A 72,089-nucleotide genomic window follows, 5' to 3' on the forward strand; every position below is an offset into this window, starting at 1 on the left:
CTGCTTCTGCCATAAAGAAAATGTTCAACTGGTCCTTTGATGTCATTTCACCTTAATTTAGCCCAAGGGAATTCCGAACTCAACTCGACTCCAGCCCCAGTTGTGACAGTATCTTCTGAAATTCCTCACTGTTTTTCAGTATGATCTTGTCTGATACCACAACAAGAGAAAATGGGAATTTTGGATCTTTGGTTTATCCATACATCTCATTTCTTAGGGAAGAAAAAATGTCACAAACATAAGCCAAATCCTGAAACTAAGCAGCAGCTTAACTCTGCATTCTACACTGACTTCATCTTTTTTTCCTTTGCAGCTTTATGAAGTAAAGATCACTGTGTATGATCATCGGTCATGAGATACAGCCCATGGAGGAGGGAAGGAGTGGGTTCTTTTGTTTTGGATTTCCACAGGGAGTGAACTTTGTGAAGAAAGGTGAAATAGCATCATTCGGGTGCTATTTGAGAACATAATCTAAGAAAAGTAGGAACAAACAAGTTATACGTATCCTCAGGCAAGCTTTGCATACTAGGAAGGGATTGCAATGCTGTCTTTCTGGCTGTCCCCACAAGCATACAGAAAAGTGAGAAAGTGGGCAAGTAACAGCCACCTGACTTAGTCCCAGCCCTTCATGTTTCTTCTTTGCCCCATCTCATGACAACAAACAAAACCACCCTCAAAACAGAAGCAAACAGTTCCTCAACTTCTACCAAGAACCACAGAGGGACAAATACTGCGCTCAAAGTTGAGAATTGCAACCGATTGATAGAAGGATGAAGGGTAAATGAAACCCTTTTCTCCTTTCAATACGTTACTCTGTTTTTCCCTTTGTGGGAAGGGAGTTAGCTGATGCCGAGCTGTTTATCTTATTCCAACACAGATGAACTGTAGCCACTCTCATTCATCACTCAGCCCAGGAGTGCTGCACATGTGAAAAGACTAGCCTAGAAAGCTAGGGCTGGATCACAACAATAAAAATTGTCCAGTCTAGTTTCTTGTAAGACAGGACATTTAAGTCTGCTTAATAACACTGGATCTGCTCAGGTTTGCAACAACAGTCCATCATGAACAGCACCTGCTCAGCAACCCGACAAAGTGTGGCTTTGTCCTTTACCAATATCTGACCCTATGACGCATCACTCCTAATGTAGGTCCTTTGAGCCAAATACCTATCAGACAAAGAGCTTTCCTGATGGTCTTCAAACTGCATTTTGAGGTGCCAGTCTATGCCTTGCAAACTTCCACATTTTCCTCAGGAATCCTGCAAAACTCTTAAGGTTTAATGGTCCCTCACACTCTCTTTCCTCAGGTGACTCTACCCTTCAGGAAGATTTATGCATACCTGTCAAAAGCTGCTAGATTTTTATCTCTCTTTCTTTCTCCCTCTCTCTCTTTTCTTCCTACCCCTTAAGTTTCAGAGCTGGTTGTCACTCTTTAACAGTTTATTTTCCATAAATACACAGTGAGCACCTCACCCTTTCCTCAACACTGGAGCACATTCTGCTTTCATATGCAAATCCTCTCAGTCAACAATGTAGCAGGAATATGTTTAAACAAGAATAGAGATAGCTAATCAATGTACTTTCCTAAAATTGCTTATTCCCGAGTTGCTGATTCTGCCTTTGCTTGGTCCTTGCTCGGGTACAACTCTTATGAATGTCTAGGGAAGTTTAGTTTGTGAAACAACTGAGGGAAATGTAAGAGTATTAGCATATGATTCCATATTAGTCTATTATTATATCAGAGATATCACTGGAGTTGACTCTTGAGAGTATAAATACACTGCAGTTTTCTTACTGACATCCTTCTATTACCATTGTATATTTTCTCCAAATCAGGTGCATGTTATGACTTGGGCTGTAAACCTCGGCAGCTCCACAGCATTATACAGATATTCCAGGAGTACATAAATTGATGAGCATCTCAGATCTGTTTTCCCTCCTTTTTAATTGGTTAAATTAAAATGTTTCCATTTAAATGTATTACCTTTTGCCCTACTCATATTTGTTTAGAGGAGATTCTGATGTCTCTAGGTTAGCCTATTACTTCCCAGATCTGCGGATATGTGTTCAGAAACACAAACACAAATTTCCATCATTTATTAAATGTTGAGATATAAAAGCCACATTTCCAGCTGTATAGTCTGCAACAGCTTTTAAACAGTCCTGTTGTGGCAACAGGCTTTCTTATGATTTTGATCACCAGATGACCATTGAAAATGCATTTATTGAATGTTTAGTATCCTCAGCCTGTCCTGTGCATCCAAAATTCCCTGTGAATGCTTTCCTGTGGCACAAATAATTTCACGTGCCTTCAGCCTTTTAAAAATTAGTTGTTCAGTTTACATTAGACATCCATGATCCTTCTATAGTCAACAGAGAAAGCAATGGGCAACTTAAGAGAGTAATTCCTTTTATCCCAAGATAATTGAATAGACAGAGTGATCAGCTTCTATATGGCTAAAGCTGAGTGCAATAAATATCGTCCTAGATCACTGGGTCTGAGGTATGTGGTCATGTGTTTTATATAGGCATAAAGCTCAGCGTTCATTTAATACGACTTTAATTTGGAGTAAAATTCTTCCCATTATAGTGGTACAAAAATAATCTTCTACTGGCTATTGGAAGATTGCTGAAGCTTTTGGATAAGTTGCTCATTCAAATAAAGATTTAATTGTGTAGGTGCCAGTGTACTCTTCTTCAGTGAATCATTATGTTTCTCCAGAATAAGATCTATGCCTTACACAATTCTAGGTAACATAAGCATCAAATAGGGATTGAATCAGCCATATTAAGGGAAGATCTTCCATTATGGCATATTTTGAGCAAGGTACCTTCGGTGGTTTAGAATGTCATACGCTGTTGGCAGATCTACAATTGCCTTTTCAAGATCCTCTTTGATGTCTTGCTCAATGTTGACCAGTATATGACTTTCTCAAGTGCAATCCATTTTCCTCTGGAGTAAGCAGGTCTTCAAAAAATGATGCCAAGTACTTTAGGATGAGGTATTTAAATTATTTATAAAGCTGGCATAGTAAAGAAATAGGCCTGGAGTTTTTCAGCTTTGAAATATTTTCCTCTGACTTTAGGAGTGCTGCAATCTTTATTTGTTGCAATATTGAGATATTTGTAAACAACTTAAATGAATTAGATAGTTGAAGTAAACAGGCCTGTACTGCAGATTCAAAGTATTTCACCTGCTTGGTGAAGATGTTGTTAGAACCATGAGCTATTCCATTCTTAAGAGAGTGAATATTCTCCTCATCTTGTTACTCAATTAATGATTTTTGTTTCTTGTTGTAACGTACCTCTTTTAAGGAATAGACACATGACTTGTATTTTTATCATAGATCTGACCTCAGAACAAGCTATCATACATAACCTAACTTCAATCTACATTGTTTTGGTACCCACAGCAATTTTATCTATAGTGGCATGCTGTTCAGCAGAATCCAATGATGACTGAGGATTCACTGTTATCTGCACTGGAGTGGCTACTAGTTTGGATATATCTACTATATATACCCAAATGCAGCTGCAGTTGAAATATACTTTTTTGCTGCCCTATACCAATATTCTTGTCATTCCTTAGAGTGAACAGCATGCTGTGGTCATGTAGCATCTTGACGATTTTTTCTCAGACATACATTGATCCAATTACACACATTATTCTCTTAGACCTTTAGAAATTTATGGTAAAAATTATGAAGTCTAAGACTACTAAGGCTACTAGGCTGTTGTGGTTTAAGCCCAGCTGGCAACAGAGCACCACACAGCCACTCGCTCACTCCTCCCCACCAGCCCCAGTAGGATGAGGAGGAAAAAATAAAGAAAACTTGCGGGTTGAGACAAGGACAGGGATGGATCACTCACTACTTATGGTCACGGGACAGACTCAACTTGGGGAAGAAACAAAATCAATTTAATTTACTATCAATCAAATCAAAACAAGGATATTAGGAAGTAAACCCAAACCTTAGCTCACCTTCCCCCCACCCCTCCCTCCTTCCCGGCTCAGCCCCACTCCCGGTTCTCTCTCCCTCCTCCCCGGGGAATGGGGGTTGGGGTCGGTTCCTCACCCCTTGTCTCTGCCGCTCCTTCCTCCTCTCCTCGGGGGGAGGACTCCTCACTCGGCCCCTGCTCCACCGTGGGGTCCCTCCCACGGGAGACAGTCCTCCATGAGCTTCCCTGGCGTGGGGCCTTCCCGCAGGCCGCAGTCCTCCAGTCACGGCCTGCTCCAGCGCGGGCTCTCCCAGGGAGCGGCGGCCATCTTGCGGGGCATCCATCCCCCTGCTCCCCCGCTCCTCCTCCCCTCCTTCCTCACTGACCTCGGGATCCGCAGAGGGGTTCCTCTCACATCCCAATCCCCTACTCACCGCAGGTCCCCCCTCTTAAATCCGTTCTCCCAGAGGCACAACCACCATCGCTGACGGACTTGGCTGTAGTCAGAGACAGGTCTGACTTGGAGCCGGAGAAGCTTCTGGCAGTTTCTCACAGGAGCCAGTCCTGTGGCCCCTGTCCTGCTACCAAAACCCTGCCACACAAACCCAAAACATAGGCATAAATATCTACTGGAGAATATGTAAAACCATTCCCGTGTGTATTGAGCACAGAGATCAGAAAAGCATGTTTCTAATATTTGTCAAGTATGCCAAAGGTCTAGATTCTGTCTCTCTCCCTAGAAATGTTGGACAGTAAGGACAGAGATGAGAAATAACTGTTGCTTCATTGCTTTTCCACTTACTGACAGTCCAGGATTCTTCCTTCTGAGATATTTTATACCCTGCTTTAAATATTCAAACTGAGGGCGAAAAGATTATACAACAGTGTTAATGTCAAATTTACTTTGCATGAAGTGCACTAGAAAGGAAAATTCGCCTTAACAAGGATCAACATTAAGTGCTAAAGGACTTGCACTAAACTACATTGATAAATTTCAAAGATATTGAGAAAATTTGCACATGTTCCAGACTATCTTTTTTTAAGGTACTAGTGAGATTCTGTAGGTATTCCTCAAACAATAGTGTATCAGAAGCATCGTGATTCCTTGCTTATACAAGCCCTGGCTAGATCTTCAGCTTCTGTTCAGTAGAGGCTACCTGGGGACAAAGGGATATGTCCAGGATTAAATCATGATCCTGAAAGTCTCCTTACTCATTGGCAAACATGATTAGGGAATAAAATTATTGCATTCAAAGGCTCAAAAGCATGCTGGAGTGACAAGGGAATTTTGCATGGAGAGTCAAAACAAAAGCTTTTCCAAAGTAAGTAAGCAATTTTCCCATCTACCATTGATCATGGCAATGCCCTTGTGTGTCCTTAAGGATTCAGACACAGTTTCTCATAACTGTGAACAGTTACAATTGAAGCAGTCCTCTTGTTATCAGTGGGGTGTTGGGCAAGAAGTGGTTCCCTGGTATGAATAAGTAGTGCGCAGCTGGTTCTACATCTCCTCAGTATGCAATAAAATAGAAGTCAAAACCCGTGGATGTGAAGACCCTGTGCTTTGCCCACTCCAGTAATAAACAAGGAAATTTTACAGTGACACGCTGAATGGCTTTTTCATCACTGTGTTTGTGCTAAGAGACTGAGTTGGACTCAGTTCAGGTAGCAGACCCGTTTTAGTGAAATAATGCTTTGGGGCTTATATTAGAGGGCAAAATAAAACATAATGCTTCCCTATCTCCAGCTTCAGAAGCAACTTTTGCTGTGTTTTTCTACCTCCTTTTGAGGTTTCTATTGGCAGAACATCAGTCACTTTATTTCTACAGCACCACTCTTCATAGCTCTAAAAGTGTTTCATAGAAGCCAGTAACATCCCGATTTTGAGCAGCAGCTGACAAATTATGTGTTCAGAAAACATGCCTGAGTTCTTTGTTTCAAAACCTAGTTGATCTAGTTTAATTTAAAGTAGGGGTATTTTTTTTGTTGGTTTGTCTGTTCTTTAATAACTTCTTGTAGGTTGCATGGTTAATTTACAAATAATGTTCACGTAGCAGAAAATGGTATTACACAAACAAATATGCTGCTTTGCTCTCTTGCTGTCCCTCATACAAACATATGATAAATACAAATATTTTTACAATGCATGCATATTCTGAATCTTACGTTTAGGTATTAAAATCAAGAGCTGAATACACTGAATGTGAGATACAGCTTCTTATTGATTTTTCTTTGCACTGTTTCCCTTAGCAATCTGCTTGCACAAAGCTCTTATTTAAATAAGTGGTATAATTTGTGGTTTGAGGTACTATTCAGGATAAATTGTCTTTTAACCCAAAAAATAATCTTGCTGCCATTTTTTCCAGAGATGATCTGTATCTCAATTGAGAAAACTCCAGTAGAAGTCAGTGGTTTCATATTTGAACCAGGGCATTCATCTTGGTATAGTTTTCTAACCCATAGTCTTGAGTCTGTCACAGTGGTACAGATGTCTCCATACAATTAGAAGAGAAAGTACATGTCTACCAAACGTGATTCAAAGGAACTAAGTGCCAGTGACTATACAGGTAACTCATGTATCTCCATGGGATTAACAGATGAGACCAGAGAATGCTTAAAGGTGTAATATGGGAGAAACAGAAAGATGTCTGAATCCAAGCTGATCAGAGAATGCCTCTCTCCACTTGAAGCCAACAGTCTTCTTAGAGCAGACTGAGAGAAGATGAAGTCTCCTTTCCAGTTTATCCTGGTGGTCAGAATGCTTGAGAAGTGAGGATAAACACCCTCAGAAGCATCCATCAGACTGGGTTTGAGCTGAGTTTGAGCTTCCACATCCCAAGTAAGCTTCATTATCCCTTGCCTGAACAGAAACATTTCTCTAGCCTATGTGCTGCAGCGAGGTTATTTAATCTACCATGAAGGCATATATGTCTTGTTGGACTAAACCACAAATGGGCAAGAGTGAGTTAATCTTTTGGAGATACCTTCCTGGATTTTAGAGTCTCTTTTTAGTTATGTTTACATGTTTTATCTAGGGGATAGTATCCCTTAGTAGTGGGCAATTAAATCCAGATTCTGCTTGATTATTCTGCCTCTGGCTTACACATTTTATGTTGCTTTACTGCACAGTGACCCAGATTTAGCAGCAGTGATGAAATATGTACTGGCCCCTGGCTGTTTCATAATATGGTTGGTAAAGCACACTTTTGGATGTGAAAGCTGTGGCCTCCTTCACCCACATCTGAAGACAGAGCTGAAACCAGTTTTAGCATCTCCTAGGATAGCATACAAACTATGGGCCAGCGGTGTAAAATTATAGCTTTGAACCAACACCAAAGATTATTCTTTGGCAGGACAGCTGCATATGACAGGCCATCAAGACTGGGGAGTCAAAGACAACACAATGGGGTGGTAAGTATATCTGATGTGACTAGCTACAGCGTCATGCCTTGACCACTGGGCCGACAACAAATTCTCATGCCTTTGATGTTGACAGTTATAATAAGCTATCTGGAGTTCATTCTTCAGTGTACTATCTACACCTTCTTTCTTCTGTCAATATATTACCAACTTGAATTATTTCAAAAGAAATTTTCTATTCTGTTTAACAAACTAACTTAAAAGGAGAAAAGTAAAAGATTCGTTGAAGGCAGAAAATGAGTAAGTATAGCATACAAAGAGTAGTTTGCTACAGCAGATATATCTCTATTTGCACTTCTGCTATTATTAACATGTGCACTTAGAAACATGAAACAAACCTTAAAGCCATACTTTTGCAGAGCCCTAAAGCTGATTAAATCAAATGCAGATGTGGAATTGGTGCAAAACAGATGCTGAAAAGCCATGTCAATATCCTAAAGGAATCCATTCCCTATCAGAAAGAAACTTAATTTCTACTATAAAGAATTTGATTATGTATTGTTATACCAAATGTGATTAATGTTTTGTGGTGATTAATCAACTGCAAAATATATAATTATGCCATCTGTATTTTTCCAGCTTCTTGTCACTTAAGAATTCCACTGGGGAGTGGGAGGTGGGATAATGAGTACTGGTGGCATTTAGAGTGCTTAAAACCGTACTTTGAAAGCCTGGGGAATCTAGTAACAAAAAGAAATGGCATTTATTCTAATAGCAAAACCTCTAAGCATATTAAGTAAGAACCCAGAAGACCCATTGGCTTGATAGCTACTTATGTGGAAGACCCAGTTATGGGGTTCAAACAGCCTGGGACCCATGAGGGCTTGCTCCAATTCAAAGGTAACCCATTAAGACCCCAGGGGAGCACTCAGAATTTGGCTTTTGGACCACCTCCTGCTGGCTAATTTATGAAACAGCCCTGACACTGACGCAAGGATCATCGACCGTCTTGTGGTTGCAGGCAAAGTGAGGTATATTTGCAGTGGCAGTTGAGAGCAAAGAATAACACTAACTACTTACATATTAAAACAACTTTTCTATTTTATTTTTTTCCCCCTTGGCAAAGCACTGGTTCAGGTTCAGACCTGAAGTAAGACACTTGGCCAACCAAGTCATCAAACTGAAGAGATGCCTTTTCAAAACATCATGCAGAATTAAGGTAAGAAGTAAAAGAAGTAAAAATAAAGGTTCCTTAGGCAAGTTGGTCCCAACCATGCCACAGATGACTGATCTGTATGAGCCTTTTATATAGTCTTAAAATACATCATTTGAGAGATTCATCCTTCATCTGCTCGGTGTTTGCAGAGGGAAGAAAATGTGAAGACTGAATCCAGAGTCTTAATGACTCCCACATGTTTGTAGGAAGAGTGTTCTGGTAATATTTTTGCACTCTATTTTTGCGCTCTATTTTCTTTTCAACAGTTGCTTATTTTGTGTCCTGGGATGGGGGTGGGGGGGGTGGGGGGGGTGGGGGTGGGGTGGTTGGTTGGTTGGTTGGGTTTTTTTAGTTTTTTTGAATGATATGAAGACTATGTAAAGCATGGTCTAACAATTCTTTCCCCTTTTCTCTGCCTCATTTGACATTGTTATAATTTAACATGTTGGAACACCCCAAGTTCTTTACTGTGAGAGTGATTTTGATGACTGTGGAAATCAATTTTTAACTTGTTATGCTCTCCCAGAGTTTCACTGTGGCTTTGGGTAAATACGGTACATATGATGAAATTCAGTCACCTAGATGGCAGAGGCATTTCCAGGCTCAATACACCAAGAGGTATACATTGGCTCTCTGTAGATTCAACAAAGAATTAAACATCTCCAAAGAAAGAGAAGAGGGATGCAGGCCCCCATACGTACCTTGAATCTTGATCATGGTGTAGCTTTGAATAAAAATTCATGGGGTCAGGTGGAAACTAAATGTAAGAAGCTCGAAATTGTCAACCAGTTAGTGCACTTATTTTACATTACTTGGGACATGTTTCTGGGAAGAAAAAGACAGGGTTTAATAAGCTTCAGAAATAGACAAAAGTCTATTTTAAAGTCTAAAAAAGGAGCAATACATGTGCTCATATACAGGTACCTACTGACATTTTAGGCACTCACCAATAGCTGCTAGTGTTCAGCTGTAACTCCAGAAGACCATGGACAACCCAGAGATGTTGTGTCATATTTACCAGCTCCTTTGCCAGGCTCTGTGGATAACTTGGATATCAGGGTTATCGTGAGCTCTGACACTGTTTAGGAATTTGGCCCACCCTATGTCTTTTAATATACGATCTCCATTATCTATCAGCCTTTGAATTCTCCCTGTAAAAAGTTATCTTGGGCTCCCTTCTTATGTTCTGTCTCTCCCTTGCCCATTTAATTTGTAACACATTCATATAAGGTCTGTCCTTCCTGATCTGCTGGGGGGTTGATCTTGATTGATTCAGGCCTCTTGCAGCTCCTGTGATAAAAAACACTGTGATGTTACTAAAGTTAGTCTCTGGCATAACTCATGAATCAGGGGAGAGGTACGGGCTGATAAAGGAAAAGAAAGATTCTGCTTACATGAACACATGTTTTGGTAATGAGCAATAACAGGGGAAAAAATAAACTACAATAAAAGGTGCATGACAGTTTGAGTTTGGGTGATATATACTTGGTTTTAAAGTTGCCTCAGTGTGTCAGTGTTTTATTCATGGCTGGCAGCTAGTGTGAATGCAGCAGAAGCTAGTGTAATGGCTTGAAATATCAGTGCAATTATGTTTTAGGGTCAAGTACCTTTTTAAAATCCTTCCTGGTTTAAAAAAAAAAAAAAAAAAAAGGAAAAAAAGAAAAACAGAGAAAGGAGATGGAGAGAAATACAAAACCAAACAAAGTATACCTCTAAAAAAAAGAACATGAAAAGATAATGAAAAGAGAAAAATCTTTGGAATCCTATTACTCTGTCCAATGTGAGACAACTGGGTAGCTGCAGTATCCCATTTTGTGTCCCTCCCTGTCATTTCCTCCCTTTTAAGAGTTGTTCAAACAGCAGAACATCCTGAGCAACAGCAGAAGTAGCCAGTGTCACCAGGTCACCCTCATCACCTTTTGTTCTTTCCTTCTTAAGTAGTTACAACATATTAATCACAACTATTGCTCTTATGCTGTTCTTGGTACAGTCTGGATGAAACGTATTCTTTACGTGTGTGTGTGTGTGTGTGTGTGTGAGTGAAGTATTAATGAGTGCATGTGTATGAATGATCAGCAGAAGTATTGTGAATTAACATAAGAAATGTAAATCTAAGTTAGGAAAGTAGTTACTGGAGGCTGCCTTTATCATCAAAGAAAATAGACACCACAAAAGGATGATTGAGACCACTAGTGATTTTGCCTGGAATTTGCACCCTAATTTTCACCTTAATAGAAACAAGGAACAATTGCATTGATTTCAGTGTGATGAGATTTTTAATTTATTGCAGTGGAAGTGAGAAGAAAACTTGGTTCCAGCATGCCATCTGTATTCCAGCCATTCTTTCAACATGAAATGCTCAAATTCTAAAGAATGGACAAAGCTCTACAAAATGTACTGCAGGGAAACCACCTACACTCTTCTATGACTGGAAATGAAAGCAAAAAAGCCTGATGACCCAGCAGGTCATTCCCATTGCTAATTTTTATGATTTCCTGCCAGTCCTTTTCTGCAAGTCTTGATTAAATATTCAGAAAAATCATTACTTATACATAAACCTAATCATTTAAAGGTGCTTCAAATAAAGCAGACTACAAACACTTTGTTAAAGGAAGGAGACATTCAAAAGATACCATATCTTTGAGTCCCAATTAGGCCAGATCATTAAGGAAATATATTGCAATTAAGTTTACATCCACTGGATGGAACTTGTTGCCAGATAACAGGAATCTCTCAAATGTTTTTTCTTTTCATTCTATCATTATTATTATCACAGTATGAGTTAATTATTTCAGATAAAATATAGTCAAACATTATTGAATTTTGAAAAAATAAATTAAAAAGTCGATTTACCTAATTAAACAATTATAAGTTCAAACTTACAATTACAAATGAAAACAAATATGAAAACTATGTGGTGCAAAGGGATTCTTTTCTTTCCAATGGACATATATATGTCTTACCAGTGTTAACTCCTAGAGTACTGCGGGGAGGTGGATATACTTCACTTAATCCCATTGTACTAAGGACCTAAATGATTTCATGTCACCTCATCCTGCTTCAAGCATGATCCAACTACTGTTCCACTATGCATTTTCTCTGTCTTCTTCAGAGTGCCAAATTCAAATAATTTCTTCAATCCCTAATTGCAATGCATCTAGTCTAGCTCCAATCACAAGACACATACTAGCTCTCAAACTCTCATTCCAGTACAAAAATGCTGTCCTGAAGCTTATGCTTCCAACTCTGCCTTTGATTTCTTCTAGATCCAGCTCTTGCCCCATTTGCAACCTCCCAGCTCTCAGCACAAGAAGTTGCTGCTTCAGTGGAACCTGTTTCCCAAATTGCACAACTGCCAGTGTTGTCCCAGCGCTGAATGTATCCCAAGTTCAAGAATGCCATCTCCATAAAAAATGTGCTGTAGTCAACTTTTCAGCCTCTTTGTTTTGTTTCCATTATGATTTATATGTCCCATCTTCCTCTCCAGCCTGCTTGTACAGTTGGGAGTTCTGGAAATCACAAATTGTTTTAGGTCTCTCTTCCCTTTGAATTCTGATTGTTTTACTTTCAGGGAACCCATCCTGAGCTTGAACATGACAGTGTTAACCAGGCTTTTTATTTTGGCTGAAGTTCTGCCTCCCGCATTTGCTGAGCACTAGTTTCCACCATGTGATTTTCAGCACAAAAACTCAATAGACTGTGAATTAATTAGTTTGGGATTTACTGCAGGCCAGAACGAGACATGCACAAAGATATTCTTAAATCGTTGGCTTTTTCTGTTTCTTTGTGTGATGTTTATTCACACCAACCTGCCTTGGCTGCAGATGGTTACGTTTGCACTAGAGTATATATAAATCCTGTCAGAAACCTCAGGTCCCCCCACAGCCCCACAGCCAAAAAGAAAAAAAAATGAAAAAAAAAAACCAACCACAAAACTGTAATTTAACACTGCAAACTCAAAAATAATGGTTACTTTTCATTGGTACAAAGTACAGTTAAGCACAGAGGGTAAGATCTCCACTACTAGAGCTTGCTTTCTTAGATACCATAACTCTCTTAGGAGTCATTTAGGACAAGCCGTGTAATATTGGCTGACTATTCAACAGTTTTGGTGACACAGGTCAGCTCTGTCTTTTTCTAAAGATCTTGTAATAGACCCTGATATCTCAAAACACTGAAAACAAATAAACATTTTGAAGGGTATGGCAACTGCAGTGATGCATGACATACCTTGTGAATGAGCGAGAACTGCCCACTGATCATTTCAGGAAAGGAATGAAGCTGCCCCTTGCAAGTATCAGGCTCTGTGAGCTATAAAATCCAACAAGCTTCATAAGCAATCCCCTCTCTCAAAAAAAGAACAAGTGAATTGATTCTCCCTGACTTGCATCAGTGCAAATAAGGGTTTGCTCCAAAGAGATGGCACAATGAGAAAACTGGTCCAAGCGTGAATACATTTTCAGGAGGTAAATTTACCCCGAACTGCAACTCGCAGAACCTTAATCTGACAATGATGGCTCACTTTACCACAGATCCCAAACGTTCTCATCCAGCTTGGTGCCATAACGTGCTGGAGATGGACAAAGACGTAAGATAGAATTTCATCATGAGAGGTGCTTTAGTTAGGGGTTGCAGTACTGCATCTCAAGTTGACTTGTCTTCCTTTCGCTTTGTCTTCCCTTTTCTCTTTTTTTTTTTTTTTTCAAGAACAACATGTTTACTTACATTATTTATCCTGTGAGTTTTATGGGGTTTGTTACCATATAACTACACTAAAAAGCTGAGGATTAAGAAGTAAAATCATGAGTTATGTCTTTGGGGGAAAGGTACCTTTGTATTAAAAAAAAAAAAAAAAAACCACCACAGAAAATTGTCATAAAATAGTACATAAAACATTTTAAATAACTTATTAATAAGTAATACTTTCCAGCTGGCAATCTCTTCAGCAATAGAGTATAAAATATATATTTAGTGAAGAACTTAAAAAAAACCTTCAACACTGCAAACATAAAATTCTCTGTGTCAGTTCATATCATCTATCTTTAAAAACAAAAGAGTAGACAATACACATCTCTGGATAAAGGAGAAGTTCATCAACTCTTTCGACAAAGAACACCTTCCTTTTTTAAAGGCTTTTGTTTAGGGCCAGTGAAAGGCAGCAGTTAAAGTATAAACCCCCTTGAAATCTAGTTCCTCACTTACCCATTGAGAAAGGACAGCACCAATAGCAACAATTAAGCTTTTCTTCAGTTACACTTAGTAATAGTGTATTCCTCAGTCTTTACACAGAATTTCTATGAGAGAAAGAATAATTAGATCCTGCTCTATTTCCCCTTTCTTTTCTTCTCTTCCCTCCACCATCAGTGATCTAGAGCAGGGCTTCTACAGTGCTTCTTGTGTAGCTGCTGTCAAAAGTATGATTTTTTTTATTTACAGTGAGCAGAAATTTTACAGACCTGCCAACCACTCATCATATGCTCATGTCCCTCTTTACACTACCAGAATGGGCTGAGTATGAACTAGTTGTGAGAGACAGAAATAGAAAGATTATTTGTAAGTATCCATTCAGGTACACACTACACACTTGTTTGGATAGTATATGCTAGTCTTTTCATCTGTTAACAAAATAAGGTGTACAAGATTTTTTTAGGAAAGAGATAAAGCAAATATTCATGTGAAAATGTATCCATACTCTATAGGTATCTGCAATTAATTCTCAATCATATACATGTAGTTTGTCCTAGCTGTGAAGTAACTGTGCCCTTGAGACAGAGACTCTATCTGAGTTTGGGAATGATGCAAGACAAAGAATAGTTTATATCAGTCATGATTGACTCATTTTCATACCCTTGTGACCCTTTTTTTACCATGTTCTTTTCTTTTCTTTTCATTTAGCTAGATGTTTTGATTGTAAGAAATATCCCAGAAATTTTGTAGTCATTGTTAATAGAAATCTGATAGTGATTTCACAGAATACTTGATTTCCCCCACCATGTTTGTCAACCAAGAAGCAAAAACAATAATAAGTATTCTAAGTGGACAATTAGTGTTGATATTAAATTACTAAGAAAGAGAATATTTGCACAATAATGGTTGGTAATAATGTATGAGCTCTCCATGGGCTGCAGTGTGTTTACATAAACTACTCTGTGATAAATTTAAAGTTTCTTCTAATATTTTATAAATATTATGCTATGACCTGCTTATTTTGATGTTTTGTTTGTTTATATGTATGCAGTGAATTAATTTAACATCTAGACTGTCAGGAAAGCCACTCAGGAAATTGGAGAAGGAATTTCTGATATACATATCCTGGTATACTCTCCATAACATAGAGACGTCTTTTATAGAGATGTCCTATATCAGTCCTTTCCTAAGTCTGTCCAGGTATTTTTCTGGAATATCATTAGGTTCCTGAGGAGCTGAAAATAACTGGGGAAGCAGCAAATGCAGAGTCAAGCCAGTGTTAATGAAACAATTGTAAATGTTTTGTGAGACTCAGACGTCAACACCAAACTCTAAGAATGTAGGATCAGGGAAGCCACTTTGAGGGGATTTTTTTTTTTTTTTTAAGGGCACATGAGTAGTAGGGCAAACTGAAAGAAGTATTCTCTGTGCTTAGAGTACATCATATTCAAGTAACTTCTGGTCTGGTGGTCGTACAGCCAGCCACTTTACTATCATGTGCAGCCTAAGGTATTGAAACTTCTTGAGAAACTTCTTATATTATCTGTTGTTGTATCTCACATAAACTTGTCCACCCATCCCCTGAACTGGAATTGCTTTGGATCCAGCTGCCTTAGCTGCTGAGGATCTCCCATCAATCTGCCCCGTCTTTGAGACATAACATTAATAAGACACAAGTGTGTGCACAGTGTGAAATGCTTCAAATGTTTCCATATTAGGCTTTTATCCTACTTTAAAGGTATATACTACTTATTTCGGGATGCTTTAGTTCATTCTATGAGTGCTAGTTCTTAAGGAAGAGGGTTGCATGGGTCTTGATTCATTAAGATAAATCAGTAAATTATGGAAGATGAGCAACATCTTATAGCCAAAATCTAATCTGAAAGTGAAAACTCGGTGATTCTTTTGTCAAACTGTGCCTTCCTGAACAAATTACTATAAGGTAATTTAGTAGTCTGATAATGTTACCTACATTTTGCATTTACTGCAGAGTATTAGTATGCACAAGGACAGCTATGAAAGAGTAATCCTATAAAGGCCCATCGTCACTACCCCGTGGCAGTATCTTCATGTAACTCATATCCTCTGAAAGCCATATGCACAATATAAGACTTGAAGAGTGTGAAAAGAGAAAGTCCAAAGAAAGGATTAAAAGTACAGCTATTCCTGTAATTGTGACATTGAGTAACAAATCTGTAGAAATCCAAATCTGTTTGAATATAAATTCATGAGTCCAAGAAGGGGCAACTTTTGAATAAATTAGTCACGGTGAATAGTTTACCCAATTTTATTACAATCTGGAAGAGAGGAGCTCAGTATGATATCTTTTTTTACCTGTTTTTTAATGTCCTGAAGCATTTGCCATGTTGTTTCCTTTGTAATCAGCAGCTTTTTTACAGGCAAGCAATCTCCCAATTTAAATAACATACAATAGAGCAATGTGCTGCAGCCATATCCTGTCGGTTTAGGCTTTATTGCCTCAATGCCCTATTAATACCTTAGGTGAGCTTTAGAGTTGCTTCAGCAAGAACATGGCATTTTAGTCTGAATATGGTTTAAGACGACCCCCAAAATTCAGTACATTTTCATAAACAAGGTTCTTCTGCAAGATTGTTCAATATTCTCATTTTGAGAGGTCATCTCTAAAAATGAACAGATTCTTCAGTTACTTCATTCTATATATCCATACAGGCACACAGACAGAATTAACTCTCTCAGTAGAAACTACACTGACTTAGTATCAGTCCAGCTGGGCTATGTATCTGAGAGAGGTCTCAAACCCTTTTAAATGTAGCTGTATTTGTTAATATTTTTGTCAAAATGTGAATACATTTCAATAATATCAGAAAAAGCTGCTTGCAACAAGTCTCACAGCGACTTGTATTGAAACTGGGAGCATTGCAGAAAGTTATTTAAGCTGCAATCCAGTGATCACAAAGCATAACTCTTTCCTCACAAAATAATTAAATATTTTAGACAGATTTTCTGACCTACAGATCATAAACAACTTGGACAGGTTTTGTCATGGTTTAACCCCAGCTGGCAACTAAGCACCACACAGCCACTCACCTTTACAGTGGGATGGGGAGAGAATCAGAAGGGTAAAAGTGAGAAAACTCGTGGGCTGAGATAAAAACAGTTTAATAGGTAAAGCAAAAACCACGCATGCAAGCAAAACAAAATAAGGAATTAATTCACCACCTCCCATGGGCAGGCAGGTGTTCAGCCATCTCCAGGAAAGCAGGGCTCCAGCACGTGTAACAGGTACTTGGGAAGACAAACGGCATCACTCTGAACGTCCCCCTCTTCCTTCTTCCCCCAGCTTTATATACTGAGCATGACGTCCTGTGGTCTGGAATATCCCTTGGGTCAGTGGGGGTCAGCTGTCCCGGCTGTGTCCCCTCCAACTCCTTGTGCCCCCCCCCAGCCTGCTCGCTGGTGGGGTGGGGTGAGAAGCAGAAAAGACCTTGACTGTCTGTAAGCACTGCTCAGCAATAACAAAAACATCCCTGTGCTATCAACACTTTTTTCAGCATAAATCCAAAACATAGACCCATACCAGCTATCATGAAAAAAATTAACTCTATCCCAGCCAAAACCAGCACAGGTTTGTATGCAAGTGTGCTGGATTTTTGGATAGGACCAAACTTTGTCACATCAGTATTCATCACTTATGCCTCAGGACAAAAGTGTAAGCAAAAACAAAACAACTCAAAACACCCCCATAAACGTGAGAAGAGGAGATCAAAGGACCAACCATGAAAGAGGGGAGAAAATACTTTTCAAGTGCACTGCAGTTTTTCTCTTGGTAATGATTCTTATCACAAACCCTAAGCAAAGCAACCATCACATTGTGTGATTACAGTATAATTTTTTTGCTTTACAGACATATATATCTGTAGAATATACATATAAGGGTTTGTTGTTCATTAGAAATGCCTGGAAAAGGCACTTGGAAGCCAAACAAAGAGAAGGAGGAAAGTTGTAATCAGATATCTTAGCAAACATGCATTTCTTGAAAGAATATAGGAGTGGCCCATGGCTGCAGTCCCTTCAGGATGTCCCTGCCCTGGATAGCCCATGGGCTGCAGTCCCTGGCCCAGCATGTCTCTGTGAGCTGTGAGGTGGACAGTATTCTAGTCTAGAGCTTAACACGGAAGGAGAAAAAAAAAGGCAAACCTGGTGTATGTAGCCTGTTAGTTAAAAGGTGAAGAGATTTCTACCCATTTGGTGTGAAACGCATTGCAGGCAAATGGTTGTTGAAGAATTTAGCAATGCAGAGTTTGTAAGGAAGGTGCAGCATAGGAATCTGGAAGAAGGCTTAGGTGGAGTGTGGGAACAATCAAACAAGACCGCAGATAAAATGCTGTTAGATTTGAAATGCTGCAGTTTGGCTCTGTAAATAAGTTAACTTCTTGTGGGGGTAATGAAGGGGAAAAAACTGCTTACAAGAGTAACAAAGTACTAACTTTGAGTCCACAGATGGATTCTCTTAATGTTTATTTGATATGACCAGTGTTAGAGTGGAGATTATGCTGAGAAATAAGTTACTGTGCAACTCAAAGGGAGAGTTCTCTGCTTTGCACTTATAGCTCGATCTGAACTGTTAACTTCAGGGCTTCTTTGTCTATATAGTGTCTTTTGGGTCACTGCCTAGATGGCCCGGTCTAACCGACTGAGGCAAGTTCTGTGTTTCCTTATCAGAAGAATCTAGGTCTTGCTTACTGTCTACTAACTTCAGTCTTTCCTCCTTTCTATCAGTATTGATGCCTTTGGCTTTAAAGTTAAGTCAAAAAGTGACCACTGACATCTGCGAATGATAGTAATTGTACAAGATGATATTACTTATATTCTTAGGATAACAGTAGGAAAAAACATAGTTTGCTACAGTCATTGGCTCTGTAGGAATAAAAATTGCTCATTCATAATTTTATTTTTATGGTCTATGAGCTGTAAAGACCATTTAAGGTCAACACTTCATACTGTATTAGGTAAACATTTAAGGGGTAAATACTTCTATGCAACTTTGCTGCAAGCAAAGAAATAGACCATGAAAACTCAAGAGAATGGCTTGATGTTTTCATGCCTTTTTTTTTTTTTTTCCTGAGCTAAAGCTTCAATATGGTGGTGTTTGAAGCCTCATATTTAATGTGCAAGCATTGAAACATCACCAAAAGAAAATTGCATTGACACAGCTATAAAATAAAAGTATTATATAGTCCAAGGATTACGTGTTCTGTCACTGTGGTACCAGAACTGTTTTTGTTCTCACTAATGTTTGTGCCAGGGAGAACTGAGATTCACAAAGGCTGGGGTCTAACCACAGCTCTGCCTCTGTCTTCCCATCTCTCTGTACCAAATTATTTAGGTTAAAAATTCCATAAACTGTTCCAGCATTTTACTATGAATATTACATACTTAATACACATTTTTTATGTTTGTCTGGCTGCAAAGAGGGAGTTCCAAACATTAAGTCACCTTACAGAGAAAAAGAGACTGGGTGCTGTCACGACTGGGGCTGGACAGACCAGGGAGTTGAGTTTGGAATTCCCTTGGGCTAAATTAAGGTGAAATGACATCAAAGGACCAGTTGAACATTTTCTTTATGGCAGAAGCAGCCTGAACTTGGGAGACATAAAAGTAGGTGGTGGGGTTTCTCTCAACAGGGATGGGCATGGAACTACCTCAGGCAACCGTGTAACCCATGGTAACCACATATACATCTGCTCAGAGAAGAAAATAAGGAGATTCTTCCCATTGGGTCAGGGGGTTCAGAGCGGACCCCCTTGCTTTCTAGGCTCCTTCTCAGAGAGGAGCCCGCTGGCAGCTCGATCCACTCCTAGTCCCAGACTTGGTCAGCAGTTTGTGTCTAAAGGGATGAGGTGTGGGGGTTATGGGAAAAGAGAGAGAAAGAGAGGAAGAGGAAGAGAAAAGAGAAAGCTTCCACCAGCCCTGGGTCCAGCGCTGGTCCCGCCAGCCGAGGGGTCCAGTTCTGGAGGGGGGCACGTGTGGGGCTCCCGTTCGTGCCCTTTTCCCACCTCCTTGCCCCTCCTTCGGGCGGGCACTCGACCTCACAAGGCATCACGAGGGGTTTGTGCCTTCAGAATCTTCAGGAAAGGGGTCACCTGGGGAGTCGCTTCTCCCTCCCTGCAGCCGTGAGCCCTGTTCGATCTCTGGCCGTACGGGCTGAGCGGCCCCGAAGAGGGAACCTCCGCGGCCTCTTGCTGGTGTCCTGGGCTGGTCAGGGATGAACGTTCCTCCTTGTGTGGGTTCGTCCTCATGTAGAAGTTGCCCTGCCACAATGTTGGAAATGTTAACTCTTTCAGTCCCTCCTCACCCGTGGTGTTGCTGTGCAGCCTTGCGAGCAAGGTCCGTTCCTTCCCTCCACTGTGAAAGCCAGGCCCCAGGCCCCAGCCCCTGTCCCTCACAACAGGCACTTGAGGCATTAACTCCATCCAGTCCGTATAACTCCATTATAAGCACTCACAGGTGCTTATAATTAATGCAGTGGAAGAAAGTGACGTGAGTCACCTGGGGGATCCCTGAGCATTTGCCTGCTGATTGGAGTGTTGCTTAGAATTAGATAATAGAAAACACTAGTCATTAAGTATATGAATTTAAGTGCTTCTGCCCATGCAGAAACTAGCTCTAAACTGAGTAGAGTTCAACTTTTGTAGTGTAGATTGGTCACTAAAAGACCTACTGAAGTTCCTGTCTCACACCATTGAAGGTGTCTGTCTGTCTTGCAGAAAGTGGGCTGTGGTTCAGACAGGAAACTAGGAAATGTGCCATGGAAGAAGAACAGCAAAGATGGAGCTTGGGGGTGGAGACTGATGGCTAAGATACTATGCTGGGAAGGGTGCTTGTGCCCCAATTTCTTCTAAGGCTAAGGAATTGTATGTTAGATAGGCATTGTAAATGCCCTGCGCTTCTAGCACACATGAGTACATTTTTCTGCTTATTTGTATTTACACATCCAGAGGATATTCGAGGAGCCGTTCTTAGTACATGCCTCCCTTCCCTAACTGGGTGATTAAACATTCAGCAGTGGAAAACACATTCCCCTCATCCTGGTTTCATGACTTGTTTTCTCATCTGAAGAGCAGCTCAATCTCAGGCTGGAAGAAGGTGTTCTATCACCCTCTTATTTCTCTGGTCCCTGTACCCTGTAGTTTGCTAGGTAGGATACTTGCAAGGGAAACAGAAGATGAAGTTTTGAATTCTTTGAAATAAAAAAGGGACATGAAGCCAGACTTCCTGTTTTTTGGCAAGTACACCTTGCCCTGTGCTCTTACTGAAAGCTGGATGATTCCAATATCAATGACTGCATTTTGCTGTTAAAGAAGATACCCATGGCTAACATGCAGAAATCAGCAAAGGTGCATATGCCCACACACCTTTCAGAGTTACTACAAGTTTGGACAGGTGCTAGAGGCATATATTTCCAGGGTGAAATCCAGGGAATTTTCAGGATCGTAATGTGGCCTCCTGGTTTCTGGTACTTAAGAGAAATACTGTTATTCTGAAACAGTGTTTCTGAGATTAGTCTTAGACAAGTTAATTGTACCCATTCCTACTTTTGCCCTCACAATAGCCCATTCTCTTAACACCTGAATGCCCCTAACTGTAAAGCAAGAATGTATATTCCCATTAGACTCACAGGACTGTTGGGATGCTTAATAATTAACTGGAAAAAGCACATGAAAATTCTTACATTTTTTTCATGCAAAATGTCTACATTTCAGCTTTCACTGCCAGGATATTTTAGATACTTCCATGGCCTTTTGATGCAAATATGATAAAACAGCAACCAGAAAATACTCTTCACAGGGTGCAGGAGAAAATAAACATTAAAAGACTGAAAGTTTTGCTTTTGATGTTTAAATAATTTGTGGTGGCAACCTCGACTGTGCTTTAATGACTATTTTACCCAATTAATTTCCTTAGATATTTTTGCTATGCTTTAAAAATACATGCTCAAATTTTGATTTTTTTTTTTCATTTTCTTTTCTGAAGTCCTTGTTGTGTTTTCTACACTGTGAACTGCAGAAATGTTGCTGCAGTAAATTCCTTTTGTTTTGCCTTGTACAAATCGTAAAAGAGTATATTATCTTCATTTGTCTTCCTTCTTCCCACTTAAATATGTACAAGAGTTTTTCAGAGGATGAATAGGAGAGTAAATATTTATAACGATGTTTTGTGTTACTGATGAGAAATTGTCATGCCCTTACATTAGACAGGGTGAGAACAGAGTAAACTGATAAAACAACAGACAACATAGGCAATATTTAAACCACAAGATCTTGATTCTCAGTTCCTTCTTTCTTCCAGTATGCGCAGTAATGGACTCTGAAGGGGTCAAGGACCTTATTATCTCCAAAAACCTTTGCTGTCACTTTCTGAACTGTTTGTTGGAGACAATAAATCCTTTTTTAGAAGAAGGGTGTTCACACTCCTTCCACGGATTATATGAACTTCATAAAAGCAGGGAATAAATACCTCCGTACTCCAATATGGTCTTCATCTTCTCTGAGAGTCCTTCATGCTCTCTTACTCTACCTGGTATTTTTAATGGATTCCTCAGTAGCAGAGCTAGACGTTTTTCTTGTCTCTGTAAAAGACCCCAGGAGTCTAGAGTATTCAGGGAAAAAGAAGTAGACAAAATCCCTATGGAGACTTCAAGGCTTGACATAGGAAGTCAGTAGATTAAAATAACCAAATCTGTATAAATCAACTACACAGGGCCTAAGGGAAAGCAGGGTAATGTTCTGAAAATATCCAAAATGGTGTAAAATATGTGGAGTGAGAGGGATTACTCACGGGTCACAAAAAAGAATAACAAGTGATGGGATGAGATTAAGAAAGGGGACATTTCCACTTGATAAAGTCTATTTATCCTGTGCAACAATCTTCCGGTGAACGGAGTGAAGGCAGCTATTCTGACTCATTTATAGATGGGCTGAACAATACATTAATAAATGAGCTGTAAAGCTCTTCATTTCCTGAGTTAGAAGGAAAACTGGCAGGATCTCCTAGTGGAACAGGTATTTTACCTCTCCAATGCCTATGATTCTATCATACATGGTCCCTTTCAATTATCAAAGCATCACGTGTTCATTTTAGCAACATGACTCCCATTAATGTCAAAGGGAGACTCAAGATTAAAAACCCCAGGCATCACTTTAAAAATGCAAGAATTAAAATGATGTATCATTTCTCCACTAGAGAAACCAATTCCCCAAATATGAGACCCCTCTGCATTTTCCTTCAACAGGACTACCCTTGCTTATCCTCAGCACCCAAAAATAAATACTGAGGCCAGATCGCAATTAACCAAGAGCTTCTGAAGGTGAAAAAGAGAAAAGCAGAGACATGTTTTTCACCATTAAAGAAATTAAAGACTTTACTTTTCCAGGGAGAGTGTGATTTAAGGGCTAATCAGCACCATGGTCCTACACATTATCTAAGAAATTGGAAATTACTGGCTACTAAACCCAGCTCTCAGAAACTCCAGGGGGAATCTCTGCAAGGCCTCTGATAACTTTTAAGTCTAGGCTTGAATGTTGTTCTCATCTTAATTAGAAATTCATCGTGTGTGCATTCATATATATGTTTGCATTTGTATATATGTTTATTGCTGTATGTGCACATACTTACACACATACTTTGTCTCCATATGGATGCACACACATTACAGAATATATAACTCTTTAATTGCCTGCTTGTCATGTTTAGCAGATTATGCTCTCTATGCTCTATTTTCCTTTTGCTGTATTGGCAAAGACTTACAAATGCCCTATTTACTTTCTTTTATCTCATTACATTATTCAGTGGTTTTCAGTACACACACATTCAGAAACATCAGCAAATAACTTACTTTCAAAGAGATTTAAGAAAAGCAAACGTATTTGTTAAAGAAAGAAGCATAAGACTGACGCAAATCATAAGCAAAATAGCTGCTTAGGGCAAAAGATTACCAAGGATACGAAAATGACTACAGTCCCACCATTTTGCCAACGCCAGAAGTCACCATGATCGCCATACCTACCACTGTCAACAAAGAAATTTAGCTCTCAGCTAAGGTAGAAGAAGCAGTTGAAGAACAGCGCAGTGCCAAGATTGGTCGTCAGCTTGCTGTTGCCTGCCTGAGTTCTGAATAATCCCCTGGAAATGCCCAATGCTCTCCTGTGAAAACTGAGGGAAAATATAAGGTGCATCTACCTGAAGAATTTGGTAAGCTAGTGATATGAATGTGCTTTGTATCACTACTTGGATTCTTGCTGCAGAAAGCTGAGAGCACTACTAGTGTGCTCTGAGCTGATTCCCTCCAGGGGAACCGAGGCAGAAGACGCTCACCAGAGCACTATCTAGAGTTTACCTCTTGCAGCGTGGTTGCTTAGGTCCCCAGCAGTTACCTCTCTATGGCTTGTGCAGCACATAAATGGGACTGGCACCTGGCATGAGTTTCATTGCTGGCAAACTCACAGTATGGATACATGACCTTGGAGCCATAATGGAATGGAACTTCCAATTAGATATGGGCAAAATCTTTCTGCCATGAGGGTGGTCAAACACTGGAAAAGGTTCCCAAAGGTCTTGTGGGATCTCTGTCCTTTAATGATATTCAAAGTTTGACCGAACAGTGTCCTAGGCAGCTTAAGCTGGCCCTTCTCTGAGTGAGATGCTGGGCAAGAATTTCCAGCAATCTCTGTAGCCTAAACTACTCCATGATTCTTTGATTTGTTAGCAATGGCAGAAGATAAATGTTTATGGATCTATAAGCAGATGGAGTTGAAAATAAGCACAGAAGTTGTCAGTTTAAATGTGCCCAGCACTGTTTTTTGGCACTGAGGCCACCTGGGACAGGAAAGCTTACGTGCATTTTATTAAATGTTTTTCACCTTCAAAAGAAGGTGGTTGTGTGAAAACTGGTCCCTAGATTGTGGTAAGCCCAAAGAATATCTGGAAACTGGGATATCTCAGGTCAGATGGTTCAAAAGTGCGTGGGGGACCACTATTACAATTTAGGTTTACAGCCAATTGACTTCTATTATCCAGAAATATTCCATGTTTAATTTATTAGAACTGGTGTAGCCATGATACTAGACCTATACACACCCAAAGTAAATGTAGAAAAATATTTACACCCCTGAGAATTACCACAGGTAAGGTATCGGGAGTGCTAGTCTTTCTAGCATCGTTTTTGTTTATCAGTTTTTTCTCAAAAAAACCTTCACCTTGAAACTGTGATGTTCTTTTTTTTCCCCACTGTAAATTGTAACCCACAGCTATGTGGTAGTACATGTACCTAATACTTTTGAAGATATATATAAGATAATGAATATATAGAGACCTGTTCTGTTTTATTAGTGCAATTGCTATATATGGGGGAGGATGACTCTAGAACAGAAACCTTTTTGTCAGGGACAAAAGAGAAGGAGCAGAGTTTGAGACTAGGCAAAGTGCTAGGTGCAAGTATTTCATAGTCAGAAAGGGTCATTTTTAAGCAATTTTGGTGATTTATTTTCCACACACTGAAAGGTATTTTTATAGTTCCATACTATTCTTTTCCCCCATTATAAGTTTTGCAGTTTTGCTTGGATTTGTTTTGTTTTGTCTTGTTTTGTTTTGGTTTGTTTTGGTTTGGTTTGGTTTTTTCTCCAGGAGAATAAATTTTTGTTTTGTTTTAAGTTCACCAGATCTCAAACAGAAATGTGCTTATGCCTGGGTAATTTGTTCTTGGCTTTTATGTTCTTAGTTTATCTTTCAATGTAACATTGAAGATCAGAGTAAAAAGAGGGAAAATTGTGCAACTGGGAGGAAAGAAGTGGAAAATTATGAAAAATGTAAAATTTACCCAACTTCAACTTTATATGTTTCTCACCCTTCTGGCACAGTCTTATTTTATTAACCTCTCATATAAAACAAAAACCATTATAAGTGGGGTGTCCATAAGAAAATGGACACGATCAGCTGATTGATATAAGTGAGGGTATACAGGGAATTCCTCACTGAATATAAGATACTATTTTTATTATGGTTAGCGATGGCAAAAAGCGCTGCAATGACTGTTCAGAGCAGTGAATGCTTTGGTTTATCTACAAAATATGTTTCTTTCTCCTCACTGCGTATGAAATGTAGCCATAACTATTGACTCTTCTTCAGCAATTTACTTCAGCGAAAGGCAAGTTCAGACTCCTCGACACTTCTCCAGAGGAACCTAGCTCTTTTGGCATGGATTGAAGTCCACTGAAGTGAGTTTATATCTGCCAAAGAAGCTTCATTGCTACTGATCTGTGCTGGATTTCAACAAGTGACCTGAGGGTGACTGTCTCTGCAAGCTATCACTCCTGTGAGCCTTACTTACAATAAGGGGTTTTCATATTGAAATTAAACCAGGTTACTTTGTGAATGAACATAATATTAAACAAAAAATAAGCGTAAGGAAAAAAATTGTGGTTTTGTGGTTGTTTCTAAAAGGGACATCCCCATTTTCAGTTCTATTATACTAGTATAAGCAGGGTGTTGCTCCAATAGAGCCAACAGAATTTCTTCTGATCCACATCCCATGTAACTGAGGTCAGAGTTTTGCCTGTGGATTGCTAAATTAACAAGAATAATGGAAAATCCAAGTTCTGGCTGCTGATTTTCTTAATGGTGACACATAGATGCTAAAACATATACAATATTAAACATGGAATGGATTTGCTAAATGGGCTACACACAGCACAGCTGAAACAATTCACTGATCCAGAGGGCACATGTTCAACAACAACAAAAAAAAAGCAGGAAGAAATTCTATACATCCTAATGCCAAGGTCATTAATGTGGGGAAACAATAAGTTAACTCCCTGACATTCTTCATTTGCAGACAGAAAAGGTTTTTTTCCCAAAAGACAAAACTGAGAAGTATATATTCATTACACTGTCAAAGTAAAAATCATTCAGCAGAAAATACAGGTAGTATGGCTGATGAACAAACAACAAAGCAGATTCTTAATCTTCCTTTTTTTTTTTTCTCCTAACCAGTACATTGTTTCTTTTTACCCCTTCCTTAAGGGCATAAAAAGAACAGTACAAATTCTTACAACCGAAAAATCAGAAGCGGACAAACAAAGAAACAAGAATTTCACATTAAGTATGTTACTGTATCACACTTTGACAATATTATACAGACTTTAGACAGACAACCTGGGATAAGTTCATAACCTTCCCTTCAGAATCAATCTGAATAGCCACTAAAATAAGAGAACATTACAGTGCCATAACAATGACTTTATGAAAGGGATTACACAGTATGAACAGTCATAACTCCATCTCATTGGGACTGACAGTTTCAATCTTTCAAAAGTAGAAGTAGTAATGCTGAAGTAACGCTTGGGTATTGCAACATACAAAAGTAATACTAAAAAGGAAATGTATCTTGAGGATAGGTGGTAAGTTATACATGATCTGAAGCTTATAAAAATAGTTCTCAAGTATACTGCATGCATTGCCTTTACCTGTTCTGGAGCTGCTTTTAAAAAGCAAGCAAAAGCAGCTGATAGTCCAGTCAGTCCAATTTCTTGTATCCATCTACAATATGTGCTGGATATGTAATGGCTGAATTTACATGCTGGATCTCTTTATGGAATTTTACACTGCTGTTCACAAAGACTGTTGTTTTATCTTAAAGGAGCTGCAGGTGTATATGGACACATTAGATGGTAATAAATTCTTTCATACCCAACCCAAAAGTTTTCTTTAGTGTCTTTTTATGTAAAGTGCTCATTAGGGCTAAATCTAGTCTCCTGTTTTTTCGACAACAACTGTGGCAAGCTGCTGTGGTGGATGGTAAGCCAAAGATACTTTCAGTAATAGTTATCAAGACTAATAACAGTCAAAAATACATGTACTTTGCAGAACTAAACACATCTCTTGGCTATTCCAGGGCTTGACAAAAACAACTCGTTAGGTGAAAACAGTAAATAACTAGACTACAGAGGATTAGGGCAGGAAGAATTTGCCATACCAAAGTCAAGTCTGAGTCCAAGATTGTCCAGGTTTGAGTTCCTTGATGGATTCCAGACAAATGTTCTTAATAACACTTTGTGCCTGCAAATAGTAATAACAATGAATGAATGTAAATATGTTAAATGAACTCCACTGGGTGTGAAATAAAAGAGTCTTCTGAAGGAGCAATGAGTTACAGCTAACAGTCCATCATTCCTGTATCCAAATCAATGAATCCAAGGTTACGGTCAGGAGCTTGGTCCTGATTTGCATAACTCTCCATAGAATTGGTCTGAACTAGTACAGATACCCTCTTGAGCTATGTAAGCATAACACAATAAAATCAGAGAAGATGGAGCCATCCTGGTTAGACAAGAGTTTAAGACCAAAATGCTCTGACAGTTGCCAAAGGGATCTGAAAAGAGCATCAAATTTCATCCTTTAGGGACACGAAAAGAAAACTTTCTAAGTTCAGCATTTTAGCTTACCCTACTGAAATAAAAGTAAATAAAAACCATACAATGAAACAGAATCGTGATCAACATGAACAGTTGGAGGGAGAGTAGAAAACAGCTTCTTGACAAGTAAGTATCTGAAACTTTCAGGTGGTGAGAGTGTTAGCACAGGTTCCGTAGTTTGTTCTACCAACACAAATAAAGCACCTCAGTTTTCTGTCTGGGCACCCATCTCCCTGCCTAGCTAGATATTTGTTCAAGAATACCTTAACATGGGTGTTTAGGTATTGGGAAACAGACACAAAAGGGCAGGTATGTAACTAAGTTTTCCTTCTCCACCATATCCACAGTCACTTCAAAGCTTGCTCTGTTGGATGAAGGAATGGCAGAAGAAAAAGGAACTAAGAACCTCTAAACAAGCAATCTCTAAGGATGGAAGTAAAAAGAAGAAGCAGAGGAAAATCAAAGATTGTCATATGAGTAAGGTAATGAGAATAATTCAAGGTTATTATTTCTTCTGCTCCTCTAAAAACTCCCACCAAATATTAGAGTGATTATTTATCATTTTCATTACACTGATGGTATAGAATATGACTAAAATCAAAGTCTTTTTGTGCTGAGTACTTTTGAGCATATAGGTCAGATTCATCTCTCAGTTTTGGAAGTCTGAAGTCATCTGACCTATTTTAACAAGCCATTTTAGGATGAAATGAACAGCCCTGAGGAATAAGCAAAAGTGCTTATATCTCTCCTTTACTTATAAAAGGAGTTTAGAATTACTAGTTCATACTGAAATGTCTAACTTAGATGTCTTAACCTAAGTGAGATGAATTCTTCCCATGCTTTTCAACTAAGTTTATCACTCTGAAAAATAGGCACCTCATCTAAGCTAGTTGCCTAGATTCTTTCCATAGTCAATGGAGAAAAGTAAGTACATCCTGAGGGAAATTCTTTCCACATTACTTGGACATCTTTCTTTCAAGACGATGAGCCCTCCTCCAGCAGTGTTTCTAGCCACAGAAGCAGCCAAGCTGACTGGCTAAGGGCTTTCTAACTTTCAGGTGAAGTGGGTGGCCTAGATCAGAATCTTACTGAAAGCACGGTGTCTTTTCCAAAGACAGTATAATTATATCTATAAAATAACGAAGTCAGGGACATTTACTGTTGACTTCAATAGAGGACGGATTTCACTCTAATGGCTGGTTATAAGACAGGTAGGGAAACATAAAGTAAGAGTGAAAGAAAATAAAAGTGAGTGAGAGAGAAAATAAGAAATAACTTCTCCAAGCCCTGTGAGAAATAAACACATTTACAACTATTTTATGCACAGTTAAATTGAGATACAACTAAGTTTACTTTCAAAAACTAAGCCAGAGAGAGAGACTCAGTAACAGGCCCCAGAAATTCTGAAACAGCTGCATATTGGCTGTGAGGTGGAGAGAACTCCATCTTGTGAGAGTTAAAGCCCAAAGGAATGAGTACTGGAAAATGCCTGAATTGGAAAATACTCAGGAAAAAAAAAAAAAAAAAATAATGAAAATAAGATTCCTGGCTGACAGAAATCAGCAAATGGATGCCCTTAGTTTAGCTCTCCAAATAAACATTAATTCCAGCCTTGACTCTGATTCAGCTTTTATTTAATTTACTGTTAAATTATGATATTAAATTGATAAAAGTTGCTTTAGTACTTTTCTTTTTTTAAATTCAGGTAAATAAGGATTGAATTATTTTCCTTTTTAATCTTTATGTTTTCCTTTGTTTCCCCTCCATTGAATTATTCTAGCAAGCTGCTTACTGAAATCCAAACAAAATAACTGTTGCTCCATTCTCATGATGCGACAGTGTATGTCTTTTTGGAGTTAAAAATTTAACAAGGCGGGTAAGCATGGCACTGTCTTTGCTTCTGCTATAACATGAAAGGGAGAGGTGTGCTGCAGTTTCCCCCCCACATACGTATTAGCTACCTCTTTCTTCTCTTTTTTATTTAAAATTCAAATGAGTGCAGGTTTGAGAGGAAGATATGCAGCCAGCAAGACTCACCCCTCAGGAATTTTAGAAACTGTAATATGAATGAAAAGCTTGTCTGATGAATGACAGTCACACACAGGAATCCAGCATCTATACGCATGTATGTGAATACACACACATAATGCCAGTCACCGCCAAAGAGAAGGCATGATTCTGTTGCAGTTCATCTTCTCAGAATAAAAACTCCTGACACAGCTTTACTTTTTGTGTCTTCCACATTATCTCTATAAATCTGCTGAAATGAATGACACTGTAACACTGTGGAATATCTGACATTCCTACCATTAAATTTTGGTAATCACTTGATAAATCTCCTATAAAATATAGCTATGTCCTTAAAAATGGTGTTGGCTTAAAAAAATCTCTAATTTTTCATCCCTTCAACTTTTTTTCTTTATTACTTGAATATATATTTAAGGATGTGGATTTTTTTTTTTCATGTGGTTTGGGGGGATTAAGTAATGACTTGCTCATTATGATCACAGAACACTTCTCTGTACTATGATGCTTCAGTCAATAAATAAAACTGATGGGTTTTTTTCTGTAATCACTTTACTCCAAGACCTGGAGCTTACAAATACAAACAGGTAAAAAAAAAAACCAAACCCCACCACCCTCCAAGTATTGCAAACTTGAAATAAAATGCAGACAGCTGGAAACAGATTCTCAGCAAAGTCAATGCAATGTTTGCCTAGAGGAGAAGGTAAGGTCAGCTCTGTAGACTTCTTGGAATAGATCTCCCATCAGTGTAAACTGACACAGCTCCACCAAAGTCAATTTACACCAAATGAAATCTTCTTCCTTCTTTATTTTGCTTTATCTATCTTTGCATTGCAGTGTTGCTGCCTACTGAGCCCAGTGGTGAAAAACAGCAGGAGTCACCTTATAGAGGCTTTTGTATATTTGCAGCTCAATGCGAAGTGCCTTTGGAGGTCTGAAAGAACAGCCCACTACTACAAGTCATTTGTACTTCTTTCTGTATCAGCAATAAATTCCGACACACAATTCTCTGCTGTGCAAACAAATAATAATAAAAAAGGGAGAGAGCAATTTTCATTTCTCTGCTGTGTAAGTAATATTCCTAAGACCAGGCCACTAGAGTTGGTTGGAAAAAGAAAGGAAAGGTCTTTCAAGTCTTTTCAAAGATGACCACTGTGCTAGGACATAATGCAGGCAGATAAAGCTGAATGCTTCCTTGAAGCTCTTTCCAACGTAAGTAGTTGTACATTTAAAGCAATTTGCAGCTAATATTTTTTTCTTTCCCTTTTTCCTCATCTCTGTTAAAACCAGGGGTTTTTTTACTTAGCAATAAATGTTGTAACCTCTTTCCCCTTCTCCTTCCCTTTCACTTTCCCCTTCTGATTTCTCTCTCCAGTTCTGCTGTCCCTTTTTTCTCCTTCCCCTGTTAAAATCAAAATCTTTTTTTATGAGCAAAGGAGAAATACACCTTATATATGAAGATACAAATTTATTGTTAGTATAGATGAAATTTTTACAGTCTAATCCAAGAATCATCGTTAGTCAACATCATATTATTACAGAAAAGAAACAATAATAATAATAGGATTAAAACTGTAATAGACACATTTCTTAGTTTCTTCCTCTTGCCCTGTTATTATGTTCACCCTTTCCTTACTCTTCCGTTTCCCAAGGTTGATGGCTTCTTTCTGGTGGTGGTAGTGGTGGAGCCAGGGGATTACAGTGAGTTGTCAGCATCTGGAGTCCTTTGCTAGAAAGAATATCATGCTGATGTTGATGGTTTCTTCCTCCTCTCTCTAGGATCCACTTGGGGTTGTTTTTATGTGTTTCCAAACATTTTTTTGCACCCTGCTCTTTCTTCATTGGTCTGCACCATGTTACACCCAAATGTACTATAGGTGTTCCCTTTTATGAATGTTAGATACTATTTCTTTGTTCTCCTTCTTACCCTGAAAAATAGTTTAATCCCTCTCCAGGTCTGTTTCTTTAACTGACCATGAATGAGTTGTTTACAGCTGAGGGGTCTCCAGTCCCAGCCTGTGATCCACCTATTATCACCCCTGCACCTGCACTCCTCTTCATTGCATCCCATGTTCCCACTTATCAAGGCTTCTGCTACAATACCAGGTCTGTATTTCTCTACAGTGTCATTGTGTTATGAGTCACAAATATCTCATTCTACGCAGAATAGCTTACTGTTGCCATCTATATATAGCTGTGGTTGTACCACATAAATATAAACAAAAGTAAAACAAGCCAATAATAGTCACCTTGTAATTAGAAAAATTGCAGTTACAGCTAAACCAGATGAAACAGAGCTGCAGGCAGGTCAAGAAAAGTTCAGCCAGTGGCAAGCCTGGCAAGCCACAGACCTGAGGCCTTGTAAACTCATAACAGAGCCTGTGGCCTGCTATTAGTAATGGCAATAGGGTATTACAGGGTTAAAGATTAACACCCCTTCTTCTAATTCATTCTTATTCCTCATTCGTATTCCTCTTTTTTCCTCTTCACCTTCCTATTTGTTTTCCTTTCCTCATTTCCCTTCCCCCTTACTTCTTCATCTCCCCTTTTCAAATTTATTTCACCTTTCCCCTTCCCCTCTAAACAGGATTATTAAAAATAATTACTGTACTGTGACATTTACATTCCAGCAAGTTCTCCCCATATCTCCTATACTGCTCTTAAACCTCCACATTGCTCTCTAGCTTCCCCAAAGCAGCCTGCTAAAAAGGCAATGGTTTTGAAATATAGGATACAAATTCACAAGGAATCAACAATGTATTACATCAGCATTTCCTTTATTTTTTATCTCAAAGAGGAAATAAAGGTGAGTAGATTTGTTAAATAGTTCTTTACCTTTTTAAGGGCCTGCAGTGAAAAATGCAATTTCTCTAAGAAAAATTGACGGCCAAATCTTGGGATACAGGCTAGTTTCTCAAATACCTCATCTCTGGTCAATAGAGGATGGATTATATGGGTGATTAAGAACGTGGGCAGGAAAGTTGATTAGTCTCTCACAGTTTTTTTACCAACACTACTTTGAGTAGCCTAAGAATTGTTGTATAAAGAAAGAGTGGACTTAGTCGCTGCCATGACCAGAGAATATGAAGGGAATTACTTAAGGCCCTCTGAACATGACCTAGGTATATTAGAAGATGAAATCATAAACCTGTTAAAATTTGTGTAAGTAGAAATGAAGGATACTGAATATAAAGAAGTTACATTTCATAAAATATTGCAAAATATAAAAGATCGAATTGGTTGTACACACACTGTTACATATACAGAAAGATCTTCATGATAAAAGCGTCAGACAATTTTTTAATACTGTTCCAGGGACATCTGAAGTTTGAGGATAAAAGCATAATTTTTGTCCAGTTATAACTTAAATGCAAACTTGTCTTCTAGACTCAGAGCTTTCTTCCACTTTTCAGACCAGAGGAAAATTTCCCAGTGAGTGTACTTGTTGATGATTTCAGGATAGCTTTATGAGTATTTAAAATTTTAAGTTTTTTAGTATTATGAATATTAAATATTTGATCGGGCTATATTTAACACCTTGGGACTTTTGTGTACATAAACTCAAAAATATATGGACACTGTTTTGCAGGATATGATAATCATCTCTTAACTTCTGATTTTTACGTACAGGTAAATCTACTAGGTATAGGTGCAAATTAACATAATGGAAGCACAACTGATGCAAAAATACTGGGATTTTGCAACAAATGAGGGAAGATAGGGTTTTGAAAAGGGACTGAAATGTAGAGAGTAATACCAAACTGTATTGTGTAAACTTGCAGGCTACTTGTCAGCTTTTATTGTGGTTTAAACCCAGCTGGCAACAAAGCATCACACAGCTGCTTGCTCACTCGTCCCCAGCCCTGACCCCGGTGGGATGATGAGGAGAAAAGATAAAGAAAAGCTCATGGGTCAGACAAGGACAGGGAGGGATCACTCACCACTTGTGTTCATGGGCAAAAGACAGGCTCAACTTGGGGAAGAAACAAAATCAATTTAATTTACTATCAATCAAATCAAAACAAGGATATTAGGAAGTAAACCCAAACCTTAGCTCACCTTCCCCCCACCCCTCCCTCCTTCCCGGCTCAGCCCCACTCCCGGTTCTCTCTCCCTCCTCCACGGGGAATGGGGGTTGGGGTCGGTTCCTCACCCCTTGTCTCTGCCGCTCCTTCCTCCTCTCCTCGGGGGGAGGACTCCTCACTCGGCCCCTGCTCCACCGTGGGGTCCCTCCCACGGGAGACAGTCCTCCATGAGCTTCCCTGGCGTGGGGCCTTCCCGCAGGCCGCAGTCCTCCAGTCACGGCCTGCTCCAGCGCGGGCTCTCCCAGGGAGCGGCGGCCATCTTGCGGGGCATCCATCCCCCTGCTCCCCCGCTCCTCCTCCCCTCCTTCCTCACTGACCTCGGGATCCGCAGAGGGGTTCCTCTCACATCCCAATCCCCTACTCACCACAGGTTCCCCTTCTGAAATCTGTTCTCCCAGAGGCGCGACCACCGTCGCCAATGGGCTTGGCCTGGGCCAGCGGCGGGTCCGACTTGGAGCACTTTCTCACAGGAGCCACCCCTGCAGCCCCTCCCCTGCTACCAAAAAATCCTGCCACACAAACCCCAAACCACTTTAAGCTATACAAGCTATTTGAACTCTATCTTTAAAATCGTGCATCTAAGTTTTTCTTATTTTAGCCCCAGCTACACTAACATTAGAGAGAGATTGCCTTCAGTGTGATCATACTATGGAATATTGTCATCTGAAACTTATTCGTCATGGGAAAAGTCCTGTATTTGTGCATCACTGTGCCTGTTTTTGCAATTTCTACATCCTCAATCTATATTTTAGAGTTCCTGTATTCAACTCAAGTACAATGAAAAACAAATTCAACATTCCTTAAGAACTGAAGTGAGGAATCCTACCAAACCTTTCCCTTTAAACAAAACCAGATTTAGTTCCACTTCTGAAAAATTTTAGTGAAGTCGTCCATTGATCTTTCCAGCAAATTTTTCATTTCTGTTAAATAGACATGTAAATTCATCAATATATAACAAGCCATAGAGCCAGCAGTCAATCTTTGCCTGCCTGGTATCACCAGTTTAAGAAGTCTATTGGTTGGTGTCAAGAACCACCACTTGGTGTCAAGTCTTTTGATGGGACACAACGTAGATCCAAATGTCAGACAATGCACATTATAACATCATTCTTCAACTGTATATTCTACATGTTTTTCTTACTAATTATATAAGCATGTTACCTTCTATTGTGACCTCAGAGCAAATATCGAGCAGTGACAATCATGTTAATCCACCCTCAAAATTGGAATTCTGCACACCAATGTTGACCCAATGTCTTGCAATAGGCTTATTTTCAATGGAGCTGTCTGCTAGTCCATGACTCAGAGAGCTCTTCATCACTTGTAGTTTTAAAGAAACTGTTCATAAATTTTTCAGAACAGGAAAATCACTGTGCCTGGTGTCCCACTAGACTGTAGTTTGTTTATTATCATCTTACCTTTTTTCCCCAGATATCAACTGCCTTTTCTGTCAAATTCTATTTAGATTTCCAAATTACCATTTGTATCCCCAGTCCAGGAGAGAGAAAAAAAAAAAAAAAAAGTTTCCATAAAAAAAAGTGTAGTTTTCTTCCAATTATATTAGTTTGTTAAGAGATACTTCTCCCTACAAAAATTCACTAATATGCATCATCAGACTATCACTAATACAGCAGTATCACTATGACTGCCACATCCTTCTACACTGTTTCTGCTCAATATTCTTCTTGCCCCATCTGCAGCATTCTGGCATGCTGTTAAACATTTACTTCATTTGTCCTCAGGGATTACAAGCTGAAGTGATCCCTGTTTACTTCATTGCTTATATACGCTAGATATGAACATGTTCCTTTTCTTTTTTGTTTTTAATCTAAGGATGATACAAAGTGAGACAGTGAGAGTTGTGAATATGTATGAAATAGGAAAGAAAGCGGTGGTGGAACTCCAAACACACAAAAAAATCATCTTGCAAATTCTACACTGCAGTAAATTCTGACTGTTCAACACATCCATTTACTCTTTATCAGACTGAAAAACTCCAAACGTTGCATTTGGAAGTTAGGGGCCATGTTAATTCCTCAAACCTCTTTACTGGCTTCATGTGGGTCACACTATTAACAGATTTGATCCTGAGCTCTTCAAAGGTTTGTAGAAATGTATTTGAAAGATGATATTTTTTGCAGTTACACACCCTCAGTCACCACCCAGGATTTATCATGCCCTACTATCATGCCTCTCACTGCCATCAAGAAAGGAATGGGTGGAGAAAGAGATTTCATTATGGTTAGTATATCTCTACAGGCAGGATGCTTCTGAGAACAGAAGAGAAAGTGTGCTCCATCTCAGCAGTGGCCTGATAAAATCCTTGTCATCTGCAGTTTTCCTTTCAGAATTTTTTCTTATTTGGGAGCATTTCATCTAAATCATCACTCTTTGGGCAGTCCTGTGTGAATCATAATCTGCTCTGATACCACTATCAGTGGAAATGGTGCTGTCAACATTTATGTCAATGCTGAGGTTGTAGTTTTTGACAGTAATGTTCCTCACTTGATATAACACCCTCTGTTCAACCTGACAGAAGCTCCTGCTTGGTGCTGTCTCACTGAGGGTCCTATGCTATCCATGCACGGGGGAGGTTGAGCAGTCATAGCGTTGTCCATACCGCATTTATTGGATCTGGTAACAGGTCTATTGCTTATTTAGAAGAACAGCAATACACGCAACAGTACTTTCAAATAAGAGGATAAAATTCACTCATACTAGAGGTGTTTTGGGAGGAGGGGAGAGGAATCGGATTGCTCAGTCATCAAACTTCCATTCTGAATTCATAGACAAATATGCACTTGAAGTTCAGTCTGTAGAGGTCTCATAACTAGCCTATAATTTCCCTACATTTTAAAGCAAATTAAAATACTTCCATAACAAAAAAAAAAACCCAAACCTTTCCCCAAAATTACAGCTTGTCATGAGCAGAGTACCAATGTACTATTTTCTAGCCTTTAATATCGTTCTTCCCTTTAAGTGCAGGAACAAGAAATTCATATGTATATTTGCCAATTCCATGTAAAGTTTTAATATAAATTAACTATGAAATCCCAGATATAAAACGCAAAATGGAACAAATGCAGAAAAGGGCTACTTAGAAGGTCAAGGGAATGGAGAAGCTTTCTTAGCAGTCTAGAAAGCTTGGTTTGTTGAGCCTTTCAAAATGAAAGGGATATGAGAGAGGATTTGATTGCTGTCTAAAATAACATCAGGGAAGTTTTAATGGGAACATGAGAGAAGGGAAGGGCCTATTTAAGCTAACGGGCAATGTTTGCACAAGAGAAAATGGGTATAAAGTGCTGAAAATAAATTTAAACTAGAAAGTGGAAGAATATTCTCACTCATTAGAGAAACTACATTCTGCACAGACCTACAACCAGAGACATGGGAGCAAAAAATCCTGATCTATTTTAATAAGGAAAGTGAAAGAGTACATACTACATGCTATTTGCCATAGCAGAGCACTTTACGACGTCACATAAGTCCTCCCATTTCTATCATTATTTGAAAAGGAGGGGAAAATTCACCAGTCTGTTTATTCATGAGTTTTGAAAATTATATTTGTTGTAGTAAGTAAACTGAATATACAGTTAAGTCACACAACACTTCTTCAAAAGTTTTAGTACTCCTATGAGTGGCATGGATTTCTGGTGTACTACAAGAACAAACCAAGCACAAATATAAAGGCAAAAGAGATGGGCTTGCAAAGACAGAATATATCCTGTAGCAGTTCAAATCCAGTAATTTTCACTTTTTGGTTCCACCTTTGAAGTTTGGGAGGTTTTTTTTGAAATTAGGCAAGCTCAGAGTAAAGGGAAGAATTGTATCTTTTACAACATGCTGAGTAATGAAATTATGTTATTCCCTGTTTATTAGAGCGCACCTTTGCTGTAAGGACTACTTGAAGAAAATTAAACAAATTATGAAACAGTCTACATAATAGCTAAAAGATAAACTTCTTGACCTCATCTGAACTTACCCTTCCTTCAACCAAATAGCACCCTTCTACTAGCTGTACACAAATTCTAAAAGATAGCTGGTAAACTCTGTAAATAACCAGCAGACTGCCTTCATTTCCCAGAATCTTTGTATTACTTTAATAGTCTCCATTTTTCAGGGTCAAACTGGAGTCCTTGATGACTAGAACAATCAACTCTGTAGACATATATACAATATAGGAAGTGTCACTAGTCCTCAACTTTAGGAGGTGCTGCTCTCGTGCACATATCAGTAAATCTTGAAACACTTCTTAACCAGAATTCTAAAACAGTGGCCAAATTTGCCAGGTGGTTTCATGGATTATGTGGGGCTCCTTTGCATACAAATATTTCAAGCATTGCATTCTTTTGTCTTTGAAAAAACTGGTGCCATGTTGTAAACATTAATGAGTGATTAATGTATTTCAGGGTCTTAATTGGTTTGGGATAACTACAGATTCTCATTTACTTCCTCACCTCCACACCCCACCCCACCCCTACCCCCATTTAAACTGCTGCTGCAATTTTCACCTGGATAAAGTGTTGGCCCATTTCGTCTTGGGCCACCAGTTGATGTCAGGTCATCAATTTATTCCATGGGGGTTCTGCAGGATTATGGAGCTTTCTGTTTCAATAATCTTATAGGCAGCACATGCAAATCTATTTCAAACATTGGCTTGCCTTATGTATGTCCCTCTTTCTTTGAAAAGTTGTCCTTATGTTCTCTGAGAATACTGCATGGAGCTTATGGTGACTGCATTCCTTCTACAAGATACAGTGTGATGTGCTACAGGCTTCAGTTCTCTGGCTTGGCTTGCCTTGCCCTGTATCTCAGGAGAATCAGTACCCTTGTTTATCAATGACTGCAAGCTGTATCTTAGATATTATTTTTACCAGCTATCTGCATTTTAATATTGCCTCAGAATGATGTTAGTATTTGCAACATTTGGCCATGTTGTTCCAGTCTAATATGCCTACTTATCTTCATTACTGGGATTGCATAACAGGCAGCTATATAGTCTATGACGAGTCAAATTCATAGAATCATAGACTCATTTAGGTTGGAAAAGACCTTCAAGATCATCGAGTCCAAAGATCATCCATGACCGCTAAACCATGTTCTGGAGTACCTTGTCTAAGTGATTTTTTAATACCTCCAGGGATGGTGACTGAACCACTTCCCTGGGCAGCCTGTTCCAATGTCTGACAACCCTCTCAGTAAAGAAATTTTTCCTAACATCCAACCTCAATCTCCCTTGCCACAACTTGAGGCCATTTCCTCTCATCCTATCACCAGCCACCTGACAGAAGAGACCAGCACCCACCTCACGACAACCCCTCTTCAGGTAGTTGTAGAGAGCGATAAGGTCTCCCCTCAGCCTCCTCTTTGCCAGACTAAACAGCCCCAGCTCCCTCAGCCACTCCTCATAAGACTTGTGCTCCAGGCCCCTCACCAGCTTGGTTGCACTTCTCTAAAGACGCTCCAGCACCTCCATGTCTTTCCTGTAGTGAGGGGCGCAAAACTGAACACAGTACTCGAGGTGTAGCCTCATCAGTGCTGAATACAGGGGACAATCACCTCCCTGCTCCTGCTGGCCACACTATTTCTGATGCAGGCCAGGATGCCGTTGGCCTTCTTGGCCACCTGGGCACACTGCTGGCTCATATCCAGCCGGCTGTCAACCGGCACCCCCAGGTCTTTCTCTTCTGGGCAGCTTTCCAGCCACTCTTCCCCAAGCCTGTAGCGCTGCATGTGGTTGTTGTGACCCAGTGCAGGACCCGGCACTTGGCCTTGTTGAACTTCATACAATTGGGCTCAGCCCATCAATCCAGCCTGTCCAGATCCCTCTGTAGAGCCTTCCTACCCTCAAGCAGATCAACCCTGCCTCCCAGCTTGGTGTTGTCTGCAAACTTGCTGAGGGTGCACTCAATCCCCTCGTCCAGATCATTGATAAAGATATTAAAGAGAACTGGCCCCAGTACTGAGCCCTGGGGAACATCACTTGTGACCAGCCGCCAACTGGATTTCACCCCATTCACCAAAACCCTCTGGGCTCGTCCATCCAGCCAGTTTTTCACCCAGCGAAGAGTACACTTGTCCAAGCCATGAGACGCCAGCTTCTCAAGGAGTATGCCATGAGAGACAATGTCAAAGGCCTTGCTGAAGTCAAGGTAGATAACATTTACAGCCTTTCCCTTATCCACTAGGTGGGTCACTTGGTCATAGAAGGAGATCAGGTTGGTCAAGCAGGATCTGCCTTTTGTAAACCCATGCTGACTGGGCCTGATCCCCTGCTTATCCTGGACTTGCCATGTGAGTGCTCTCAAGACAAACTGTTCCATAATCTTCCTCAGTACCGAGGTCAGGCTGACAGGCCCGTAGTTCCCCAGATCCTCCCTCTGACCCTTCTTGTAAATGGGGGTCACGTTGGCAAGCCTCCAGTCCTCTGGGACCTCCCCTGTTGATTAGGATGACTGATAGATGATGGTGAGTGGCTTGGCAAGCACCTCTGCCAGTTCCCTCAGTACTCTTGGATGGATCTTGTCTGGTCCCATAGATTTGTAAGTGTCCAGATGGAGTAGCAGGTCACTAGCCATTTCCTCCTGGATTAAGGGGAATATGTTCTGCTCTTCATCCTTGCCTTCCAGCTCAGGGGCAGAGTACCCTGAGGATAACTGGTCTCCCTATTTAAGAATGAGGCAAAGAAGGCATTAAGTACCTCAGCCGTTTCCTCATCTCTGGTGGCAACGTTCCCTTCTGTATCCATTAAAGGATAGATATTCTCCTTGAGATTCTTTTTACTGTTAACATATTTGTAAAAATATTTTTGTTGTCCCTTATGACAGCGGCCAGACTGAGTTCTAGCTGAGCTTTTGCCTTTCTAATTTCCTCTCTGTATGACCTAACAAGATCCCTGTACTCCTCCCAGGTTGCCTGCCCTTTTTTCCAGAGATGATAAATTCTCCTTTTTTTCTTGACTCCTAGCAAAAGCTCCCCCTTCAGCCAGGACAGTCATTTTCCTCGACGGTTTGTCTTGTGGCACATGGGAATAGCCTGGTCCTGAGCCATTAAGATTTCCTTCTTAAAGAATGTCCATCCCTCCTGGACCACTCTGTCCTTCAGGACCATCTCCCAAGGGACTCTCTCAACCAGTGCCTTGAAGAGGCCAAAGTTTGCTCTCTGGAAGTCCATAGTGGTGGTTTTCCTGACCACCTTCCTTTCCTCGCCAAAAATTGAGATTCTATCATTTCATGGTCACTAAGCCCCAGATGGCCTCTGACCATCACACTTCCCACCAGTCCTTCCCTGTAGGTCTAGCAAGGCTCCTCCCCTAGTTGACTCACCTACCAGCTGTGTCAGGAAGTTCTCTTCCACACACTCCAGGAACCTCCTGGATTGTCTACTCTCTGCTGTGTTGTATTTCCAGCAGACGTCTGGAAAGTTGAAGTCCCCCATGAGAACAAGGGCACACTATTCTGAGACTACTGCCAGCCACTTGTAGAATGATTTATCTGTCTCTTCAACCTGGTTGGGTGGTCTATAACAGACTCCCAGCACAATATCTGCCTTATTGGCCTTCCCTCTCATCCTCACCCATAAGCACTCCACCTTGTCATCACAATCGTGTAGCTCTGTACAGTCCAAACACTCCCTAACATAGAGAGCCACCCCACTACATCTTCTACCTTGCCTATCCCTTCTGAAGAGCTTATAGCCATCCATTGCAGCACTCCAGTCACAAGAGTCGTCCCACCATGTTTCCGTGATGGCAACTAAGCATACCTATCCTGCTGCACGATGGCTTCCAGTTCCTCCTGTTTATCACCCATGCTGCGTGCATTGGCACAGATGCATTTGAGCTGGCCTATTGAATCCACCCTAACATCGGCACGCTGGCCCCAGGCTCATCTCTGATGCACCTAGTTTTATCCCTTACTGCCTTCAAACCTAGTTTAAAGCCCTCTCTATGAGCCCCGCCATCTCAGGAGCGAGGATTCTTTTACCCCTTTGAGATAGCTGGATACCATCTGTCGCTAGCGAGTCCAGTGCTGTGTAAACCTCCCCATGATCAAAAAGCCCAAAATTCCACAGATGGCACCAGCCTCTGAGCCACATATCAACCAGGTGTGTTTTCCTGTTCCTTTCCGTATATTTCCCTGCCATTGAAGGGATTGAGGAAAACACTACCTGTGCTCCTGATCCTTCCACTGATCGCCCCAGTGCCCTGAAGTCTTTTTGATTGCCTTTGGATTTCTCTCTGCAATCTCATCACTGCCAACCTGCACAAGCAGCAATGGGTAATAATCAGAGGTCTGAATCAGACCAGGGAGTTCCCTGGTAATGTCTTTTACCCAGGCTCCAGGGAGGCAGCAGACTTGCCTGTGGGATGGGTCAGGTCTGCATATTGGGCCCTCTGTTCCCCTCAGAAGGGAGTCACCTACGACAATTACCCTCCTTTTTCTTTTTTCAGAGGATGTGAGAATGCATGGGGCTGCCTGACTGAGCCTAGGCACCTCCCTAGATAGGGCTTCATCTACACCCTGTTCTTCATAGACATGGTGCTCAAGTTCCAGAGCCCCATACCTGTTGTATAGGGGCAACTAGGAAGGTGAGGGAGACCGGGAGCAGATTCACCTGCCTCCCCGAGCAGGGATCTGTATTCATTCCCCTCCATCTCTTAGGTCCCCTCCTGCCTGGTGGCAAGAGGGCAGGAGAACCTCCGCTTCTTGCGGAGCCTCCATCTGCTGCCTCTGCCTCAGGGATGGTAGGGTGTGGGCCCACGAATCTATCTCCCTCTCACACTCCTTGATACTCCTCAACCTTTCCACTTCCTTCTTCAACTCTGCCACCAGGCTGAGCAGATCATCTACCTGGTCACATCTCACACAAGAGGTGTCCCCGCTGCCCTCCGTCATCAGTGATAGACTCAGGCACGCCCCGCAGCCAGAGACCTGGACAGCTGCACGTTTACATGGGACCTCTGTCTGCTTCGGCACATTTTTCTTAATGATGGCTCTCACCCGAGTGGCAACCATACCTGGGTCTCCCTCTGGGCCGATGACCACCCCTTAAGTAGCCTTCTCGAGCTAGGAAGAGGGAGGGCTGCACCCTACCTGCACTAACTGCCGTGCAAACTGCCGCCCCGTGCTCCTGGTCGCCGCCACTCCTCAGGGCCGTTCAAATCTCCCGTGGCTGCCTCTGGCAATGCCCACGCAACGTCCGCCTCTCTTGCGAGAGGCAAATACGTCTGACAGTTCTTTTCTTTGCAAATTCCGAAAGGCTTTGGATGTGATAATGTTACAGGTCCAGGTAACCTCCTCTTCTGGGGTGCTTTTGTCACTCCATGTTCTGTTTTTCTGTTTTTTCTTTTTTTCCCTTTTTTTTTTTTTTTTTTTTTTTTTTTAATATATAAAACAGTTTCCTTAAGAAAGGAGGGATTGGCAGTTATGATTCCTATATTTATATGATTTCCCCCCCCTATCCATCCCCAAAACTTTTTATATACTTGCCACGTCCAAGTAAAATTGATAAGGAAAGCTAGGCCTAAAAACTGATTCCTAGAATTTCACAGAAAATAAATGTCTGGACAGAAGAAACAACAGCCCTGTAGAAATGCCACTGCATGTGACCTCACGTCTTTGTAGACAGTAGAGAACCCATAGAGAAGAAAGCTCTATAAATCCCACAGTTCTGGGAAAGTTGTCTCTGGTAAATTGCCTCTTAATAAATGAGATTGGCCATACAGGATGGATTGCGTATAGGATGGCACTGCAGTCTCTGTCCTCTTTCCTGCTTTGCGACCTCAGGAATGAGACACAGGCATCGACTGATCCCAGGCGAGGCTGCTGCTGGCCAGCCACATCTGGCATGTGATGGTCATGGATGAAAAGGAAGGTTCTGATGCTGTGCTGAAAATGAGTGAAATACACGCCTCTCTAGGAGGGAAAGAGAGTGAGACAGGAGGCAATTAGATGAGTCTCACTTCTCTGCAGGTGAGACTTGACATATCTGCCTTATGGTGTGCATATCTGCCTTTTCTTATCTGCAGGCCTTTCACCAAGATTAGATCTATTTCTTTCCACACACCATCTTTGAAATGGCTAAATTATATTGAAGAACTTACATAGTTTTTAATGTGGTAATCTTAAATACTTCTTGAGTTACTTGTGGATACCTGAATTCTAAGCTCTGTATGGTTAATATTTGTTTTGTCTTCATATTTGTTAGTTCAAGTTAAAAATAGTAACAGCAATAATTTAGTACTATGGCCTTATTTGGTTGGGGAAAATAATATTCATCAAAAACCATCAGCAAATGTTGTATGGTTTTTACCAGTATTAAGAGTGTACTTAATTTCCAAAATTTCCTCCCTGCAGACAAGGTCATATGGCTAGCTCTGTACCTAGCCTCAAATCTCATTTCCATGTTTGTGCATAACTTCATTGAAATGGAATAGTGGAGGTAAAGATCCTGAGGGAAATGAGGAAAGCAACTAGCAGAATAATGAATGACTCTTGCCTTCACAAGAGCAGACTTCGTCTTGTTCAGGGAACTGGTTGTGATATCTCATGGGATGCTGCCCTGAAGGGCAGAAGGGTGTGGGATAGCTCATCAAGGACAAAATTAAAGCAAAAGAAATATCTATTCCAATGTGAAAAGGATGTTGAGCAGCTCTGGCAAGAAGATGTCTTGGTTGACCAACTTCAAACAGAAAAAAATAGTAGATAGAAGGTGAAAACCACTATGGGCCACCAGAAGGAATATAGAAATTTTGCCTGAGCACACAGTGATGAAATTAGGGGATTAAAAATTCACCTGGAGTTGAAATTGGTAATGGAAATGAAAAGCAACAAGAAAGATTTCTATTTGCACGTTAGCAGCAAAAGAAAGACTAAAGAAAATTTGTGTCCACTGCTGAACGAAATCACTGACCTAGTGGCAAAGGACATGGAAGAAGGTCAGTGCCTTCCATTGCTCAGTCTTTAGTGGTACAGTCTGCTCTCCAGCTTTCCAGGTACCATGCCTGGCAGCAGAGTTCAAAGGTTTGTAATACTATACACTATACAGAAAGCTGGAATCACTTTGGCAAATTTGATATACACAGATCCATGGAAGAAGATGGGACATACCTGAAGGTCCTGAGAAATCTGGAAAATGTAATTTGACAGCATTTTCAAAAGGCTATGGTGTTCAGGGCAGGTTTCTGAGGCTTGAAAATGGGCAAATATCAAAACCACTTTGAAGAAAGGCAAAAACTTAGATTTATCTAGGAAACTAGAACCCAGTCAGTCTTCCCTCAGTGTTCATGAAAACTATGAAGCAAATAAACCTGGAAGCACTGTCCAGGCACAGGAAGGACAAGGGAAAACCAGGAATAGCCAGTATCAAGGTCAAATTGTATCTGACTAAACTGATTGCCTATATAAGATTCTGGCTTAGTAGCAGATGGGAGAGCAGCGAAAGCATAGCAGAAGGACACTAAAATGATTGGAGGAGTGCATGACATATGAGGAGAGGATCAGAGAACAGAGTTTTTTCAGCCAAAAGAAAAGCAGGCATCATGTTGCTGTCTTCAGCTGCCTGATGGAAGGTTCTAGGAAAGATGGACCATAGACTTTTTAGAAGTAAACAGAGAAAGGATAAGAGTCAAAGGATAAACGTTGCAGCAAGGCAAACATTTGAATAAAAGAATTATTTTTTTTCACAGACGGGGTAGTCAGAACAAGTTACACAGAAAGAATGGAAAATTGCCATCCTTGAAGATGGTCACAATAAGAAAACAAGATCTTGAAGAACCTGTTCTAAAATGAAATCTGGAAATGTGCAAAGCAAGAGGTTGTACTTAAGGATTTATTGATTTCCTGTAAAGCCGCATAGGTGAGGTAGATATAACTGTGAGAGGGCCCATGTTTATAGAATATTTGTTCTATAGAAATCTCCCATTAAAGTTGATGTTTATCTATGGACCTTGAGTGTTATCTCACCTTAATCCACAACGAGGGGATTTGCGAATCTTAGTCACTCCCTCTGTCCCCACAGGTGGGATGTGACAAAAGGCCTTACAGAAGTCCAGATAAATGACAGCATAGCTCTTCCCTTGTCCACTGATGTAGTCCCTCCATCACAGAAGGCTACTAGGTTGGTCAGGCAGGACTTGCCTTTGGTGAAGCCACGCTGTCTGTCTTGAATCACGCCCCTGTCCTCTATGTGCCTTAGCATAGCTTCTAGGAGGATCTGTTCCATGATCTTCCCAGGCACAGAGGTGAGGCTGACAGGTTGGTAGTTCCCAGGGTCCTCCTTTCTACTTTTTTTAAAAATGGGTGCAACATTTCCCTTTTTCCAGTCACCGGGGACTTCACCTGACTGCCATCACTTTTCAAGTATCACGGGGAGTGGCTTGGCAGCTACCTCAGACAATTCCCTCAGGACTCTGGGATGCATCTCGTCAGGTCCCATAGACTTCTGTATGTTCAGGTCACAAACCTACTCTTTTCTTACAGCAAGCAGGAGGGACTTTGCTCCTCCAGTCCCTGTCTTGTGGTCCACCCACTTGAGAGGTATGGGAAGAGAGGTTGCCAGTGAAGACTAAGGCAAAAAAGTTGTTGACTACTTCAGCCTTCTCCTTGTCTGTTGTTACCAGTTTACCAGGCTTGCTCATGGGGGGGGGTACGCTTTCTTTGGCCTTCCTTTTCTGCCTGATGTACCTATAGGAGCCCTTCTTATTATTGTTTGCCTCCCTTGCCAAGTTCAGCTCCAGCCGCGCCTTGGCCTTCCTGATCCCGTCCTGACACAACGGGGCAGCATCCCTATAGTCTTCCCAGGATACCTGTCCCTGCTTCCACTGACTGTGCATTTCCTTCTTGCCCTTTAGTTTGACCAGGAGGTTCAGAGGCTTGCGCAAATATGCAAGGCTCATTGCGGGCTGTCTCCGGGAAAGCCCATAGACGGTGTAGTATTAATTCTCTTTATATCATTGGGCCTGTGGTTTATAAAATTTTACTGGACTTCTAACTAACTTTTGCTGAAGAATAAATCTGAGTTTTAACACCTGTTGGATTTGGTTAGTCATGTATCCGTAACATTCTAAATTGGCATAGTCGGCAGGATGGTGTTAATAGAGGAATTATTACGGAAGCATGGCTGCAGCCCTTCTCCCCCAGGTCTGGAATGGGCAAAGGAGAAGGAGAAGTGGTCTGACCTGGTAGCAGTCATGGAGAGAGTAGAACTATGCTGCGGAACTTGTCGAGACGGCAAAGGCAGTGTGTGTGCCCTTCTGGGCGCCTGCTTGATTCAAGCACAAAACCAAAAGAGTGATTCTGCTAGAAGGCAAGGGGAAATAGATTGTCTGAACGTGGAATTGGAGGAAAGGGATGTGCAACCCCTTATTAAAACAGAAAGGCACACGGGTCCGCAGGGTGGGAGCCCCCGAACCACTATTTGCACAACCCCTTGTTCGGGACCCAAACTCAGCAAGTTACAAGCTAAGTTTTCCCGCAAACTGGGTGAAACTGAAACTGAGTATTTGTGGAGAGTTTCTTTAACGGTGGGGGCGGGGGGGGGGGGGGGGTTGGATACTGTTGAGTGATGATGAAGCGAGAGGTTACTGGGGACTGGGAGTGTTTCTGAGTGCTGGACTGGTGGGTGATCAGTTGATAACGTCCCGAGTAGCCTACTGGGCTGGGGGTGTGGACCCCAAGGAGAAAGGAGAATCTGTTACTATCCGGATAAAGGCACTGTCGGAGTTAACGGAGGGCAGCAGGAAGGTCCGCCCATCCGGTTGTAAAGCCCACCCCGAGCGGTCTCGAAGTCGGGATCTGTCGGGTCGGAACTATGATCCCGGAAGGGACGCGCTCTGGCGGCAGGCACCGGCACTGGGGGCAGCCCGGGCCGCCCTGCACGGGCAGTCCGCCGGCGGCGTCCAGGGCTGGGATTGTTGGAGAGGAAAGGTAGAGACCCAAGGGAAGTGCCAGCAACCCCGCCCCCTCGGGAAGAGAAACGGGACCCTTTCGTGGCACTGCGAGAGGACCTGGATGGGCTAAAAACCCCTAGAAGCTGCAGTTTGGGGTTCAGGCAGTCCAGTCTGTGTGGTGAATACCTGCCGATGGTCTGCTGATAAAGAGCCTTATATACACGTTCCCCCACTATTGCTCACAATGCTTTAGCCAAGCTCCTTGATGCTGTGGAAGTACCATCAGGTGTCCACATATATCAATATATAGATGATATCCTAGTCGGTGGGGACAACAAGGAACAGGTAGGGCAAGTGGCCAAGGCCATCTGAAATCTGCCAGTCAAGAATGGGCTAGACTTTCCATCTTCTACATGTCAAGGTCCTGGACAAGAAATTAAATTCCTGGGGGCATGGTGGATAGCTGGAGCAGTTGCGGTACCCAAAGACACTCTATCAGCTATTGAAAAGGGACAGACTCGAGGCAATAAAACTGAATTACAACAGCTGTTAGGTACTTTGGGCTACTGGAGAAAACATATACCAGGGGTTTCAGTGATTGCCTGCCCTCTGACTTACTCCGAAAGAACAGGAAATGGGACTGGACTTCGCAACATGCAGGAGCCCTTAACACTCTCAAAGACGAGCTTAAGGCTTATCAGAGACCAGGCCCATTGCACCCATAAGATCCATTAAGGGTGGAATGGGGATTCACTGAACATGCCTCATACTGTGGCATGTTTCAAAAAGGGCCACAGGGACCAGCTAGGCCGTTATTATTCTCTTCCACTGCATTTAAAGAGACCGAGCAACGATATTCAGATTGGGAAAAGGGGGTCATTTCCCTCACTAGAGCAGTTAAAGAGGCTGAAAAGCTGCGTATCTCACAGGATGTTATAGTACAGGGTCCTTTCCCTCTCTTAAATTCGATCCTCAGTGGGTCATCTCCTCCAGAGGGAGTAGCCCAAAAGGCCACAGGTAGGAAATGGTATGCATACCTAGAAGGGATAAGCCAATTGCTCCCACTTAAGGAGGGTCTGACTAAGGTTTTCAAACTACAGCAACCTGTAAACCCTGACCCAACCTTGTTGGGTCAACCGTATAAACCTTCTCTGATTGAGGCGGCACCCAAATTTGTGGCAGGCTCAGATGTGTAGGGAGTGTGGTTCACTGATGCATGTGCCCATCGAGTGGGATCAAAATGGCAATATAAAGCAGTGGCATTGGAGATTGGTACTGGGAAGAAAGTCGAGGAAGAGGGTGAACGTAGTGCACAAGTAGAACTACGGGCTTTATTACTGTCTGTAGCGAGTGGTGCTACCATCATCTATACTGACTCTTACGCAACCTTTAAGGGCACTACAGAGTGGATATGTCACTGGGAATCTAGTAAGTGGGAAGTAGGTCATGCAAAAGCATGGAGGACAGAGGACTGGCAACGTCTCCTGGCAATAGGGAGATCCCAACCTTTAAAGGTGGGATGGGTGAAGGGACATGCTCAGGATGGTCTCCAGTGAGAATGAAGATTGGGATAGACTAGCAGAATGGTTGCATTTCAAACAAGACCACTCAAGGAAAGCAGATCTCTATTATGAATGCCAATCTCAGCGTTGGCCGGTGTCTATGAAAACCTGTGAAGCAATTCTTGCAGCTTGCCCGCAATGCCGAATAAGGCTTAAGGCTAATCACCTAAACCAAGCTCCGGCCCAGTATATCAGACAAGGCAAGGCTCTTTGGAGCACGTGGCAGGTTGATTACATTGGTCCTCTGAGACCATCTCATGGGAAGAAATATATTTTGGCAGTAGTGGAGGTAGTATCAGGATTGTCTATGGCAACGGCTGTTGGCACAGCTACTGGTGACCAGACAGTCCAGGTTTTGGAAGAGTGGTTTGGTATTCTACCTATTCCTGAATGCATTCAAAGTGATAATGGGTCACATTTCACAGCCACAGTGGTACAAGACTGGGCGTGAGAGGAGGGCGAACCAATGGCTTGATTAAAAAACATGCTGATGTCTCATGCCATAACTGGGACACATGATTACCACAGGCAACCTTTATGGTTAATAACTGATGGGGAAATTATGGTAGTCCAAAAATTCAAGCATTCGGTCCTATGGGACCATTAGGGGCAAGGTCTCTATACCAGATGACCAGAGATACCAGTTCCCACAGGAGACATACGTGGGCTAACCTGTCATGGTGAAACTGCCCTCCACTGGTATTATTCCTATGACCTTAGCAAAACCCAGAGGTCTGTATGTCTGGGAAGCCTTGGATGGGAGTGGAAAGACTCACCGCATCAGCACCCGGTGGATAATCCCGGATTTCTAACCCTGTGACCTGGTTTTAAGACCAAGGCCTACTTTGTGTTTTCTTACAGGACCATGAAGGAACAAGTCATTCCAGTCCTTTTACTGACAGTGATGACGGTGGCAGGTGTGGATGGTGAAGATCTGGATGATAATGTCATGGCAAAAATGATGGACATCAGTATCGTGAACCCTTGAGCTCACATGGGAACAATGCAACAATTATAGCTGGAGTTTCAGATTATATGGGGGAGGAGTTTATACTCATATTGTTTGTAGTTGGTCACCAGATACAACTATACCCCCCAACTAGCCCACGAGATCACGACGTGGAAGTGGAACGGTACTACATCATGCCCTGAAATACCATAGGGGTGACTATGTATGATACCCAAAAAAACACCGACAGAGCACTCTAGAACTGAGTTTACAGCTATCAACCTTAGCCAACGCTACATCTAATGATATGGGGACTCTCCAACAATTGGCTAAAACATATCATTAAAATGACTATCAAAAGTGCTCTGTATTGGATTAGATGCCAAAGAAAGAGAAGGATAAATGTAAAATTTTGAACACGTCGATGGACAACTGCTGTGTTCACTCCAAATGTGTCAGTGTGGCTTCAAGACTAAATCATTGAGAGAATACGACAAGAGGCTCAGAGGCAATTGCTTCTGCACCAGGGACCCACTGGTTGGGAAAAGTTTTGATATGTTCAGATTTTCTTTCACGGGGTAGGCAACCAGCCTTCTCTAATCTTTAATAATGCTTGTAGTTATGATTACTGCAATCTATATTGCAATAAGTTCTATCAAACGCTTGGTAGTGAAGCCTGTACAAATGGTTAAGTATGCTCCCTTAAAACCTGGCCATAAACTGGATATTCCTGTGTTCGATATTGCACTTTAATTCTAGACCAGAAGGGAATGATGGCCTACAGTGAGCGTCAAATTCATCAGACTCCACCCCCTTTTAACTTTGGAGGCAAGAGGTGACTATACCACCACTCCAAGGAAACCAGCCGAATCATGACTGTGGTCATGGGGTGGATTGTGTGGCAGTACACTTCCTCCCCCACACATCCTGCCAGCAGGAAACAAAACTTCTCCAGGCAGGGAGAAGGGGAAGGAAAAAAACCCTGAGCCCTAGAGGCCGCAGGCTGAAATTTGAACTGGCCGATCAAGACGTACCAGGTACACTGAGGTGACCTTCTTGGCCAACAGGATTAAATGACCACAGGTCAGATTCAACAGGGGTATAAACGGGGTCCTGCTGGAGGGCATGTTGGAGTCAGTCCTCCTCGGAGCAGTGGGTCTGCAGCCGGGGACTCCCCCTCGGGTAGGGTCACCGTCCGAGGTAACTCCTCGAGGGAGAGTGCCCTCAGCTTTTAGGTGAGTGATACACACGTCTTGGAGCCATCACTTTAAATCTTGGGGATTCTTGAGTCGTCTGTGTAGTATTAATTCTCTTTACATCATTGAGCCTGTGGTTTATAAAATGTTACTGGACTTCTAACTAACTTATTACTGAAGAATAAATCTGAGTTTTAATACCTGTTGGATTTGGTTATGTATGCATCCATAACACTGCTGCATCTGGCTGGTGGTGGCAGTCACTGCAGAGCTGCTCTGCTCTGGAGCCTCTTTGGTGCCCGATGCCGCGTCCTGCCAAGAAAGATGTGCAGAGTGCCAGTTGAGCTAGCACAGGGTACCTGCAGGAGGTGCTCAGGGAAGGCACACAAAATGGCTGGGAGGCTTCAGCGGTGCCAAGGGCCCTGGCACCCCTCTCATGCCTGCAGCCCTGCGGCAGCCGCCGCACAGGACCGCGGCACCCCCGCCAGCCAAGGCTCTCCTCAAAGGAACCCTTCCAAGTGGAAGACCAGAGCCCTCTTGGAGCTTGCACACCGTCTGTGTGAACTTGCAGGAGCCCTGGACCCACTGCCACGGGACAGAGCCTGCATGGCTGCTGAAGTGCAGTGAGGTCAGAGCAGTCACAGCAGCTACCCACCCAATGACATCACAAATGACTCTGGGGCTGCCCCCCAACTGCTGCCCAGCCAGGGAGGCAGACACCCCAAAAGGTGAGGGAAAAGCCTGCTTTGTAAGGTGTTTGCCATCTTCTCCTGGTCTTGTGGGGCTGGTTTACCCTCAGGCTGGACAGGCACTTTGATGGGAGGCTGGTGGCCTTGAGCACAAAGGCCCGGCAATGGGCAGCACAGCAATGCAGGCTGGGGAACCCTTCCCAGGGCGCCCTATTGACTTGGACAGCTCCAGCTGGAATTTTGCTTTCCTAAAATTCAGGATCCTGGTTTTATGCTTCCCCTGACCCATACCCCTCAGAACTGCAAACTCCACCAGTGCATGGTCACTGCAGCCCAGGCTGCCTCCAAGCTTGACGTCACTGATTAGCTTACTTGCTCTGGTGGCCACCGGGTCCACTATTGCATCCTGTCTGGTAGGGCTGTCTATTACCTGGATCAAGAAGTTATCCTCAATGCCTTCCAGGAGTCGCCTGAATTGCCTACAGCTTGCCGTGCTACTTTTCCAGCAGATGTTGGGGTGGCTGAAGTCCCCCAGCAGGATGAGAGCCTGCGAACGCAATGCCTCCTGTAGCTGGAGTAAGAAGGCTTTGTCAATAGGCTCCTCATGATCAGGCAGCCTGTAGGAAACACCAACCACAAGGTTCCATTTGTTGCCTCAGTCTCTGATTCTTACCCTTAAGTTTTCAGCCAGCTCGTGACTGTTGCTCAGAGAGCTCTCCACACTCTATCCATTTCTTGACATAGAGGGCATCCCCTCCACCCCTCCTTCCTCGCCTGTCCCTTCTGAACAGCCTGTAGCCATCGATAGCTGCACTCCAGTCATGGGATTCATCCCACCAAGTGTCAGTAACAGCAAGTAGGTTGTAGCTCTCTAGCAGCTACCAGCTCCTCCTGTTTGTTGCCCATGCTGCGTGCAGTGGTGTAAAGGCACTTCAACTGGGCTGTTGGCCGTGTCACCTTTCTAGAGGAACACACCTTAATTCCTTTGAGGTATTTCCCCAGTGTTTTCCTGTTGGCTTCTATTACATCCGGAGCCCCTGGCTCATCTCCTTAAGACTTCGAGGGTACTCCAGTGTACCCAGCATGTTGCAGAGCAACAGGCTGAGGGCCCTCGCTAGCACTCTGACCCTTTAACCTTGGCATGTTCTCCCACAGCAGTACTCCAGGTGTGGCTTCATCAGTGCTGGGTAGAGGGAAGCATCACATCCCTTGACCTGCACTCCAACCACCCTCCCCATGCAGCCATGATACCGTGAACTTTCTTTGCCACAAGGGCATATTGCTGGCACAACTGGTCATCCACCAGGACCCCCACACCTCTTCTGCAGAGCTGCAAAGGCTCAGCTGCAGAAACACCACGTGGGGGCCTTGCAGGCTGCATGCATGGGGTCACCACCTCCAGGGCTGGGGGAGTCCTTGGGGGATGCCGGGCAAGAGCCTTTGGAGGTTCCCAGATGTTATGAGGGGCTGCTGTTCAGAGGCTTGTGCAAATGTGCAAGGCTCATCGCGGGCCATCCCAGGGAAGGCCCATAGGCAGGGGAATAGGTTGGCTCCAGCTGCATGTGGGAGTAAGCAGAGGCCTCTATCAGACCTGCAAAAGGGTCTCAGACGGCTCAGTGGAGTACTGTCAGCATTATGGATAGGATCCCTTTTGTGCTTAGGTGTCTGACATGCCTCACAGTAAAACGGCCATAGTGACCGGGACTGCAGTTCAACTGAAGCCAAACTAAAAGAAGTGCTTGGAAAAAGTATTACCTCTTGAGGAAAGCTTGATCAAATCTCTCATTTGTCTAATAAATGACTTCTTATCACCATTGGCACCTCTTTTCTCACTTCAGAAACAGTTTTATTAATGTTTTTAACAAAAAAATATAGCAGCAACGTGGAATGATGGATGCTGGAAGGATCCTCTGGGTGTCATCTTGTCCCATACTGCTCAAGATGGCTGACATGGATCAGGTTGCTCACGGCCATGTTGAGAAGTCTTCTGAGCATCTGTAAAGGTGGAGGCTCCACAGATTCTCCCTGGTGCCGTGCAGCTCGCTGTTCCCGAGGGTCCTGGGGCCGCTTCTGCAGAGCTGCTTTGGCACGTACCCAGCTCTGGGAGGGAGAGGAGCTGGGCTACTGGTGGACCAGACTCAGCCGGGCTGTGGAGGCAGCAGCAGGAGGACCCGGTGGGAAGACAGCTTTCATGGCCCTTGAATGAGCAGGTCTTCGATGAGCACGCACAGCCCCACTGCTGGTCAAGGGGCTTGGATAGGCCTGCCCCGGTGCTGGGAAGGCTCCTGATGCTTATTGGTCTCTCCTTTCGGGGAGAACAATAAGCACAGGTTGTACCACCAGCACCTGGCCGATGAGGAGGTAGAATGGACTGGCAGGGCCGGCTGGATGCTCCCCTGCAGCCTGCTGGGCGAGGGTGTTGGAGGGCCCTGGAGCTGTGTCCCCCCCAGCCGCTCGGTCCCTCCCCTCAGGCTGCCTTCTCCCCACTGCGGGGCCGGCATCGGTGGGCTGTTGGCGCAGGTAGTCATGCTGCTGCGGGGATCTGCTCCGCACCCTGTTCCTGGCCGTGTTCTTCTGCTGGTGGGTGGACGGGCCGACGGCATACTCCCGGTAGTCATCGTCCGCTCTCACCGTGTGCAGGACACAGTCGAAAGGCTGCCTGCAGAGCGGGCACGTAGCTGTCCTGTTGGCCCACCGCCGGATGCAGCCAAAACAGAAGCGGTGGAAGCACATGGGCACGCAGGCGGCGTTGCACATAGTGCCCAGGCAGATGGGACACGGGTCCTCGGCCACTGCCTCCAACTGCCCTGCCTCCTGCATCTGGCTGGGGGTGGCCATCACTGCAGGGCCGCTCTGCTCCGGAGGCTCTTCAGCACCCGATAACGTGTCCTGCCAAGAAAGACGTGCAGAGTGCCTGGGCTTTAGTTGCACCAGGAACACGACAGCAAAGCAAGCAGAAGAAAGTGGTGGCAGAGGGCAAGTAAAAGCCTCCTGTAGGGCCACCTTGAGGGCTGGAAAGTAGCGTCAGCAGCAGCCTCAGCACGATGTGTCCCCCAGCCTCAAGGGCTGCCCTCCATGCCTGCCCCAGCTCCCCCAGGCATGCTGCTCCCCAGCTTAACACCCCCCAGAGCCCCGCGCTCTTTCCCAGCAAACCAACAACAACCAGTTGAGGTAGCATGGGGTACCTGCAGGAGGTGCTCAGGGAAGGCACACAAAACGGCTGGGAGGCTTCAGCGGTGCCAAGGGCCCTGGCACCGCTCTCATGCCTGCAGCCCCGCAGCGGCCACCACGCAGGACCGCGGCACCCCCACCAGCCAAGACTCTCCTCAAAGGAACCCTTCCAAGTGGAAGACCAGAGCCCTCTTGGAGCTTGCACACCGTCTGTGTGAACTTGCAGGAGCCCTGGACCAACTGCCACGGGACAGAGCCAGCGTGGCTGCTGAAGTGCAGTGAGGTCAGAGCAGTCACAGCAGCTACCCACCCAATGACATCACAAATGACTCTGGGGCTGCCCCCCAACTGCTGCCCAGCCAGGGAGGCAGACACCCCAAAAGGTGAGGGAAAAGCCTGCTTTGTAAGGTGTTTGCCATCTTCTCCTGGTCTTGTGGAGGCAGTTTAGCCTCAGCTCAGACTGGTTACGTTGTACAAGCCCCTGCTCAGGGAGGGCCAGTGTTTGATTACTTTCACAATAAAAAAGTGTTTCCTGATCCGCAGGAGGAACCTCCTGTGTTTCAGTTTGTGCCCATTGCCTCCTGTTCTGTCACTGGGCAGCACTGCAAAGAGCCTGACTCCATCTGCTTTGGACCCTCCCTTAAAGTATTTATGCACACTGACATATTCCCCATTGAGCTCTCTCTTCCCAGTTTTTTACAGTTTCTGCCCCCTCATCCAGGTAAATACTGAAATCTACCCCTGGCGTACACCGCTAGTGACTGGCTTCTAATAGACTTTGTGCCACTGATTACCACCTTCTAGGCCCTTTTCAGTCCACCTCATTCGCTGTTCATCTAGCCCATACATCATCAGCTTCTCTGTGAAGGTCCTACAGGAGGCAATTTTCAAAGCCTTACAGAAGTCAAGGTAGACAGTGTTCACTGCTCCCCTCATCTACCAAGCCTGTCATTTCACTATAGAAGGTGTTACACGCTTGTGTGGCACGGGTGGTTTTTTTTGGTAGCGGGGAGGGGGCTGCAGGGGTGGCTCCTGAGAGAAGCTGCCAGAAGCTTCCCCAGCTCCAAGTTGGACCTGCCGCTGGCCCAGGCCGAGCCCATCAGTAATGGTGGTCGTGCCTCTGGGAGAACAGATTTAAGGAGGGGAACCTGCGGTGAGTAGGGGATTGGGATGTGAGAGGAACCCCTCTGTGGATCCCGAGGTCAGTGAAGAAGTAGGGGGGAGGAGGGATGCCTGAGGAGGTTGATGCCCCCGCAGCCCATGGTGAGGCAGCAGGCTGTCCTCCCCCAGCCCATGGAGGGGAGCAGGGGAGCAGATGCCCCCCAAGATGGCCGCCACTCCATGGGGAACCCTGCGCTGGAGCAGGCTGTGACTGAAGATCGGCCTGCGGAAAGGACCCATGCCAGGGAATTTTGTGCGGAACGGCAGCCCGCGGAAAGGAGTCATGTTGGAGAAGTTCATGAAGGACTGTCTCCTGTGGGAGGGACCCCACGGTGGAGCAGGGGCCGAGTGAGGAGTCCTCCCCCTGAGGAGGAAGGAGCGGCAGAGACAAGGGATGAAGAGCCAACCCCAACCCCCATTCCCCATCCCCCTGCGCTGCCAGGGGAGTAGGGCGAGCAGGGAAGGAGGGAGGGGTGGGGGGAAGATGATTTAAGATTTAGTTTTACTCCCCATTATCCTTGCTTTGATTTGATTCATAGTAAATTAAATTGATTTTGTTTCTTCCCCAAGTTGAGCCTGTCTTTTGCCCATGAACACAAGTGGTGAGTGATCCCTCCCTGTCCTTGTCTTGACCTATGAACTTTTCTTTATATTTTCTCCTCAACCCACTGGTGCCGGGGCGGGAGGAGTAAGCAAGCAGCTGTGTGGTGCTTTGTTACCAGCTGGGCTGAAACCATGACAGAAGGTTATCACATTCGTCTAACATGCATCTCCCTTGGTGAATCCACGCTGACCACTCCTGTTGTCTTTCTTGTCCATGATGTGCCTGGAAATGGTTTCCAGGATTAACTAATCCATCACCTTCCCAAAGAGGACAGGCTGACCAGACTGTAATTTTGTGGGCCCTTCTTCTTGCCCTTTTTGAAGATAGACTTGAACTTTGCTTTCCTCCAGTCCTCAGGCATCTCTCCCAATTGCCATGATCACTCAATGGTTATCAAGAGGCCTCACAATAATATAATCCAGGTCCCTCACCACTTGTTGGTGCACTGCATCAAGGGCTTATGAATTTATGTTTTTCTAGTTTGCTTAACTATTCTCTAACCTCATCTTTTTTTATCAAGGACAAGCCTTTCTTGCTCCATACTCCAGTTACCATCATTCCTCCTGTGCTGTCTGTTGTTTCTATCTCTAAATGATGTTAGTTTTGTGTTAATTACATTCCTGCCCTTTCTGTGGTTCTCACTAGACTGAACTCTACCCTCTGGAATTTTATGATTTTGTCATTAAATGAGACAACGCTTGAATTTTTTTAAAAGTTTTTTTTGTATTGCTCCAGCACAGTGCATTGAGATTTTCTTCCTAGAATTCCAAGCAAACATTTACTTACTTATGGAGCATGTAATTCTCCCTCTAGCTTCCATGGTAGGCAGTTGGGACTTTTTGGGTTGGAAGTATTTTCAGCCTATCTCATATCTGAGAAATCTGCACATTTACTTTCAGTCACACATACACCAGTGTCTCTATAGTGAGAGGCAAGCAGAGGCTTGGAGACCTATTTTATTTAATGAAGACCATATCAGATATTTTCATGTGGGGAAAGTAATTATACATGCTGGAATTTGGGCTGGTGTCTCATGTCATCTCTTCTCCTTTAACAAAAAAATACCATGGAATTTTAAGTCCCTAGATTGTCAAAAACTGCAGTAATATTCTTGCCAATGAGTTTACTGTCATAAGCATTTGGAGAGAAAGTCCATTTTAAAAGAATATTCATGAAAAACATATTCTGAATACATAATTGGGAGAAATGTCACAGCAATTGTTAGAGTTACACTCACTAATTAGAGAAAATACAAAATACCATGTGATTTATGTGTTCCATCAAAACTGAACTAGGATTTCTGATATTGTATATTCACAATGAATTTTGCTTGTGTTCAGTATACAGACCAAGCTTCAATTGCAGAAATCACTCACTGAATCATCAGGATGGAACAGATGCAAGAAAATTGTGATCTTCTTGATGAGAAACAGTAAAATAAAAAAAAAAAATAAAAAAGATAAAGGCACTGGATCAATTATTCACTGCAAATTACACACTTGGCTACCATGATCATTATAACCCCTTCACATCCCGTTACTCTACACTCCATTATTTCTGCTTACCCCTATGGAGTCTGCCCTTTTACCTTCCTGACACTCCCCCCTTTTCTAGCTGTCAAACAGTGTGTTTCATTCCCCATTTAAAGGATTTCTTATTTCTCTTTTGTGTGCTGCCTGTATCCTGCCATCCCTATCTCTCCTCCTTGCAGCTCCGTCAGAGTAGTGGCTTTCATGCCTAAAATGGTGGGGGAAATGCTGGTTTAAAGACCATCTGGCTTCTATTCACAGGGACACTATTGAAAACCAAACTGGTTTCTTAAAGCTCCTACTGAAGTGTAGAAAAATGTTCTCCCCCCACACACACCCCCCGCCTCCTTTTAAACTGAGGGATTTTTTATATTTTTTCCAAAGTCTTCAGACTGGTTCTTGAAACCTCTGCTGACAAGCAGGAGCCCTGTATGGCTTCCATAATGAATAGCACTAAATAATTTTTAACGAATCCTTCCTTTATCAGCAGAGCTCAGCACAAGAAAGGATTATGCATGGTGAATTTGATACAGAGGACACAAAGGTACTGGCTTATGGGCTAGTTGTTAATTTGTTGGGGCTTATTAATGATATTTATTTAATTTACCATTCAGCTGTCTAGGGTGCCTTTGCCACTCTTACACTTAAAGAACCTAAATATCATCCCCTCTATCGCTGTGAGGTGGGGCAGTGTGACTCTTTCTGTTTTAAATTTAACCCACAAATTCAAGTGATTTGGCCAAAATTGGGCAGGAAGAAAATCTAGTAGCAAAGAAAGGGGAAAAAACCCAAAGTGCCTTGCAATCTATGCCAGCACTTTAAGTATTAGATCCTTTGTCTTCACAAAGGACAGAAGAGCTTACCCTATTGCACTACTCTAGATTTCATAATATCTCAAGCTGCTTCATGCTCTTAAGGCATAAATTTACTTTTTAAGGATTACTGTCACTGGTGAGGAAGGTGGAGGCAGAGGCATATAAAAAGTTTGTGTTGATTAAATGTAAACTTTCTGATTGATAGTTCCTGCCTATTTGCCAGTGAAGTAAGTGTATATATATTCTATCTGTAAATTAAATCCAGATTTAGGCCTTTTTCATCAAAAGGTGTTATACATATGGACTTTCATATGATCTGTGGTAGAGCCTGAACCAGCCATCATTCTGGGGCATGACAGTGGTACAAAATCCAGTTCCACCTCCAAAACCATGCAGGTTCCTTTGGTGTTCAGGTCAGATAGACCTGGTTTAGGACAGGATCTTCAGCAGCCTCAGCTCATCATCCTGTGTGATAATGTTCAGGATGGCTTCTGCTGGGAATATGACCAAAGAACTCCTGCTTTGAACATTACAACATTCTTCCTTGGCCCAGCGATCACCTCAGGACACATTAAAGTTATTTAAGCCAGATACTGAAAGGATACATTTTATGTAGTGTAAGATTGCATAACCAGCTTGAAGCTTAACAAGATGAAAGCATTCCTGCTCTTCATTTATCCAGTCTTCTCAGTCTGGGTGCTCAGACTGGCTACTGTGAGAGTAGGTCCAATTTAAGTATGAGAATATTTGTATTAAAATCAGTGGAGCATGGTTGACTAGAATGATGGCCTCATACCTCCAGTTTTGTTTTGATCTTTCTTAAAGAATTCTGCAGAAAGCATGAATTCTGTGTCAAACATTTGTGAGAACTAAGAAGTTCTATAATCTTTTCTGATTTCTGATTTTCTTGTATAAGACAATTTCATTATGGAACAGTCCTATTTGCAGGCAAGTCAAATGTTTTGAGAAACACTTCTCCAAACTTTCTCCTACTGATTAATCCTCTTGCTCATACAAACAAGGATATATAAAAATTCCTTTGACAGAAGCTAACTCATTTTAAAGTGAACTGAGCCCACTTTTAAAATTTGCCATTAAATTGCAGGCCCTGCTGTCTGAGTAATGTGATGAATCTGTAAAGTACTCCACCTAAGACATCTTTCAGAAAAAAATTTAGGATAAACCCCATAGGACTACCCAGGAAATTCCTACTGAAGATATCTTCCCATGTGGCAAAAAGGCAAGCACCAAATATGATATTTTGTAGACATCTTTGGAGTGCAAGCTACAGCCATGAAGCTCAGCCAATACAGAGACAGAAGAGAAGTTTCCTCATTCACACAGTCCAAAGCCAAAAAGTACTCAGCTGTTTCAAAGGGCAAAATAGCCAGACCCCTAGAGAGAAACAAACAAACAAAAAAATTGGATGAGCCTGTCATTGATCCCCAACTTCTACTGCACTGCAAACACCGAAGGAAAAATAAGAAAGAAAAGAAATAGCTTCCTTCACTGAAAATACAGCCAGTACAGCGAGTTGGATAGGACACCAGCAACGAAACATTCCTGGCCAGCTTTATGAGGTAAATCCAAACCCATGGTAACAATTTTAGAGAAGAAGCTATTTTGTAGGGCCCAAGAAGACAAAACTTAAGACTTACAGTAAAAAATGTTCATCTCCATGGATACCTTGTTTATTAAATAGGTAGCTAGACACTAACATCTCATTTGAAAAATCTGCTCCTTACAGCTCTGATTCCTGCTCAGGGAGGCAGTCATACAAAGACACAGGTAAGTCAGTGCTTTATGGGAATACTCTACCCCTTTTACAGTCTGGAAAAGAGAGCCACCTAAGGGGTTAAATGGCTGCGCTGAAGGTCACACAAAGTGAAATCCAAAGGGCAAAAGGCTCTCTTCATCCTGTATGTACCACTCAATCCCTGTGTTGACTGTTTAAAGGGATCTTCAGGGAGATGAAGTTAGCCACCGCGTCTAGGGATGAATACGTCAATGACAGCAGGAGCACTGAATGTTTTCATCTCTTCTCTAATCACCAGGGCACAGCCACCAGTTTGCACACACAGGAGTACCTGCATCACTTCCTTATCAATGTTCCAATCACATGAGTCTTAAATCTGCTGGAATGACAGCTCAAGGCTGATGTACGAAATTGTAGTTAAAAAGCCAGCAGATGGGGGAGTGAATGTCTGTTCTTTAAGTATATATATATTCCTTCTTCCATTTAATAGATTTGTAAAAAGACCTGTGTTTGCTGTGCTAACTTTTGCCAGCTAAGCAGCATGGGTGTTGCAGTGAATCAAAGTTTTACATAAAAACCAGGTCAGCCCACTCCCCCTTTAGCTTGAATTAGAGATTTCTTTTCTTAAAATACATATATAGAGAGTGGTGGAGGGGAAAGCATCTGGACACATACTTTATATCAGTTGTCTGGTGATGGCGACAGGTGCATTTGTCAGGCCCCAGGGAGCAACTCTGTTAGATTCACTTTATTAATAGAGCAGATTACATGTTTTAGGAGATCCATCCCTCCTCCTCCCTCCTCCCCTTCCTTTTCTCTGACATTCTATGGTTAAGGCAGGGAAGGGGAAAATAAACTTCCTTTTGGCTTTATCAAGCTATAATTAAGCATGAAGGGAGTGGAAGGATCTAACAGTAATGCAGAGGGCGCATAAGACTGACAAGGTCAATTATCTCCTGATAAGTCCCGCACAGCAAGTATTAATAATATGAATAATATTAATTGAATGTGAGTTTGTTGAGTTTTAATTCCTATTTTAAAGTTTTCTTCCACGTGATGCAGACAGGATGGTGGATGCAAGTGAGAGGTTGATTAAATGGCCTCCAGCCCTATAGGATTTCTTCCTAGTCTGAGGGTCCTTACAGTATTTGCTGCCTATCAGATTATCTAGGATGAAGAATGCAGCAAGCAGGAAAGAGAAGCTGGGGGAACCCTGTTTCCCTAGGATTTTGGATGCTTTCTGTGTTAAGGTAATTTCAGCATATCCCAGCTCCTGAATAGTCAATGACAGGGCAGCAGAACAGTTTCAGGTTCAAATATCCCAAGATCCCAAGATGTGGCAGAACTGTAGATGTATCGTATGTTGGGAAGTGAGGTTGTGAGGAATGACCAAACTCACTTAGTCAAAATTCCTGGCTGGCACAATCATTAGGGCCTTCCCACAAAACTGCAGCTCATCCAATAGTGATACTGCTAGAGGATTTTTTATTTTTTGCAAGAAGAATTCTGGTAGTGGATACAGAGTACTCCTTCCATTTCAACTGTGATTGAAATACAATTTCAAATCTTCTAGTCTGAGATATTCTGAACTCATGGTTTCTTTTAGAGTTTTGGCTCATCTGATCAAAGTCCGATTCTCATTTCAGGTACATCATAATAAATGTAGAATAGCTCCAATGAAACCAGACATGTCAATGCAACTCAACAGACCCATTCCGGCACCTCTCTGAAAACTTCATCTCTGGAGTGGTCATAGACAGAACTGGTGGCTCTTACTTATAGCAATTTTGTTTAGCTCATAAGCTCTTCCTGCTCGGAAAAACTGTATATTTCCTTAGGACATTGCCAAGATATTATTCTATTTAGTTTTACCTGGTTATCCTATTTAGCAACAACTGTAAATTAAAAGCCATTTGTACTTTATTGTGTCTATACCATGCTCCCACATTCACAGAGTACTAACGTGGCTAATTAGTGTTTCCTTTAACCCATTTCATTCATTTTTTACAGTGAAGCCCAGTGGGTGTACTAAGTGATATCAAATTTGAGCTTTTCCTGGAAAAGCTCACACTTTCCAAATGACCTAGCTCTGTGTTTTATTCTAGGTAGAATCACAGGGACCAAGCACGCCTAACCAGTCAAGAGCCAATATATTTAGCTTTTGCTCCAGAGAGACTGAATAAATAATATAGATAGTTAGATTGCCCACTGCCAGAAGCATGCATTTTTCATGGAAAATTTATGATCTAAGTACACAGGACGTTGTGGATATACAACAAAAGGCCAGTAATCCTGAGTCTCTGGAAGACAACAAAAAAACTATTTAGATTCGTAAAATGTGCTCACTAGCAGGGGCAAGATTCATAGGGCGTTGTGTGCACAATGCAGCACAAATATTGACTAGTAAAAAGACTGTTTACTGCTGAAGAGATGGGAGACTCATTAGTGGCATAACAGAACCATAAGCTGGCCTCCTCCAGAGGCACAGAAGTTAGTAGCAATGAAAATGACGTCTGAGAAGGACGCTGCCATCTGTAAGTTTACACATTGGATAGCTTAGGGGGGAAAGAAAGGCATGAAATTATTCTGAAACCCTGATGAAAAAGTTCCTGAGAAAGAGAAGCAAGCACTTGGGAAATAGATGGAATACAATCAGAAAATGCTTTAGTTTTTTGATAGAGCATGGCAGTTAGTGAGAAAAAAAACATTCTTTTATTTTTTGTTTGTTTTTGCTTTTAAATGCCATCATTTTATTTCCCATGGGAATTATAAAATATAAATTTACATTTTGACAATATAGTCCTATGGTAAACAAAGTGTCCTAATGATTATGTCTGGGCCATTTTCCCCAAAATCCTAACCCCTGTGAATTGAGAAACATGATATGGTGAGTGACAGCAGTCTAGGGACAGAATATTAAAATTTGAAGCCTGCAAGTCGTGTTCAATAAAAATACATCAAGGGGGATGAAACCTTTACAATTCACCAGCACATTTTACTCTACAATTTTCAAAAGGAAAGTAGCAGGGGTCTCAATCGAAGCACGTTGAAATGTTCCATCAAACACATCTCTTCTAAATGCAGCCTGACAGTGCCTGCTTCCATTTCCCATCTTCTCACTTAAATGGGTAACACATGTGTAAATGATGTTTATTTTATTGTAAATAGAGTGTTGTCTCTGCCCTTTAATATCATGGCTCTGTGCTTGCACCCTTGGTGTCTCCTTTAACTGCTAATGCAGTCTTTTCCCATACACATTTATTAAGGCTGGAACGGAGGCCTCTGGCCAGCTACCCCATCCCCCTGCATAGTGGCAGGATTGATTTCATAGACTTTTTCCCTCCCTAATAATTAGGTATCACATCCTGCCTTGAATATTATTTCCTTGTTTACACAAGCTCTTCTGGCATTTTATTTCATTGCCTGAACTGTTCCTCTGAGGCTGGTTATAGCTTTTCTTCATATTTAACCTATAGGTTTTCTGCTGAAGTGTAGTGCACAATGTCCTCTTCTGTCCTTGTTGAGAAGCAGAGGAAAAGTTGTTCTGTCTTTTCATATATCCCTTGAGAAATGTGTAGTATGCTTTATGCTCCCTATCACCCAGGTGTGAAACAGGGACTGGTAAATGAAGACAAGATGGGGCTGCCTAACTGCACAGGAGACAGCTTCACCAGTGACACCCACGTCAAGAAAGTCACCACGATCCCACATATTTAAGACTTTGGCTTACATTTGGGAGCACAGAAACTCTGGATTTCTTCAGAGAGATCGGACCAGTGGTCCCTCTAGTGGTAATTTCTGTCGGAGATTACCAGTTCCTTCAGAAGAAGCCGTGGACAATTGTATCCCTAGAGATACAGCTGCTCTCGGAGCCTGCTGAGTACCTCAGCCAGAGCCTAAGCATGATGCCTAATTTCAAACTATCTGGGAGGCCGCGCTGTCAAACCCTCGGTTGTTGCGTACTGACGGCTTACCTCCACCTTAAACATCTACCTTGAAGCAGAAGTCTATTTTTTCGTGTACGTGTGATGGTATTCTTCAGTTGTGTTTTGTTTTCTGGCAGGAAACATGCAATTTTTGCTGCTCACAGAGCGCCCGTCCCAGCAGCGTGAACGCAGCCCACCACGACAACGTCTCCTGAGTGAACGCTTCCTAACGCTCTTCCCCTTTGTGACATTCTGCTTTGGATTTCTATGGTGTTTGCTCGCAATTCCAGTGAATGTAAGCGTTCAGAAATGTATTGGGTGCCCATGCCCAAGGTGCTGGCAGGCAGAGGGGGCTGGAGGAGCAGCCTCTGTGAGGAGAGGCCGGGGCTGCCCCGTACTGAACTCAGCCGGTTCCATCTGGTTCCAGCCAGCTCTGCAACAGCCACACCACAGGGCACAGCCGAGCCTGTCAGGGAGGCTGGTGGTGCCTCTGTGAAAACATGTGTCAGAAATGGCAAAAAAAACCCAAACCAAAACCCTGGACAGAAAGGAGGAGGGAAAAACAAGAGTGAGAAACAGCCACATGCGGACACGGGAGAAGGAGGAGGGGGAGGTGGTGCGCCTGGCCCAAGGCAGAGATCCCCCTGCAGCCTGTGGAGAGGATCCCTCTGGAGCAGATACCACAGATATCCACACTGCAGCCCCTGGAGGACCCTGCACCAGAGCGGGCGGATATTCCTGAAGGAGCTGAGGCCTGTGGAGAGCCCACGTTGGCGCAAGGTAAAAGTATGAGAGGGAAAGAGCAGCAGAGAGAACCTGCTGGGTACTGACTGTACCCCCTGTCTGCCTGGGCAACTCGGGGTGGCTAAGGGAGTCCTGAGACTCTGGAAAAGTGAGAGGAAAGATACTGCTTTAAGGTTTGTCTTTTTTTGTTTCTCACTACCCGAATCTATTTTAATTGGCAATAAATTAAGTTCATTTTCCCGTCTGTTTTGACCATGACAGTAGTTAGTGAGTGATCTCCCTGTCTTTACTGCAACCTGCAAGCTTTCTTGTTTCTGTTTTTCCTATTTTCTGCCCTGTCCTTCTGATGGGTAGGGGGGAGTGAGCAGCTGGGTGGGAGTTTGCCTGTTAGCCAAGGTGAACCCAGGACAAGGGGAAGAAAAAAGCCAGCAATCAGCCAAGTAGGATTCTCAGCTGTAATGTTTTCTGCATGGGCTTGTTTTTAATTTATAGGTGTCCTGGTTTCAGCTAAGATAGAGTTAATTTTCTTCCTAGTAGCTGGTACAGTGCTGTGTTTCGGATTTAGGATGAGAATAATGTTGATAACACACTGATGCTTTAGTTGTTGCTAAGTAGTGCTTATCCTAAGTTAAGGCTTTTTCAGTTTCCCATGCTCTGCCAGCAAGCAGCTGCACAAGAAGCTGTGAGGGAGCATGGCCAGGACATCTGACCAGAACTAGCCAAAGGGATATTCCATACCATAGGATGTCATGCTCAGTGTGTAAACTGGGGGGAGTTGGCCAAGAGGGATTGATCGCTGCTTGGGCATTGGTCAGCCGGTGGTGAGCAATTGCATTGTGCATCACTTGTCTTTTCTTGGGTTTTCTTTCTCTCTCTTTTTGTTGTATTCCTTTTCATTACAATTATATTTTATTATTGTTGTTGTTATTATTATATTTTATTTTATTTTAGTTATTAAACTGTTCTTATCTCAACCCATGAATTTTACTTTTTTCCAATTCTCTTCCCCACCCTCCTGGGAGCCGGGAGGAGTGAATGAGCGGCTGCGTGGTGCTTAGATGCTGGCTGGGGTTAAACCACGACAATAGGCTATAAAGAAATAATTTAGGTCACTACAAAGAAGTTAAACTGGAACATAACCTGATCAGCTCTGTACACCCATTTTAACCTGTTAATTCATTCCTCATTGGTTTAGTATCTGGTTCTATGAATATTTCTGTTAATAACTTTACACACATGAATAGACCCATTAATCACAACTAAGGAGACTGGAGGGCTCTCAGATGTTTGCAAGAGAGGGCTGTTTGACTGTAGAAGTCAGCTTCACACAGGTTTTCTGGGTGATGTTTTCCTCTGTGACGTTAACCAAAAAGACATAAAAGGTCAGGAACGTGAGCATGATTATTTTGGATGTGAAATGGCACCTAGATGCCTTTAAAAATATAAACCTAAATCATTTATACTGGAAAGTTCTGCCAGGTTCAAAAGTGTAGTAGTCTTGGATTTGTAAGGTAACTCCCAATTTGGCACCTACAGAAAACTGAGATGCTTGAAATGAAAATGGCAGTCCTCTAAACCTAAGTAGAGGTGCTGTCTAGGCAATTTGACAACTAGATATTAACTGCACCTATTTTTGACAATGCAGCAAACCTTTGTACTTTTGCATCCCTTCACCAAGGTGTAGTCGGCCATAAAGCAAGAGGCATGACACAGGAGGGCAGAGCTAAGCTGTGGCTGTAGACAGGGTCCTCAGAGTTCCCTTTAGGTCTCTTTTAGTTAGCCATGCTCAGATGTCATCTAGTGCCAGAACCACTTTCTCCACCTCCACTTGAGCTAAACAAAAATAATCAGAGGATTGTAGTTAGACTGACCTATTTGCACTGGACCTGTGATTCACAGAGCAGGTGAAAAACCACAGTAAATGAAGGTGCTGTAGGCCTAGCTTCAAAAAGAGAGCAGTGTGTGAGACTGACAAGGTCTATCCATGTTTGCCTGCCATGCCAAATTATGTTTCCATGCCTGTCCTGGGATCTAAACCCTTCTGCAATCTAGCCCAATATGCTATAGACAGTGACCTGGAAGAGTCCAGAAGCAGAACACGCACAGATTAGTACTTCCCCAATATACCCCATCTTCAGTCAGCGCACAGCCTTGACACCTAGAGTGTTTACATCTTTGTCTATCCTTTAGAGAGGACTTTCCTTTCATTAATTTGCCTAATAATCTTTTGAATCTGCTTGATGCAGTTGGCATCCACAAGTTACTGTGGCAACAAGTTGCACAATTAATTCTGTTTTATGTAAAAGTGCTTTCCTTTGTTTGCTTTTAGAATTCCCATCTGATAATTCTGTTTGACTACCTATAATTTTTGTGCCATGAGAAACAATAAATACTCATTCGCTATTCTTCTTCACAATTTAGAGACCTCTCTCAATCCTTTCAGACCTTTTTTGTCTGAACTTCGGTCTATTTAATCTCTTTTTATATGGAAGTAGTTTTGTATGTTCAGTCTTGCCTGCATCTTTCTGCTGGTTGTTTTATTCCTTCTGAGAAGTAAAAGAAGGACATGGCAATGCACTCTGTGTTTGGTGTGGATGTTCCATATACGAGAATAAGGATTTTGCTGTTGTTATTTATCTATTTCTCATCAGTTTCTGATGTGCTGTTAGAGAAATACCAACATAAGTGCCTATTGTAGATGCAGTTATGCCAGCATAAACTGCTTTGTGATACACGGGAATGGGAACAAGCCACACTAGGATCAAGGAAAAACATTATAAAAGTCAAAGTGCATCCACTATAAGGGCTGCAAAGTATCAGTAATAGCAATAATAGCAATGATTCCTCTCTGTCTGAAATAAATTGTACCAGTAGTTCTGTGCTTCAAGTCCATGCTCATACCAGCCATAAACAAGAGTCACCTAGGAAAAGGTTTCAGTGTATGTTTGATTTTGACCTGTGAATAATTCTACAGATATTCCTTTCATTTTGCTGGGAGTACTCATCTGCTTTTCATCTGTACACATGCTTTGTTGGGTCAGGGCCCAAAGCATTTGAACAAATATTTATCAAATATTTCACAGAATTTTCCAGCTCTACTGGGAGCCACTTTTTTTACACCCCTGTATGTTCTTATGCCAGGGGTGAAAATGAGCCTGTTCTCTTATACTTTGAAAAAGAACTGATTTATCTGATTGGAACCAGGAGCCTGAATTTTAAGCACATTAGTAACTCAGTTCTGTGTCTAGTCTGTGCACACAATAACCAGATTTGTATTCGAATAGTGCAAAGCTTTTCATCCTCATGGCTTAGTACACAGGTGTAATCCCCTACAGAATGGATTACTTTTACAAGCTGGATTCTCTAAATAAGGCAGTGGGTGCATTTATGGCTGTCTACACTGACTTTGCCATTCTGGGCCAAGAATCATACTTAGGCTTGGTGTGATCCCAGACCCACACTCCTTTATCCATCTGTAACTTATCTGTTGGCTCCCCAAGATGAAGCTAAATCCCATTTCTTTGTCCACCACAGGATATTTTTGTCCTTGAAGGGGTACCCCTAACTCATGTGATTCTGCCACAGTCCCCAAGAGGATAAGTGCAAGTGGCCAAGACAGGCTCAATATGCATTGCAAGTAGGTTCTGGTTTTCAGTGGGAGTTTGAAGCGCAAGTTTCTCCATCGTGATTTACTAGATGTGGACTCAAAGCTACATCTAAGAGCAGGCTGGAATAACACGTATGCAAAGTGATTTTTGAACACAACCTTGAGCTTCATGTTGCATTTCAAATGTAGTGGAGAAGGTAACTTGGATTAGTTAGTTATCCTTCCATGGGGAGCTCTGGATGCAGTCCAAATGTGCCTTCAAACTCTTGGGCACTTACAGAAGTGGGCAGATGTATATGTGCTTTTATAGACTCAAGCTCACTTTTGGCACCCTATGGCTTGTGTGGAGTGAAGTGCTAGCTCCTGTCTACCTATCCAAAATATAATGGGAATAATGGCCTTGTGTCTTTCATGATTCATTAATGACTTCGGACTGCATATATATGTTAGCTCCAACTGTCAAGTATAAAAGTTAGATTTTAGCACCTGTCTGCCCATTTCCTTTCACTTAGAAAGTCAATCATTCACCTCCCCTTCAAATGTTTTTAATATCTTCTCCATAGCCTTGCTGGTTATTCCTTGTAATACCCAGAATTCCTCACACCTGAGGTAATAGTATTATTTAAAGTTTGTCAAGTTTTTGCTGGAGTTTTCTCATTGTCTAGTGATATTAACAAGAATTTACTTTTGTTTACTGATTTTTTTAAATGTTTTGTTGAAGACGTGTTGCATTTGAACACAATGAATTGTGTTAAATTCAATGTTCCCATTACTTTCCAGCCATCATTAGCGTGTCCTTTTGCTCATTAAAAGAGGCCTAAATGCTCTCTAGCCAGTTTCCATGGATGTATTCATACAAGTCCTCTTATTCTCCCTAGCTTCTTTGGCTAGCAGTAATTTGCAAGGCTTTATTTATTTATTTGCTATTATTATTATTGTTGTTGTTGTGGTGGTGGTGTTCTTGTTGTTATCATCATCATTTCCCATCAAACCTTAACAGATTTACACTCGTGTTGTTGCTGGGCTATTAAAGGAAAGCCAGGAGACCTTGTTCCAGTAGAAAAGTTAACCATGCTGTTGATTAAAACTGGAAACAAAACGGTTGCTAAGATTCAGCTGAGTGAAATGGGGTGACAAGACTGGAGGGATTTAAAAACAGAGAGGATTTTAACCAGCTTGATTGCTTTCTGAAGAATGAGATAATGGTGGGACACTGGACTAGAAGTAAAAATTTTTTTCTCTAATGTCTCAGATCCTGGTTTTCTAACTGAGAAGTCTGAAAATATTATATTACAAATAGAATTACTCATTTGGGGCTGAGATATGATAGCCAAGGAGCTTTTCTTCATCCTCTGTTGTTAATAGAAATCATCTGATTTAGGTACCAGTTGTCTTTTCATTTGCTTAAACATAAAGTGTCATTTTCTTTCCCCTCAAAAGGCACAGACCTTCTACTCTTCTTGATTTCCTTTAAGACTGTGGGATGTCCTGTGCAGGGACCCACTTTTTTTTTTGTTGGTTTTACTCCCCCTGATGTAATGATGATGATGAGACTGGAGTCTGGTGATGACACTTGTGAGACTTAATGTCAGAGTTTGGAATTGCTAATTTCCAGCATCAGGGTAAAACTAGATAGGTAGGTAGGTAGGTAGGTAGGTAGATAGATAGCCCCTACACAGCTACCTACAGAATTTAATTTAGTAAACATAGACCTAGAAGTAATAGAAATACATAGCAGTTGGCTTCTTCAGTAGATGACTTTCATATCAGAAGAAGGTGATGGAGGCAGCTGGAGCAAGTCAGAAAGGAAGGTACGTTCCCTCTAAAAAATGATATTATTAACAGAATTTAGTGGTTATGACACAGAGTGGACTGAGAGCCCGAGAAAAGAGAAATCTTCAGGTAACCCTGACAGTCCAACTACATTACAGATGCAGAACTGCCGGAGGGACCAATCACAGTAAGGTTGTCTCCTGACTCACCTGCTTACAAACCTGCTTCAATCTGTAGTATAAACAGCAACTTCACTAGGACTAAATTCAGGCACTACTACAAACTGGACACGGCTGAGTTTTAAGCTCAGTGGCAGAGCATGGTTAAAAATGTATTTACCATGTTGACCTCTTATGGCAGAGGAGGACTTGATTGTGTTGGACCTGTGGCCCCTGCAAGGCTGATGGACCCACCAATGGTCACCCAAATACTGCATTAAAGCTTGTATTTGTTTT

The sequence above is a fragment of the Accipiter gentilis genome, chromosome Z, assembly GCF_929443795.1.
Source record: "Accipiter gentilis chromosome Z, bAccGen1.1, whole genome shotgun sequence".
Taxonomy (NCBI): domain Eukaryota; kingdom Metazoa; phylum Chordata; class Aves; order Accipitriformes; family Accipitridae; genus Astur; species Astur gentilis.